This window comes from Lolium rigidum, chromosome 2 (genome assembly GCF_022539505.1).
Source record: "Lolium rigidum isolate FL_2022 chromosome 2, APGP_CSIRO_Lrig_0.1, whole genome shotgun sequence".
Taxonomy (NCBI): Eukaryota; Viridiplantae; Streptophyta; class Magnoliopsida; order Poales; family Poaceae; genus Lolium; species Lolium rigidum.
The window spans coordinates 245,776,077-245,848,165 of NC_061509.1; the positions used below are offsets into that span (position 1 = coordinate 245,776,077).

The 72,089-nt window shown below is 45.7% G+C and overlaps 3 protein-coding genes across 3 annotated transcripts; 1 reads left to right on the forward strand and 2 right to left on the reverse strand.

Annotated features, from left to right (window-relative positions):
* Nucleotides 1-34,860: 34,860 nt before the first annotated feature.
* LOC124688461 (mitogen-activated protein kinase kinase kinase 1-like) lies at nt 34,861-39,423 on the forward strand. The gene is made up of 9 exons (XM_047222140.1): nt 34,861-35,618; nt 36,059-36,143; nt 36,303-36,365; nt 37,172-37,329; nt 37,429-37,504; nt 37,576-37,635; nt 38,197-38,301; nt 38,684-38,898; nt 39,019-39,423. Exons 1-8 carry the CDS (start codon nt 35,020-35,022, stop codon nt 38,852-38,854), a joined length of 1,317 nt encoding a protein of 438 aa, XP_047078096.1. The 5' UTR covers nt 34,861-35,019; the 3' UTR covers nt 38,855-38,898; nt 39,019-39,423.
* A 577-nt stretch (nt 39,424-40,000) lies between these two features.
* Nucleotides 40,001-41,536, reverse strand: LOC124688462 (pentatricopeptide repeat-containing protein At1g05750, chloroplastic-like). Its single transcript, XM_047222141.1, has one exon. The coding sequence runs from the start codon at nt 41,534-41,536 to the stop codon at nt 40,073-40,075; it is 1,464 nt and encodes a 487-aa protein (XP_047078097.1). The 3' UTR covers nt 40,001-40,072.
* Nucleotides 41,537-47,618: 6,082 nt separating this feature from the next.
* Nucleotides 47,619-51,457, reverse strand: LOC124693218 (protein CPR-5-like). Its single transcript, XM_047226683.1, has 5 exons — nt 51,206-51,457; nt 49,443-49,499; nt 49,308-49,343; nt 48,568-49,236; nt 47,619-48,473 (listed from the first exon to the last, which is right to left on the reverse strand). The coding sequence occupies exons 1-5, from the start codon at nt 51,440-51,442 to the stop codon at nt 47,937-47,939; spliced, it is 1,536 nt and encodes a 511-aa protein (XP_047082639.1). The 5' UTR covers nt 51,443-51,457; the 3' UTR covers nt 47,619-47,936.
* Nucleotides 51,458-72,089: the final 20,632 nt, after the last annotated feature.

Genomic DNA, 72,089 nt, shown 5'->3' on the forward strand with positions numbered 1-72,089 from the left:
GCAAAACGGCTCTACCCGAGGCCACAAAGTGGGCCCACAACCCTTGGGTGACCCCATGTGGTGGGCACTGGTGCACCATGTCACCCCACCCACTCCTAGCCATGGGTTTAGGGTTGTGCATGTGTGAATGCCCATGTTCATGTGGTGTAGACCCCTGAAATATAGGGTTCTCGTCAGAACGAGGTGTCAAAACAATGGATCGTCCGACGGCGCGTGTGCATGGTGGTCCCATCTTTTGGGATCTGCTTCACCATGGCATCCAAACACCACTTACATCACCATCCATGGAAGAAATCATGTGCTCCTTGCCTAGCTACCTCACGGGAGCCCGCACACATGGTTTACGTGCAAAACGGCTCTACCCGGGCCACAAAGTGGGCCCACAACCCTTGGGTGACCCCATGTGGTGGGCACTGGTGCACCATGTCACCCCACCCACTCCTAGCCATGGGTTTAGGGTTGTGCATGTGTGAATGCCCATGTTCATGTGGTGTAGACCCCCGAAATATAGGGTTCTCGTCGGAACGAGGTGTCAAAACAGTGGATCGTCCGACGGCGCGTGTGCATGGTGGTCCCATCTTTTGGGATCTGCTTCACCATGGCATCCAAACACCACTTACATCACCATCCATGGAAGAAATCATGTGCTCCTTGCCTAGCTACCTCACGGGAGCCCGCACACATGGTTTACGTGCAAAACGGCTCTACCCAGGCCACAAAGTGGGCCCACAACCCTTGGGTGACCCCATGTGGTGGGCACTGGTGCACCATGTCACCCCACCCACTCCTAGCCATGGGTTTAGGGTTGTGCATGTGTGAATGCCCATGTTCATGTGGTGTAGACCCCTGAAATATAGGGTTCTCGTCAGAACGAGGTGTCAAAACAGTGGATCGTCTGACGGCGCGTGTGCATGGTGGTCCCATCTTTTGGGATCTGCTTCACCATGGCATCCAAACACCACTTACATCACCATCCATGGAAGAAATCATGTGCTCCTTGCCTAGCTACCTCACGGGAGCCCGCACACATGGTTTACGTGCAAAACGGCTCTACCCGAGGCCACAAAGTGGGCCCACAACCCTTGGGTGACCCCATGTGGTGGGCACTGGTGCACCATGTCACCCCACCCACTCCTAGCCATGGGTTTAGGGTTGTGCATGTGTGAATGCCCATGTTCATGTGGTGTAGACCCCTGAAATATAGGGTTCTCGTCAGAACGAGGTGTCAAAACAGTGGATCGTCTGACGGCGCGTGTGCATGGTGGTCCCATCTTTTGGGATCTGCTTCACCATGGCATCCAAACACCACTTACATCACCATCCATGGAAGAAATCATGTGCTCCTTGCCTAGCTACCTCACGGGAGCCCGCACACATGGTTTACGTGCAAAACGGCTCTACCCGAGGCCACAAAGTGGGCCCACAACCCTTGGGTGACCCCATGTGGTGGGCACTGGTGCACCATGTCACCCCACCCACTCCTAGCCATGGGTTTAGGGTTGTGCATGTGTGAATGCCCATGTTCATGTGGTGTAGACCCCCGAAATATAGGGTTCTCGTCGAACGAGGTGTCAAAACAGTGGATCGTCCGACGGCGCGTGTGCATGGTGGTCCCATCTTTTGGGATCTGCTTCACCATGGCATCCAAACACCACTTACATCACCATCCATGGAAGAAATCATGTGCTCCTTGCCTAGCTACCTCACGGGAGCCCGCACACATGGTTTACGTGCAAAACGGCTCTACCCAGGCCACAAAGTGGGCCCACAACCCTTGGGTGACCCCATGTGGTGGGCACTGGTGCACCATGTCACCCCACCCACTCCTAGCCATGGGTTTAGGGTTGTGCATGTGTGAATGCCCATGTTCATGTGGTGTAGACCCCCGAAATATAGGGTTCTCGTCGGAACGAGGTGTCAAAACAAGTGGATCGTCCGACGGCGCGTGTGCATGGTGGTCCCATCTTTTGGGATCTGCTTCACCATGGCATCCAAACACCACTTACATCACCATCCATGGAAGAAATCATGTGCTCCTTGCCTAGCTACCTCACGGGAGCCCGCACACATGGTTTACGTGCAAAACGGCTCTACCCAGGCCACAAAGTGGGCCCACAACCCTTGGGTGACCCCATGTGGTGGGCACTGGTGCACCATGTCACCCCACCCACTCCTAGCCATGGGTTTAGGGTTGTGCATGTGTGAATGCCCATGTTCATGTGGTGTAGACCCCTGAAATATAGGGTTCTCGTCAGAACGAGGTGTCAAAACAAGTGGATCGTCCGACGGCGCGTGTGCATGGTGGTCCCATCTTTTGGGATCTGCTTCACCATGGCATCCAAACACCACTTACATCACCATCCATGGAAGAAATCATGTGCTCCTTGCCTAGCTACCTCACGGGAGCCCGCACACATGGTTTACGTGCAAAACGGCTCTACCCGGGCCACAAAGTGGGCCCACAACCCTTGGGTGACCCCATGTGGTGGGCACTGGTGCACCATGTCACCCCACCCACTCCTAGCCATGGGTTTAGGGTTGTGCATGTGTGAATGCCCATGTTCATGTGGTGTAGACCCCTGAAATATAGGGTTCTCGTCAGAACGAGGTGTCAAAACAGTGGATCGTCTGACGGCGCGTGTGCATGGTGGTCCCATCTTTTGGGATCTGCTTCACCATGGCATCCAAACACCACTTACATCACCATCCATGGAAGAAATCATGTGCTCCTTGCCTAGCTACCTCACGGGAGCCCGCACACATGGTTTACGTGCAAAACGGCTCTACCCGGGCCACAAAGTGGGCCCACAACCCTTGGGTGACCCCATGTGGTGGGCACTGGTGCACCATGTCACCCCACCCACTCCTAGCCATGGGTTTAGGGTTGTGCATGTGTGAATGCCCATGTTCATGTGGTGTAGACCCCCGAAATATAGGGTTCTCGTCAGAACGAGGTGTCAAAACAGTGGATCGTCTGACGGCGCGTGTGCATGGTGGTCCCATCTTTTGGGATCTGCTTCACCATGGCATCCAAACACCACTTACATCACCATCCATGGAAGAAATCATGTGCTCCTTGCCTAGCTACCTCACGGGAGCCCGCACACATGGTTTACGTGCAAAACGGCTCTACCCGAGGCCACAAAGTGGGCCCACAACCCTTGGGTGACCCCATGTGGTGGGCACTGGTGCACCATGTCACCCCACCCACTCCTAGCCATGGGTTTAGGGTTGTGCATGTGTGAATGCCCATGTTCATGTGGTGTAGACCCCCGAAATATAGGGTTCTCGTCGAACGAGGTGTCAAAACAGTGGATCGTCCGACGGCGCGTGTGCATGGTGGTCCCATCTTTTGGGATCTGCTTCACCATGGCATCCAAACACCACTTACATCACCATCCATGGAAGAAATCATGTGCTCCTTGCCTAGCTACCTCACGGGAGCCCGCACACATGGTTTACGTGCAAAACGGCTCTACCCGGGCCACAAAGTGGGCCCACAACCCTTGGGTGACCCCATGTGGTGGGCACTGGTGCACCATGTCACCCCACCCACTCCTAGCCATGGGTTTAGGGTTGTGCATGTGTGAATGCCCATGTTCATGTGGTGTAGACCCCCGAAATATAGGGTTCTCGTCGGAACGAGGTGTCAAAACAAGTGGATCGTCCGACGGCGCGTGTGCATGGTGGTCCCATCTTTTGGGATCTGCTTCACCATGGCATCCAAACACCACTTACATCACCATCCATGGAAGAAATCATGTGCTCCTTGCCTAGCTACCTCACGGGAGCCCGCACACATGGTTTACGTGCAAAACGGCTCTACCCGAGGCCACAAAGTGGGCCCACAACCCTTGGGTGACCCCATGTGGTGGGCACTGGTGCACCATGTCACCCCACCCACTCCTAGCCATGGGTTTAGGGTTGTGCATGTGTGAATGCCCATGTTCATGTGGTGTAGACCCCCGAAATATAGGGTTCTCGTCGGAACGAGGTGTCAAAACAAGTGGATCGTCCGACGGCGCGTGTGCATGGTGGTCCCATCTTTTGGGATCTGCTTCACCATGGCATCCAAACACCACTTACATCACCATCCATGGAAGAAATCATGTGCTCCTTGCCTAGCTACCTCACGGGAGCCCGCACACATGGTTTACGTGCAAAACGGCTCTACCCAGGCCACAAAGTGGGCCCACAACCCTTGGGTGACCCCATGTGGTGGGCACTGGTGCACCATGTCACCCCACCCACTCCTAGCCATGGGTTTAGGGTTGTGCATGTGTGAATGCCCATGTTCATGTGGTGTAGACCCCTGAAATATAGGGTTCTCGTCAGAACGAGGTGTCAAAACAGTGGATCGTCTGACGGCGCGTGTGCATGGTGGTCCCATCTTTTGGGATCTGCTTCACCATGGCATCCAAACACCACTTACATCACCATCCATGGAAGAAATCATGTGCTCCTTGCCTAGCTACCTCACGGGAGCCCGCACACATGGTTTACGTGCAAAACGGCTCTACCCGAGGCCACAAAGTGGGCCCACAACCCTTGGGTGACCCCATGTGGTGGGCACTGGTGCACCATGTCACCCCACCCACTCCTAGCCATGGGTTTAGGGTTGTGCATGTGTGAATGCCCATGTTCATGTGGTGTAGACCCCCGAAATATAGGGTTCTCGTCGGAACGAGGTGTCAAAACAGTGGATCGTCCGACGGCGCGTGTGCATGGTGGTCCCATCTTTTGGGATCTGCTTCACCATGGCATCCAAACACCACTTACATCACCATCCATGGAAGAAATCATGTGCTCCTTGCCTAGCTACCTCACGGGAGCCCGCACACATGGTTTACGTGCAAAACGGCTCTACCCGGGCCACAAAGTGGGCCCACAACCCTTGGGTGACCCCATGTGGTGGGCACTGGTGCACCATGTCACCCCACCCACTCCTAGCCATGGGTTTAGGGTTGTGCATGTGTGAATGCCCATGTTCATGTGGTGTAGACCCACGAAATATAGGGTTCTCGTCGGAACGAGGTGTCAAAACAGTGGATCGTCCGACGGCGCGTGTGCATGGTGGTCCCATCTTTTGGGATCTGCTTCACCATGGCATCCAAACACCACTTACATCACCATCCATGGAAGAAATCATGTGCTCCTTGCCTAGCTACCTCACGGGAGCCCGCACACATGGTTTACGTGCAAAACGGCTCTACCCGGGCCACAAAGTGGGCCCACAACCCTTGGGTGACCCCATGTGGTGGGCACTGGTGCACCATGTCACCCCACCCACTCCTAGCCATGGGTTTAGGGTTGTGCATGTGTGAATGCCCATGTTCATGTGGTGTAGACCCCTGAAATATAGGGTTCTCGTCAGAACGAGGTGTCAAAACAATGGATCGTCCGACGGCGCGTGTGCATGGTGGTCCCATCTTTTGGGATCTGCTTCACCATGGCATCCAAACACCACTTACATCACCATCCATGGAAGAAATCATGTGCTCCTTGCCTAGCTACCTCACGGGAGCCCGCACACATGGTTTACGTGCAAAACGGCTCTACCCCGGCCACAAAGTGGGCCCACAACCCTTGGGTGACCCCATGTGGTGGGCACTGGTGCACCATGTCACCCCACCCACTCCTAGCCATGGGTTTAGGGTTGTGCATGTGTGAATGCCCATGTTCATGTGGTGTAGACCCCCGAAATATAGGGTTCTCGTCGAACGAGGTGTCAAAACAAGTGGATCGTCCGACGGCGCGTGTGCATGGTGGTCCCATCTTTTGGGATCTGCTTCACCATGGCATCCAAACACCACTTACATCACCATCCATGGAAGAAATCATGTGCTCCTTGCCTAGCTACCTCACGGGAGCCCGCACACATGGTTTACGTGCAAAACGGCTCTACCCAGGCCACAAAGTGGGCCCACAACCCTTGGGTGACCCCATGTGGTGGGCACTGGTGCACCATGTCACCCCACCCACTCCTAGCCATGGGTTTAGGGTTGTGCATGTGTGAATGCCCATGTTCATGTGGTGTAGACCCCTGAAATATAGGGTTCTCGTCGGAACGAGGTGTCAAAACAGTGGATCGTCCGACGGCGCGTGTGCATGGTGGTCCCATCTTTTGGGATCTGCTTCACCATGGCATCCAAACACCACTTACATCACCATCCATGGAAGAAATCATGTGCTCCTTGCCTAGCTACCTCACGGGAGCCCGCACACATGGTTTACGTGCAAAACGGCTCTACCCGAGGCCACAAAGTGGGCCCACAACCCTTGGGTGACCCCATGTGGTGGGCACTGGTGCACCATGTCACCCCACCCACTCCTAGCCATGGGTTTAGGGTTGTGCATGTGTGAATGCCCATGTTCATGTGGTGTAGACCCCTGAAATATAGGGTTCTCGTCAGAACGAGGTGTCAAAACAGTGGATCGTCTGACGGCGCGTGTGCATGGTGGTCCCATCTTTTGGGATCTGCTTCACCATGGCATCCAAACACCACTTACATCACCATCCATGGAAGAAATCATGTGCTCCTTGCCTAGCTACCTCACGGGAGCCCGCACACATGGTTTACGTGCAAAACGGCTCTACCCAGGCCACAAAGTGGGCCCACAACCCTTGGGTGACCCCATGTGGTGGGCACTGGTGCACCATGTCACCCCACCCACTCCTAGCCATGGGTTTAGGGTTGTGCATGTGTGAATGCCCATGTTCATGTGGTGTAGACCCCTGAAATATAGGGTTCTCGTCAGAACGAGGTGTCAAAACAGTGGATCGTCTGACGGCGCGTGTGCATGGTGGTCCCATCTTTTGGGATCTGCTTCACCATGGCATCCAAACACCACTTACATCACCATCCATGGAAGAAATCATGTGCTCCTTGCCTAGCTACCTCACGGGAGCCCGCACACATGGTTTACGTGCAAAACGGCTCTACCCGGGCCACAAAGTGGGCCCACAACCCTTGGGTGACCCCATGTGGTGGGCACCTGGTGCACCATGTCACCCCACCCACTCCTAGCCATGGGTTTAGGGTTGTGCATGTGTGAATGCCCATGTTCATGTGGTGTAGACCCCTGAAATATAGGGTTCTCGTCAGAACGAGGTGTCAAAACAGTGGATCGTCTGACGGCGCGTGTGCATGGTGGTCCCATCTTTTGGGATCTGCTTCACCATGGCATCCAAACACCACTTACATCACCATCCATGGAAGAAATCATGTGCTCCTTGCCTAGCTACCTCACGGGAGCCCGCACACATGGTTTACGTGCAAAACGGCTCTACCCAGGCCACAAAGTGGGCCCACAACCCTTGGGTGACCCCATGTGGTGGGCACTGGTGCACCATGTCACCCCACCCACTCCTAGCCATGGGTTTAGGGTTGTGCATGTGTGAATGCCCATGTTCATGTGGTGTAGACCCCCGAAATATAGGGTTCTCGTCAGAACGAGGTGTCAAAACAGTGGATCGTCTGACGGCGCGTGTGCATGGTGGTCCCATCTTTTGGGATCTGCTTCACCATGGCATCCAAACACCACTTACATCACCATCCATGGAAGAAATCATGTGCTCCTTGCCTAGCTACCTCACGGGAGCCCGCACACATGGTTTACGTGCAAAACGGCTCTACCCGAGGCCACAAAGTGGGCCCACAACCCTTGGGTGACCCCATGTGGTGGGCACTGGTGCACCATGTCACCCCACCCACTCCTAGCCATGGGTTTAGGGTTGTGCATGTGTGAATGCCCATGTTCATGTGGTGTAGACCCCCGAAATATAGGGTTCTCGTCGGAACGAGGTGTCAAAACAAGTGGATCGTCCGACGGCGCGTGTGCATGGTGGTCCCATCTTTTGGGATCTGCTTCACCATGGCATCCAAACACCACTTACATCACCATCCATGGAAGAAATCATGTGCTCCTTGCCTAGCTACCTCACGGGAGCCCGCACACATGGTTTACGTGCAAAACGGCTCTACCCGGGCCACAAAGTGGGCCCACAACCCTTGGGTGACCCCATGTGGTGGGCACTGGTGCACCATGTCACCCCACCCACTCCTAGCCATGGGTTTAGGGTTGTGCATGTGTGAATGCCCATGTTCATGTGGTGTAGACCCCCGAAATATAGGGTTCTCGTCAGAACGAGGTGTCAAAACAGTGGATCGTCCGACGGCGCGTGTGCATGGTGGTCCCATCTTTTGGGATCTGCTTCACCATGGCATCCAAACACCACTTACATCACCATCCATGGAAGAAATCATGTGCTCCTTGCCTAGCTACCTCACGGGAGCCCGCACACATGGTTTACGTGCAAAACGGCTCTACCCAGGCCACAAAGTGGGCCCACAACCCTTGGGTGACCCCATGTGGTGGGCACTGGTGCACCATGTCACCCCACCCACTCCTAGCCATGGGTTTAGGGTTGTGCATGTGTGAATGCCCATGTTCATGTGGTGTAGACCCCCGAAATATAGGGTTCTCGTCGGAACGAGGTGTCAAAACAAGTGGATCGTCCGACGGCGCGTGTGCATGGTGGTCCCATCTTTTGGGATCTGCTTCACCATGGCATCCAAACACCACTTACATCACCATCCATGGAAGAAATCATGTGCTCCTTGCCTAGCTACCTCACGGGAGCCCGCACACATGGTTTACGTGCAAAACGGCTCTACCCAGGCCACAAAGTGGGCCCACAACCCTTGGGTGACCCCATGTGGTGGGCACTGGTGCACCATGTCACCCCACCCACTCCTAGCCATGGGTTTAGGGTTGTGCATGTGTGAATGCCCATGTTCATGTGGTGTAGACCCCCGAAATATAGGGTTCTCGTCGAACGAGGTGTCAAAACAAGTGGATCGTCCGACGGCGCGTGTGCATGGTGGTCCCATCTTTTGGGATCTGCTTCACCATGGCATCCAAACACCACTTACATCACCATCCATGGAAGAAATCATGTGCTCCTTGCCTAGCTACCTCACGGGAGCCCGCACACATGGTTTACGTGCAAAACGGCTCTACCCGAGGCCACAAAGTGGGCCCACAACCCTTGGGTGACCCCATGTGGTGGGCACTGGTGCACCATGTCACCCCACCCACTCCTAGCCATGGGTTTAGGGTTGTGCATGTGTGAATGCCCATGTTCATGTGGTGTAGACCCCTGAAATATAGGGTTCTCGTCAGAACGAGGTGTCAAAACAGTGGATCGTCCGACGGCGCGTGTGCATGGTGGTCCCATCTTTTGGGATCTGCTTCACCATGGCATCCAAACACCACTTACATCACCATCCATGGAAGAAATCATGTGCTCCTTGCCTAGCTACCTCACGGGAGCCCGCACACATGGTTTACGTGCAAAACGGCTCTACCCGGGCCACAAAGTGGGCCCACAACCCTTGGGTGACCCCATGTGGTGGGCACTGGTGCACCATGTCACCCCACCCACTCCTAGCCATGGGTTTAGGGTTGTGCATGTGTGAATGCCCATGTTCATGTGGTGTAGACCCCTGAAATATAGGGTTCTCGTCAGAACGAGGTGTCAAAACAAGTGGATCGTCCGACGGCGCGTGTGCATGGTGGTCCCATCTTTTGGGATCTGCTTCACCATGGCATCCAAACACCACTTACATCACCATCCATGGAAGAAATCATGTGCTCCTTGCCTAGCTACCTCACGGGAGCCCGCACACATGGTTTACGTGCAAAACGGCTCTACCCAGGCCACAAAGTGGGCCCACAACCCTTGGGTGACCCCATGTGGTGGGCACTGGTGCACCATGTCACCCCACCCACTCCTAGCCATGGGTTTAGGGTTGTGCATGTGTGAATGCCCATGTTCATGTGGTGTAGACCCCTGAAATATAGGGTTCTCGTCAGAACGAGGTGTCAAAACAAGTGGATCGTCCGACGGCGCGTGTGCATGGTGGTCCCATCTTTTGGGATCTGCTTCACCATGGCATCCAAACACCACTTACATCACCATCCATGGAAGAAATCATGTGCTCCTTGCCTAGCTACCTCACGGGAGCCCGCACACATGGTTTACGTGCAAAACGGCTCTACCCGAGGCCACAAAGTGGGCCCACAACCCTTGGGTGACCCCATGTGGTGGGCACTGGTGCACCATGTCACCCCACCCACTCCTAGCCATGGGTTTAGGGTTGTGCATGTGTGAATGCCCATGTTCATGTGGTGTAGACCCCTGAAATATAGGGTTCTCGTCAGAACGAGGTGTCAAAACAGTGGATCGTCTGACGGCGCGTGTGCATGGTGGTCCCATCTTTTGGGATCTGCTTCACCATGGCATCCAAACACCACTTACATCACCATCCATGGAAGAAATCATGTGCTCCTTGCCTAGCTACCTCACGGGAGCCCGCACACATGGTTTACGTGCAAAACGGCTCTACCCGAGGCCACAAAGTGGGCCCACAACCCTTGGGTGACCCCATGTGGTGGGCACTGGTGCACCATGTCACCCCACCCACTCCTAGCCATGGGTTTAGGGTTGTGCATGTGTGAATGCCCATGTTCATGTGGTGTAGACCCCCGAAATATAGGGTTCTCGTCGGAACGAGGTGTCAAAACAAGTGGATCGTCCGACGGCGCGTGTGCATGGTGGTCCCATCTTTTGGGATCTGCTTCACCATGGCATCCAAACACCACTTACATCACCATCCATGGAAGAAATCATGTGCTCCTTGCCTAGCTACCTCACGGGAGCCCGCACACATGGTTTACGTGCAAAACGGCTCTACCCGAGGCCACAAAGTGGGCCCACAACCCTTGGGTGACCCCATGTGGTGGGCACTGGTGCACCATGTCACCCCACCCACTCCTAGCCATGGGTTTAGGGTTGTGCATGTGTGAATGCCCATGTTCATGTGGTGTAGACCCCCGAAATATAGGGTTCTCGTCGAACGAGGTGTCAAAACGATGGATCGTCCGACGGCGCGTGTGCATGGTGGTCCCATCTTTTGGGATCTGCTTCACCATGGCATCCAAACACCACTTACATCACCATCCATGGAAGAAATCATGTGCTCCTTGCCTAGCTACCTCACGGGAGCCCGCACACATGGTTTACGTGCAAAACGGCTCTACCCGGGCCACAAAGTGGGCCCACAACCCTTGGGTGACCCCATGTGGTGGGCACTGGTGCACCATGTCACCCCACCCACTCCTAGCCATGGGTTTAGGGTTGTGCATGTGTGAATGCCCATGTTCATGTGGTGTAGACCCCTGAAATATAGGGTTCTCGTCGAACGAGGTGTCAAAACAAGTGGATCGTCCGACGGCGCGTGTGCATGGTGGTCCCATCTTTTGGGATCTGCTTCACCATGGCATCCAAACACCACTTACATCACCATCCATGGAAGAAATCATGTGCTCCTTGCCTAGCTACCTCACGGGAGCCCGCACACATGGTTTACGTGCAAAACGGCTCTACCCAGGCCACAAAGTGGGCCCACAACCCTTGGGTGACCCCATGTGGTGGGCACTGGTGCACCATGTCACCCCACCCACTCCTAGCCATGGGTTTAGGGTTGTGCATGTGTGAATGCCCATGTTCATGTGGTGTAGACCCCCGAAATATAGGGTTCTCGTCGGAACGAGGTGTCAAAACAATGGATCGTCCGACGGCGCGTGTGCATGGTGGTCCCATCTTTTGGGATCTGCTTCACCATGGCATCCAAACACCACTTACATCACCATCCATGGAAGAAATCATGTGCTCCTTGCCTAGCTACCTCACGGGAGCCCGCACACATGGTTTACGTGCAAAACGGCTCTACCCGGGCCACAAAGTGGGCCCACAACCCTTGGGTGACCCCATGTGGTGGGCACTGGTGCACCATGTCACCCCACCCACTCCTAGCCATGGGTTTAGGGTTGTGCATGTGTGAATGCCCATGTTCATGTGGTGTAGACCCTTGAAATATAGGGTTCTCGTCAGAACGAGGTGTCAAAACAGTGGATCGTCTGACGGCGCGTGTGCATGGTGGTCCCATCTTTTGGGATCTGCTTCACCATGGCATCCAAACACCACTTACATCACCATCCATGGAAGAAATCATGTGCTCCTTGCCTAGCTACCTCACGGGAGCCCGCACACATGGTTTACGTGCAAAACGGCTCTACCCGGGCCACAAAGTGGGCCCACAACCCTTGGGTGACCCCATGTGGTGGGCACTGGTGCACCATGTCACCCCACCCACTCCTAGCCATGGGTTTAGGGTTGTGCATGTGTGAATGCCCATGTTCATGTGGTGTAGACCCCCGAAATATAGGGTTCTCGTCGGAACGAGGTGTCAAAACAGTGGATCGTCCGACGGCGCGTGTGCATGGTGGTCCCATCTTTTGGGATCTGCTTCACCATGGCATCCAAACACCACTTACATCACCATCCATGGAAGAAATCATGTGCTCCTTGCCTAGCTACCTCACGGGAGCCCGCACACATGGTTTACGTGCAAAACGGCTCTACCCGGGCCACAAAGTGGGCCCACAACCCTTGGGTGACCCCATGTGGTGGGCACTGGTGCACCATGTCACCCCACCCACTCCTAGCCATGGGTTTAGGGTTGTGCATGTGTGAATGCCCATGTTCATGTGGTGTAGACCCCCGAAATATAGGGTTCTCGTCAGAACGAGGTGTCAAAACAGTGGATCGTCGGACGGCGCGTGTGCATGGTGGTCCCATCTTTTGGGATCTGCTTCACCATGGCATCCAAACACCACTTACATCACCATCCATGGAAGAAATCATGTGCTCCTTGCCTAGCTACCTCACGGGAGCCCGCACACATGGTTTACGTGCAAAACGGCTCTACCCAGGCCACAAAGTGGGCCCACAACCCTTGGGTGACCCCATGTGGTGGGCACTGGTGCACCATGTCACCCCACCCACTCCTAGCCATGGGTTTAGGGTTGTGCATGTGTGAATGCCCATGTTCATGTGGTGTAGACCCCTGAAATATAGGGTTCTCGTCAAACGAGGTGTCAAAACAGTGGATCGTCCGACGGCGCGTGTGCATGGTGGTCCCATCTTTTGGGATCTGCTTCACCATGGCATCCAAACACCACTTACATCACCATCCATGGAAGAAATCATGTGCTCCTTGCCTAGCTACCTCACGGGAGCCCGCACACATGGTTTACGTGCAAAACGGCTCTACCCGGGCCACAAAGTGGGCCCACAACCCTTGGGTGACCCCATGTGGTGGGCACTGGTGCACCATGTCACCCCACCCACTCCTAGCCATGGGTTTAGGGTTGTGCATGTGTGAATGCCCATGTTCATGTGGTGTAGACCCCTGAAATATAGGGTTCTCGTCAGAACGAGGTGTCAAAACAGTGGATCGTCTGACGGCGCGTGTGCATGGTGGTCCCATCTTTTGGGATCTGCTTCACCATGGCATCCAAACACCACTTACATCACCATCCATGGAAGAAATCATGTGCTCCTTGCCTAGCTACCTCACGGGAGCCCGCACACATGGTTTACGTGCAAAACGGCTCTACCCGGGCCACAAAGTGGGCCCACAACCCTTGGGTGACCCCATGTGGTGGGCACTGGTGCACCATGTCACCCCACCCACTCCTAGCCATGGGTTTAGGGTTGTGCATGTGTGAATGCCCATGTTCATGTGGTGTAGACCCCTGAAATACAGGGTTCTCGTCAGAACGAGGTGTCAAAACAGTGGATCGTCTGACGGCGCGTGTGCATGGTGGTCCCATCTTTTGGGATCTGCTTCACCATGGCATCCAAACACCACTTACATCACCATCCATGGAAGAAATCATGTGCTCCTTGCCTAGCTACCTCACGGGAGCCCGCACACATGGTTTACGTGCAAAACGGCTCTACCCGGGCCACAAAGTGGGCCCACAACCCTTGGGTGACCCCATGTGGTGGGCACTGGTGCACCATGTCACCCCACCCACTCCTAGCCATGGGTTTAGGGTTGTGCATGTGTGAATGCCCATGTTCATGTGGTGTAGACCCCGAAATATAGGGTTCTCGTCGGAACGAGGTGTCAAAACAAGTGGATCGTCCGACGGCGCGTGTGCATGGTGGTCCCATCTTTTGGGATCTGCTTCACCATGGCATCCAAACACCACTTACATCACCATCCATGGAAGAAATCATGTGCTCCTTGCCTAGCTACCTCACGGGAGCCCGCACACATGGTTTACGTGCAAAACGGCTCTACCCGAGGCCACAAAGTGGGCCCACAACCCTTGGGTGACCCCATGTGGTGGGCACTGGTGCACCATGTCACCCCACCCACTCCTAGCCATGGGTTTAGGGTTGTGCATGTGTGAATGCCCATGTTCATGTGGTGTAGACCCCTGAAATATAGGGTTCTCGTCAGAACGAGGTGTCAAAACAGTGGATCGTCTGACGGCGCGTGTGCATGGTGGTCCCATCTTTTGGGATCTGCTTCACCATGGCATCCAAACACCACTTACATCACCATCCATGGAAGAAATCATGTGCTCCTTGCCTAGCTACCTCACGGGAGCCCGCACACATGGTTTACGTGCAAAACGGCTCTACCCGAGGCCACAAAGTGGGCCCACAACCCTTGGGTGACCCCATGTGGTGGGCACTGGTGCACCATGTCACCCCACCCACTCCTAGCCATGGGTTTAGGGTTGTGCATGTGTGAATGCCCATGTTCATGTGGTGTAGACCCCCGAAATATAGGGTTCTCGTCGTAACGAGGTGTCAAAACAGTGGATCGTCCGACGGCGCGTGTGCATGGTGGTCCCATCTTTTGGGATCTGCTTCACCATGGCATCCAAACACCACTTACATCACCATCCATGGAAGAAATCATGTGCTCCTTGCCTAGCTACCTCACGGGAGCCCGCACACATGGTTTACGTGCAAAACGGCTCTACCCGAGGCCACAAAGTGGGCCCACAACCCTTGGGTGACCCCATGTGGTGGGCACTGGTGCACCATGTCACCCCACCCACTCCTAGCCATGGGTTTAGGGTTGTGCATGTGTGAATGCCCATGTTCATGTGGTGTAGACCCCCGAAATATAGGGTTCTCGTCGAACGAGGTGTCAAAACAGTGGATCGTCCGACGGCGCGTGTGCATGGTGGTCCCATCTTTTGGGATCTGCTTCACCATGGCATCCAAACACCACTTACATCACCATCCATGGAAGAAATCATGTGCTCCTTGCCTAGCTACCTCACGGGAGCCCGCACACATGGTTTACGTGCAAAACGGCTCTACCCGGGCCACAAAGTGGGCCCACAACCCTTGGGTGACCCCATGTGGTGGGCACTGGTGCACCATGTCACCCCACCCACTCCTAGCCATGGGTTTAGGGTTGTGCATGTGTGAATGCCCATGTTCATGTGGTGTAGACCCCCGAAATATAGGGTTCTCGTCGGAACGAGGTGTCAAAACAAGTGGATCGTCCGACGGCGCGTGTGCATGGTGGTCCCATCTTTTGGGATCTGCTTCACCATGGCATCCAAACACCACTTACATCACCATCCATGGAAGAAATCATGTGCTCCTTGCCTAGCTACCTCACGGGAGCCCGCACACATGGTTTACGTGCAAAACGGCTCTACCCGGGCCACAAAGTGGGCCCACAACCCTTGGGTGACCCCATGTGGTGGGCACTGGTGCACCATGTCACCCCACCCACTCCTAGCCATGGGTTTAGGGTTGTGCATGTGTGAATGCCCATGTTCATGTGGTGTAGACCCCTGAAATATAGGGTTCTCGTCAGAACGAGGTGTCAAAACAGATGGATCGTCCGACGGCGCGTGTGCATGGTGGTCCCATCTTTTGGGATCTGCTTCACCATGGCATCCAAACACCACTTACATCACCATCCATGGAAGAAATCATGTGCTCCTTGCCTAGCTACCTCACGGGAGCCCGCACACATGGTTTACGTGCAAAACGGCTCTACCCGGGCCACAAAGTGGGCCCACAACCCTTGGGTGACCCCATGTGGTGGGCACTGGTGCACCATGTCACCCCACCCACTCCTAGCCATGGGTTTAGGGTTGTGCATGTGTGAATGCCCATGTTCATGTGGTGTAGACCCCCGAAATATAGGGTTCTCGTCAGAACGAGGTGTCAAAACAGTGGATCGTCTGACGGCGTGTGTGCATGGTGGTCCCATCTTTTGGGATCTGCTTCACCATGGCATCCAAACACCACTTACATCACCATCCATGGAAGAAATCATGTGCTCCTTGCCTAGCTACCTCACGGGAGCCCGCACACATGGTTTACGTGCAAAACGGCTCTACCCGGGCCACAAAGTGGGCCCACAACCCTTGGGTGACCCCATGTGGTGGGCACTGGTGCACCATGTCACCCCACCCACTCCTAGCCATGGGTTTAGGGTTGTGCATGTGTGAATGCCCATGTTCATGTGGTGTAGACCCCCGAAATATAGGGTTCTCGTCGGAACGAGGTGTCAAAACAGTGGATCGTCCGACGGCGCGTGTGCATGGTGGTCCCATCTTTTGGGATCTGCTTCACCATGGCATCCAAACACCACTTACATCACCATCCATGGAAGAAATCATGTGCTCCTTGCCTAGCTACCTCACGGGAGCCCGCACACATGGTTTACGTGCAAAACGGCTCTACCCGAGGCCACAAAGTGGGCCCACAACCCTTGGGTGACCCCATGTGGTGGGCACTGGTGCACCATGTCACCCCACCCACTCCTAGCCATGGGTTTAGGGTTGTGCATGTGTGAATGCCCATGTTCATGTGGTGTAGACCCCTGAAATATGGGGTTCTCGTCAGAACGAGGTGTCAAAACAGTGGATCGTCTGACGGCGCGTGTGCATGGTGGTCCCATCTTTTGGGATCTGCTTCACCATGGCATCCAAACACCACTTACATCACCATCCATGGAAGAAATCATGTGCTCCTTGCCTAGCTACCTCACGGGAGCCCGCACACATGGTTTACGTGCAAAACGGCTCTACCCAGGCCACAAAGTGGGCCCACAACCCTTGGGTGACCCCATGTGGTGTGCACTGGTGCACCATGTCACCCCACCCACTCCTAGCCATGGGTTTAGGGTTGTGCATGTGTGAATGCCCATGTTCATGTGGTGTAGACCCCTGAAATATAGGGTTCTCGTCAGAACGAGGTGTCAAAACAGTGGATCGTCTGACGGCGCGTGTGCATGGTGGTCCCATCTTTTGGGATCTGCTTCACCATGGCATCCAAACACCACTTACATCACCATCCATGGAAGAAATCATGTGCTCCACTACTTTTTAAAAAAACTCCACGCATAGATCGGGTTCCCCACTCCTCCCGACACCGACGAAGCCGGCCGGAAGAGGGGGAACCCAATCTATGGAGGAGACTGAGGTGGAGGCGGCGGCTGTACCTAGGAAAAAGTTTATGTTCTTCTTACTTTCTGACTATTTTTAATTCAGACAATTGTTTGTAATTCAGACTATTTCTAATGTCACACGGTTTTTAGGGCGTAATAGGTTGTTTAATTTGAGAAAGGCAGAGACGAGAGATAGAACCGCTGGGCCGCTCGCGCGTCAAAGCTTTGCCAACCGGCCCGTCTAGGCCTCGCCTCCCGCCTGCTGCAGCCCTCGATCAGGTCACCACCTTTACATGCATGCGCCATGCAGCACGCTATTAAATTACCCGCGCCACGCTCTCATGCATGCCAACCACCGTTTCAGCACCGTGACATCGTCTCAGAGGTTGCCCTCGTCTCAGCGTGCCATCGAGTTGGCTGGCATCAGTATTAAAGTGAAATTTGTGTGCATTATTTAAGTGAATTTTACAAACTCCCCCGTCTATATATAAGGGCACCTCTTCTTCCTCTTCTCTCACACATCTCACGCACTCTTCTGCTTCATCCATCTACCACCGCATCCGTGGACTAGCCACGAAACACCAAACCCTAGCCGCCACCATGGAGTTCTTTGGCCCAACTTACCGTCGCCCGGCCACCGTGCGCGAGAGGGAGTGGCCGGAGGGTGTCATCGTGGAGAACGAGCTGCGCATCCGGGCGATATCGAGGTGGAGGAGCGACGGGCGCTAGCCGAGATCTTTCTCTCGCAGGGGCTACCGCCACCTCAACCTCCCTCTAGGCTCGCCGCCCATGTACACGATCGAGTCCCACTTCGACGGCAACAAGCAACCATGAGATAGGCCTCTTCGTCCACTTCAGGAACCCTTCGACGCGCACCACCTCCTCGGGCAGGTGTTCGGTGTGGTTGTGAGTTTATCGCTTTCACTACCTACAATATCTTCACCAACTTCCACGTCATCTTTCCCGACCGTTTCAACATGCACCGCCTCCCATACCGCTACCACGTTGACGGCCCCGTCGGTGATGAGGAGGACTAAAACAGCGAAGGAGGAGCAAGGGGAATGAACATCCTAGGAGGGACGACGGCGTTGCCTCATCTTTATCAGTGTTTTTAGAGCTGTTTTATTATCTATGTCTTGTTGTCGTGTCCGTGGGCCCGGGATTTGTTGTGTGCTTCGGTATCGTACGTGTGATGGAATTCCTATGTAAGGTTTGTACTATCTAGCTCTATATATCAATGTTTTTACAGTCCGTGCTACAACAACACACCATAAAAATTCAAAAGCTTAGAAATGAGGCCGTTTACCCTACCTTTAGAGCCTGTTTAAACCATAGTGAGAAGAAAGTGCCACGGTGTGCGCCGCGCGGGCGGAAATTACCACGCGCCTCGTTACTAGAAACCGCGCGCGCACGACCTGAGGCGTCGCGGCTCTTTAAACACCGGAATGGCAACGGCCGCCCTCTACCATTACCGCGTTGCCTTGCATACAAGTACGGTGCCAACGCTAGCGGTTCGCATATCTTCCAGACCCGCTCCCCACCGTCGTCAACCACCCGCGGCGCGACCATGAGTGACGTTTCCTGGCCGTCCGACTCCGACGAGCGACGGAAAGCCGCCTGGGTGGCGCCACTGGTGGGAAAGGGAACCACCGCGGAGCGCCGATCAGTCGGACGGTGCTGACGAGGAGGAGGACGCCGCGGACGGCTCGGAGCCCGACGGCTCGGAGCCCGACGACTCGGAGCCCGACGACGCCGACGAAGCGGACGAGGAGGAGGGCGCCGCCGACGACGCGGACGAGGAGGAGGGCGCCGCCGACGACGCGGACGCGGAGGAACATGCCGTGGACGACGCGGAAGAGGACGAGGACTCCGACGCGAAGTGGGCGCGGCTGGAGGAGGCCTTGGCCGCCGATGAGAAGGCGGCCGCGAAAAAGAAGGCTCGCGCGAAGAAGGCAGCCGTGGCGCGGGCGCGGGCGCGGGCGCGGGCCGAGGTGACGGACGAGGAGGAGGAGTACAACGGCTCTTCGGAGTACTCCTCGTCAGAAGATGACTCGTCGGAGTCCACCTCGTCGGACGACAGCTCCTCATCGGAGAAGGCTTCTCGCAAACGGGGGCGCCCGGACGACGACGAGGCAGAGTCGTCGTACAAACGTTCCAAGTAGACGACGAGGCATGTCCTCTATATTTTTATCTGCATTTTTATCTGCATTTGTAGTATTGTGTGCGGACCATATATTTTCTCGCATTTTAATTATTGTAAGAGGTAATTATGCTATGTACTTCTCCTCATCAGCTTTTCACCGTCGAAAAAGAAATTTTTATTTCTGGACATGATCACATTACGGAATTCACTCGTTGCCCAACCATAACATCTAGGCCGAGCATTTTAAAAGCCCCGACATCGCGATTATAACAGCTACTAGAATAATTATAGCACACAAGGCGTATCGAAGAAACAATTCCCGTTGGAGAGCATATTTTTTGACCTTATTTATCTTCAACCTTGTTGTCGCCTTTGTTTCGTTTTTACTAATGTTGTGTTCATCGATGATATCAGCCATCATCAACTCGATTCGGCCTTTCTCTTCCGAAGTGTTTCTATTTTTTTGTTGGTAGTCATCAATGCTTGTTCCATCTTCCGAATTGTCTCATGAGCCACCCCGAGCTTCTCTTTGACAATCCTCAATTCTTCATCAATCTTCATTTTCTCCTCTCTTTTAAAATTTAGTTCTTCTAGGAGAACAATTTTTGCTTGTAGACAATGTTGAAACTGGGCACAGCCATCCCGAATACCACACTCACATATTGATTCCTACAATAAAACGTGAAAACATATTAAATTCGACATAACTTATGAACTGCACATACCGATGACTCTTCAAGATATTTAGAATCCCATGAGATGAAGACGTTAACTTAGAATCATACCTCATCCGATGAGTTGTGCATGGGTTCGACGCGGTCGATGTCGTCCATAGCCGAAATCACCATGGCGGCGGCGACCTGTAGGTGGAGGCGGGATGGAGATGCGGATGAGATAACGGGCCGAGGGATCCATCTTTTCGTTTGTGGTATGCTTCTTTATGCTCCTCGTGGGCCGCAATTGAGGCCCATCCTGGCCCAGCCTTTTATTTAGGTATTTAACTGCCGTACTAATCCTCAAATCTAATTCCCAAACGATCTATCTCCTCAACGCCTCCTCTGATCTACGACTGGACGCCGACTGCGTCCTCGAAGACGTTGGTTACGAGCTGACTCGGATCTCATCGCCATGGATGTAAGTATAGTTCGCTCACCTCGTGCCATGCACCTAATTTTTTTTATGAACTCTTGCCTGACAACATATGTAGACGCGGTAGATCGTCTTTACTTTGATCTGCCCAAGTTAGATCTGGTCGTCTAATCTTACTTCCCTTGGTTGGGTCGCTTGGGAAAAAAATATCGGCCGACTTAATTAGATCTAGTGGTTAATTTGATCGTACGTATATGACATATGAGAACATTGACATTGATCAGCCATTCCTTGCTACGCCTGCCCAGCTTCGTGCTTTACCGAATTGGAGGAAAAGGCCTATTATAAGGGGTAAGTCTGTTTATGGCACTCAATGAGAACACAGTGTTATGAACAACTTAATTTAGAATTAATTGATGTCCCTTATGTTTTTTAATATTACATGTAGGTCCTGGAGAAGAGGAAGAGTATGATTTTGAAGCTTTCATAGAGTATGCAAATCGAGTTAAGATGAATTATGACGATTTTGATGCACTCGAACGACTAGTTGCGAAAACCCTACCAAGTAATTCCATTGTACGTGTGCACCATCAAGAAATCACACATCGTGAAGAATAAAGCAAAGATGGTAATTAATTTTGATTTCCATCATTTCTTACTACTAACCAAGATATGCCGATAATTGACTCGTCAAATTTATGTGTAGTACTTCTCAAGGAGGTTCACCCTCAAGCACATTCTGCCCAATATTCAGCTACCAACAACAATAAAGCTCTACTCTCCAGGTGCCAATGTTACGAAGTTACGATGGTGATGAACATGTCAACGGTGAAAGGAGTACCAAAAGGAGGTGCCATGATAACATCACACTCGGATGGATGTGGTGAGGCAGAATGGCATGAAGAAAAATCAGAAATACGTGTTCTGGTTCCGTAAGCAAGGAGAAGGTGGTCTCGAAGATTATGCTTGATCGTGTGTGAGAGCAGCCCGGTTCGGACTTCGCTCGTGAAGACTACTATAGCTATCTAATTTTTTTGTTTATGTCATGTCCGTTGGTACACTTTTAGTATGGTGCAAATTTATGTCATTTTTAATGGTTTCTCACTTTTATGACAATGTGTGAAGAGTTCGATCGTGAATGCTTATTAATTATATCCAGCTTATTTCTCTACAAGTGTTGTATGAGGGTTGTAGCATTGTGAAATTTGTTGATGCCCCACTCGACAGGTGGCACTATAGATATGTCAATTATGTGCATTGCGGATCTAGTAATGTGCAAAAAGACCATATTTTTTAAAAATTCTTCGTTACAAACAATTGAAATCGTAATTAAAAAATATTTTGCACCGTCGTACTAGCTACAAGCCATTGTTGTGTGGTGCCATGCGGAACCATGGTATGCTTGTAGGTGATCAGCACCTTTGAACATGTATATATTGTTGCTCCAAAAGAGAGAGGGAGAAGTAAGTTATCGATGCGTCCGCTCGAATGCAAAGCAGTGTCTTATCACATGCATAGAGTGGCCTCCGTGTATGGGCTGGGTACTAACGGGCTGGCCCAGATATCCATCGAGAGCTTGCCTAATTATAGTATTAACAGCAGATGCCCTAGTTAGCGGCACGTCCGACGCACAACGTGTAACTACCCACGATTTCTTCTTCAAGTCAACGTCGCCTTCCATCGCCGTCTGGAGAAGATAGGAGTCCTTTCGTCGGCGGAGCCTACAGCTCAATCTAACGACGGCAACATCCGTGTTCCAGCCTTCCAGTGCGCGCGTTTGCAATCTCGTTTATCATCGATCCTTTCGCCCACTTGATCTAGAGTGCGCTTGATCTAAACCTTCATTCTTTGCCGGACGTGTAAGTTTTAGGTTGACATTTACGCTGTAGATGGTTAGGAGATTTTCTATGTCGGCAATAATTGTTGTTTGTATATGTTATTTGCAGAATGGATGAATTAGATGGCCCGGTCTATTGTGACCACACATTGTGGACGGATCTCGTAGCCACTTTCTCAGGACCTCAACGTGCGAGGTTTAGCTCTACTAGTTTGCGGACGATGTTGCAATCGCCAGCCTTCGCCACGCGCACAAATATGATTAGATTTATGATAGAGCTATATGATACTAAAACTGAGACATTCGTCGTACAAGACAAGGCAGGAGCGATAATCGCAACCTCCGTAGACATAGAATGCATTTATGGTCTACGTAATGAGGGTTTTTCCGCTTTTGATATAATTGATCAAGAATGTCTAACAAGTAGAAGGAAAATACCGCCTAGTTATCTCAGCAAGTCTAGTGGAAATCTAGTTATTTCCGACTTGATTGCTGACATACAGAGAGAGAAAGCTTCCGATGATGACTTTGTGCGGAAAGCAGTGCTTGTGCTAATTGGCACGGTTCTGGCGCCATCTGGCCCAAAAACAGTCGATAGAGATCACTATTGTTTAGTGGAGGATGTTCCTAGAATATTTCAAATTAACTCGGAATCACTTCACATTGCGCTACCTCCTCGATAATTTGTCTCGCTTACACAAGATCAGCAGCAAAAGGTAGGGGATGGCCGGTTGGAAATCTTTGTCTCACTCGGTATGCAAACATGATTAGCACTATATTTGATGTATGTGACAATTTGAAACTTATTTCATTTAAAATGTGTTGTTTGTAGCTACTATACTGGGAAAAGGTGGTAGTCGTGGATGATCCTACGTATATTCCACACAAGTCTATTAGGCCACTAATGAAAAACTCGGACTGAAGCGGAAGCGTAAAGGAGGTCGCAGTACGACTATGCAAATGGTCGTGGGAGAGGCAAAGTGAAGGTTTTGTTTTTTTATCACTACTTCTAGCTACATTATATCATAGTCGATGTTGTGTTGTTATATTAATTTATGCCATTTGTTTTCTAATTTGACATGCAGATTATTAATGATCTTACACCTCAAGCCAATGCCAGTGCGCAAACAAAGCAGAACACATCGCAGAATGGTGAACAGTCACGTTCGACACGTTCGAGACAGAGGCGTAGTAACAAGGACATACTATTGGAAAGTTTGAAGAAGGAACTGACGGATCACATTGACACACAATTAGCACTTGTACCAAAGAGATGTGCAAGGTGAGGAGCCATACATTTTACGAACACGAAAGTATTACATTATCAAGTAATGAATAATTATGGTACTACTTGTTTTGCAGTGAAGTTCTAAAAATGCTAAATAAGAATGGTGTCATGTACAAACCGGTTGAAGGATCAGAGTCGGATAAAGGAGGAGATGAGGAAGAAGACACTTCTATTCACATCGATGATTCATCTAAGAAAGAATTCATGTACAAGAACAGCTTCGACGAGTTAGATGCTTTAATTAGCAATGTAACAAAGACTTCGGTAAGTTTGTCACACCTCCTAAGCATAATGGGGTGCCGGAGGCAGGAGATAATGTGTACGTCACACCAGGAAACCTCGGTAACACGGAGGGTACACAAGATAATCCTTTTATCTTAAATGATACCACAAAACCGGCATCATCCTCGGATATACGTATACCGGATGACATTTTCGCAAGATCTACCACCAAGGTGAATGTCTGGATGTAAGGATGACCTACATGACGGTGAAGATGAAGTTATGAGTACTCATAGTGTGGAAACAATGGGACGAGCGGCTAGTAGGAAGAAGGGCAATACAAGCAAAGTGTGCAAATAGTAATGGTAGAAGGAGAAACGCAGCAGCGGTACAAGTTGGAGGGAAAAGGAAACGGACGACGAATCAAAAATATGGATCACCATATGTGGTCGCGAAACCTAGAGCAAAACGTCAAAGCCGTGTAAAGAAAGGTAACACCATTTATTCGTTATTTCTTTGTTGGCAAATAAATGATGCTGCAACCTGTAACACATATGTTATTACTATTATGTGCATCAGGGTTGTTTGCAGAACATGAAGTTGGGGTATCTTCGGCAGTACCAACACAGCAGGAAATAGAAGCTGCCACTTTATATGTTAAAACAATATCCAAGCTACCAAAAGAAGCATCTAAAGGAGTGTACAAGAATGAATATGGCGCCAGCTTGTCTTCAGAAAAGCTTAACGTCGTTCTTGCGCACGAATGGCTATCTGATGATGTAAGTCTTCAAAACCAAAAGTTTGCGTTATACTCGTAATTAAACTATTTGAATTTGAAAATATTGTTGTTGCTATCAGATTATTGATGCTGCTATTGGGTATTTGTCTCTCCGTGTTGGGTCTGATCGAATGTTATGTCCTGCGTGGAGGACAAAATATCTCCTTGAACAAGCAGAAAAACAATACAGAAAAAATACACTATTAGAAATATAGATGAGGTAGTTACAAGACCAGGAGCCTTAGGTAGGGTTATGGATGAATATTTCAAGCGTGAGAAGGTAACAACACTTTCTTTCAATGTTTCATGCGAAATTAGAATAAAATAATGTGATAATTGACAAAGTTTTTTCCTTCTCTTGTAGACATTTTTCGCACTGAACGTACGGAAAACTCATTACGTAACTGTTGTCATGCATACAAAGAAGAAGGAATTCCAGGTCCTTGATCCTCTGTTTGGTTTAGGGGTGTCAAAATCAGTTGTGGAAGACTTGGTATTACACTCTCTACATACATGTCTTTGTGTACTTTCTCATGTCTGTGCAGTAATATATTTGTTGTTTCGTAGATTGGGCAAATTTCACAGGACATACAAGAAGCAAACAATACTTGTGACACAGAATATCCTGATGTTGAAGAATGGCCTATTAAGAGATATGACATCCCTAAGAAAACCGATACGTAAGTACCTATATTGCATTACACATAAAGAAAGTCGGTTTTGTATATGCGGACACTTTTAAATTTTGTCACATTATATACCAGCAATTTATGCGGATTATGGGTATTGCAATGTATGGAGCACTAGGACGGAGATCAGATGACTTGCCGGTTTCTCAGGTTGGCTATACTATGTTCCATGCACTCGGTTAATTTTAACAATGTTAACAACCCATGTGTATAACACCTTATAATGTTTTGGCAGGCCACAGTCGATGAATCGAGAGAAAGTACAGCTAGTAAACATTGTTTTATCACCACACAACATTCTTGACAGGGTGAAAAACAAAGTGAGATTGCTAGCAAAGACCAGGAAAATATAAATTTGATAGTGTGACTGTTCGGTTTGCTCCCGCGAAGGTTTCCGGACACATGTAATATTGAATTTTTAATTGTCTTCGGTTGTAAACAATATTTATTCGGTTAAGATTATCTACAAAATTTTGTAACATTGATTTTATTTCCCATTATCGAAAGTATGCAATTATTTTTATCTTTGTACATGCATGCTATGATGATTATAAGGAAATGCCTACTTCACAATATATAATGTCTTTTGCCATTTTTACAAAAGAACACCAGAGAATTAAGAACATCAGTACAAAATAAAAACATCAGTACGTTGCAAACATTAACAACTCCATCAAATACAAAGCTATAGTCGTCACATTCATAATTAAGGAAATTTACTGCCCTTTAGAGAACACGAAAGAACTACCCTTCCTGTCATGCAGACATTCCCGCACATGTTCACGGACATAAAATTACACAACAACTCATATGAATCTTTTAAAGTATATGAAACAAAATGGCAGAAAAACTTACTTCGGATGAAATATGCATATTGGGTTTCTTCATTATGCCCTTCTCCTTGGCATGCCCCGCACACCTGCACCCTGCGTTCCTTGTGTCCTAGTGGTCTTCCATTTTTAGTCATTGGAGATTTCTGCGCTTCTTGCCTAGGTGCACCCTTAGTGGACACTTTCAAAGGATCACCAACAACAATATCGCATGGTCCACTAGCATCTTCATTTTCATGCACCGACCTGAGGGGACCATATGCTTTACCTTTAGCATACCCCTCTCTTCTAGAAATTATGCCATCAATGGTACTGTTCAACAGATCATATTCCTCTGAATTGTTTAATGCAATATGCATAGCCTCGTGATACCTTAATATTCATCCTCGCCGTATTTCATCCGCTCCTCTGCCCTGCGACCAACCCCACCCAAACATGTCGCTGGTACGTTTAGCCGGCAACCCTAACTCGGCATTTTTTGTGAATCGTCGTAGAGCACAACATTGTGGAATTTCAGTAAATTTCAAGAAATGCAGCACATGCAGTATGTGCTTGCAAGGGATCCCCTTTCTAATCATCCTTTGACAAACTGCACCTTATAATTTCTGCCTCCTTGGGTCTATATTCCACGTAGAACCTGGTCCTTACATGATTCCTCCATGCCACAATGAAGATGTTTGAGTCTCCTGCCTGCATTTTTTCTAAGATCTCTATGCCGCCAATCTTTGAAAGCTCACCTTGAATAATATAAAACACAGCAGGAGTGAAGATTTTTGCAGCAGCAACCACTAGTTCTCTGAAATTAGTAATTGCCACTGGTGTAGTCTGTGAAGCCGTGCAGTCGTCGTGGGCTTCGTTCTCACGGAGACGGACAATTACGTTGTCGTAGTGCATAATCATATCAACAATTGTCATTTCCCCATCTAGGTGCAGAAGTGACAAGAGTTTAAACTTTCACTCCGCTGGTTACTTTTCATACCCAGCCGTAATCCTTGAGAGAGATACGCTGCAGCCCAAAGTTTCCTCTTGGTGTACATCCTCTTCATCCATGTTCGGTTTTTGGGGATTGCCATTTTCTCGTAAAATGCATGCCATCGCTCCTCAAATACTTGCTCTGAGGTGGTGTAATACAAAAGAGTCCTGAACTCGTTCGTTGACTTGTTAGGTAGATGCATCTCCATATTTTTTTCAATGTGGAAGCTGCAGATGCGATGCGGCACACCGTAAAATACTTCGCCGATTGCGGCGATCATCGCGGCATCTCGCATCCGTGATTATCGCCTTTGGCTTCGTTGACACATCGCTTTGAGGAAAGTCTTTAGAAGCCAAACATATGTTTGTTCATTCTCACTTGAAAGGATGGCACACCCAAAAACCGTTGTCCTACGGTGGTTGTTCAAGCCCACAAAAGGAACAAATGGCATCTTATATTTATTCATCTTGTATGTGCTATCAAACACCAAGCACATCTCCGTAGTCCCGGTAATCCCTACGTGATCTGGGAATCACACCGAACATGTGCTTCGGACGGCCTTTTTCATCAACGTCATATTCAAAGAAAAATTCAGGGTCCCTCTTTTTCCTCTTTGACATAATGCGGATGGCTGTGGTAGCGTCACCGTCGAAAAGCAGCCTCCTCCTCTCCCTAGAGCACATGTTGTACAAATCCTTTCTTGTGAATCCAACACCAGCAAATGAACCGGAGCCTGCAATGAATTTTCTCATAATGAGGTGCTTCCCGATTCCCATGGATCCCATTGATAATATCTCGGATCTCTCGCGTCGTTGATCGTCCTATGGGACCGAAGAAACGGAGTCCGACATGGTTCAGCTGGGTCATGGTTATGTTTGTCACGAAAATCTTCAACAACCCGTAAACCAGTTCTTCCATCAAACTTGACCACCAAACGTGCCTTGCAGCCGCAGCGAGACTCAGTGTCCGTGCCTATATACACGGCCTTCCGTGGTCGGTTGGTTTTTGGGACGTCCGCCCTGTCCGGAACACACAAAACGCCTTAACCGAATTACTCCATCATCAAACCGCTTAACCTGGTCAAGCCGGACGCTGAACCCATAATCTTTAGCATATCTGTTGTAGAAAGAATATGTCTGCTGCTTCAGAAATAAAAGTCATCTCTTTTATCATCCAAGATAAATCCCGATCACTATCAGGATATTCATTGCCATTGCTACCTTTGTGTGGTTTCTCGAGTCGACTAGCGCTCGAGCGTCGCTCGCAAGTAGAAAACGTAGGCATTAATTAAAACTATAAATTTATGTGTTCCAGCTATATAAGACCGATAAAAAAGAGATAACAACCTGGCTCATGTCAACAGAATCCTCGAGAACCGATGCACCTTCCACATCATCAGTGTGGCCCGTGTCCAAGTCAGATTCACCGTAATAGTCGTACTCAAGCTGCGTGTCAAATTGTGCCTGAAATTTATTAATGCATTTCGAAATTTAGTAACCGTAAATTTTACAGTTGCCATCATTTCATGCATCATTTTATGTCATCCGTATGAGTCACTACACATACCTCACTAGTATTTAGACTGTCCGTGTGTTCACCATGGTTCTCATCATTTTGATCGTCCGTGTGTTCGCCATGGTTGTCAACATTATCAAATTCATCGTACGCAATCTGCATAAATTATGACATGAGGAACCATATATAATTTGATGATGCTGGACTGCTGGTAATCGAAATGAAAAATAGTGGCTCACATCAAACTCGTCTTCGCTCCAGTCGGCTTCGTGCTGCAAATTTTCCTCCATTTCAGCAGTCATCCGAATTATAGCCGACGTACTCGTTTTGTTCCTCAATCATACCAGATATAGAGTTCTCCATATTCTATAGTATTGGACCATAATTAGAATTGAAAAACCGGCAGAATTGCGTCCTCTTACTATGCTACAAGATGAAGTCATGGTACCTGTAATTTTAAACCCTAGCAGGGAAGATGCCGAGCCGGTGGCGCGCCTTTCCAAGGTCGTCGATCTGCGGGGGGGCTTCGCGCGCGGTCGGCGGCGTCGACATGCGAAACAACCACCGGCGGCGACGGACGTGCCGGCAACAACCGCCGACGGCCGGGCCGACAACAACCGCTTGCGTTCAACCTAGCGACGGCGTGGAACAGCTCGATCAGATCTCCGAGTGCCGATGAAAACGATGCATGCAATGGGAGCTAATCACGGTGATTAGCTTAGCACGTGGGACCCACCCACGTGGGGTCGTCCGTATAGATACGCCCAGGCCCTGTATACCCATACGAGTCTTGCACTGGGCTTGGATATGGGTTTCGGCGGGCAGCACAAAAAAAACAAAATCGGGACCACCGTACCCCTTCGGCGATAAGTCGCGAGTTTGGAGAGGGTGCGCACCGAAGCACACCTCGTGGGTTCATTATCCATTTTGTATCTGGATGGATACTAAATATACAATGATACGTATTGAAATACAATTAAGATACGGTACTTCCAGATTAAAATACCATCGTGTCACATATCGATTGGCTGCAGTAATATCGTAAAATTGTAAGATACTACGATACTTATTAGGATAGTGACAACCACGTGGTAAATCTTCAGTAGAGCTAAAGGTTGAGCCCCACTAGAAGTTTTTCCAGTAGATCATCCTCATAAGTAAAACGCGTGTGTGGTCTTTGTCTAAGAGTGACAAGTGTCTACGCAGAAGAATTTCCAGTGAATCATCTTCATAAGTAACGCGCGCGTGTGGTCGTCATATGAATTTAAATTTTGTTGCAACTTCTTCCTTTTGGTTTCTAGTCCGTCTGCATCTAGGATTTATGGATACAAATTGTAATTCTAAGCCTGTAATTGGCATGAATTGTGCATGCTTTGTAAATGAAGCAAGGAAAAGCCAGTTTGATAAAAGAAAATCCGTGATCCAAAACTCAATCCCAGAATCAAATGTCATGTTGGCAAATTGAAGGATATTTTCATCATGGCAGTTATTATCAGCGTACCCATTAAAGACATTGAGCATCTAGTGCCCCCATTATTAAACACATAGTATAAGAGTATCCACATTGCCTATGCGCTTAAGTAGACACTTCGATGATAGTGAAAAAATGCAACATCATGAAATGTCTAATAAGAGTCTCCACCTTCGATTCAAAGAGTAACCACGAAAAATAGAAACCGAGAGAAAATACAGAAATGGGAACGGAAAAAAAGGAACTCTTAAGCGGAATGATGGAACCACATTTTTCGATGGAACAACCGCAGAGGTTGTCACTTCACCTCATACCAAACCTAAGCCTGGTATGATCCAAAATCTAACTCAGAACACATGTCTTGTCTAGATCCCACAATTTCGCTATGACTCAGAAGTCGGAACAAAAAAGAAGACTAATCAAAAAAAAAAGTGGCATTGAAAGACATGGTTTCAATGTTTTTGAATTTATTTTAAACAAAGAGTTAGCCTAAGCTTGATAATCAAAGCTTTGTAGCTGAGGATGAATCGAGCCAAACTTTTTAAATGGGCTGGCTTGTCACATGGCACCATGGCAACCATCACATGCTTTCCCATTCTATGTTGCATGGAGATTGGCGTTTGGCTCTCTACAACCTCACCAAGAATGCACCTAACCACTTTGACAATGCCTTGCCGTAGAGTTTAATCGCATTCTAGTAGGTTTTGCCGAAAAAGACATCGAACCTGCATAATCTGTTTTCGTTGTAATCCTGAGACCTAAAAATCCTAAAATGTGCTCTAGCAATAGCATGTCCTAATGGCATGCCCTTGCATGCGATTAATTCCTTTCCTCTCACTATATGTACTCTCTGTAGAACAAAAGTGCGCTATATTTACTTACTTTTTATAGGCTGAGTAGTGTGAATTGTGGAGGGAGGCCACCCGACCAACATATATAGGCAGGCATATAGCGTGTCAATCGGTCTGATTTTAACAAGCCTCTGCTGGATATATAAATAGGCGCAGTGAGTGAGGAAACCAAGCCGCTACTAGTTGTCTACATTAAGGACATGTTTGATTCTTAGGATAATAAGGACTATGAAAAATGTAGGGTTGCAATGTCAGGCCTACCCAAATCCTACATGATTATAGGAAGCAAGAATTATTTAATTCCACCACATGAAAATTAAAGGATTCTAAAAAAAGGTGTGAATAAATGTTCAATTTCCCATGAAGTATAGTGCAAAGAACTCCTTAGAAAAAAATTCCTATAGAAGTCAATCCGACAAAATCAAACAACTACCATATATAGAAAAAATCCTATAGAATTTAGTTCTACAAATTTTCTATGCAAATTCTTTAAATCATACAAACCCTAGCCCTTGTTGTATGCAAAGCAAATATCTTCACGCATGACAACCTCTCTCTTCCCTCTAATTGTTCGATCAAACATGACAGATGTAAGTTTATTGTTTCTCCCACCGTCGTGTCGACGTGCATCTGCCCGGCATCACCAATCTGCAGGGATGGAGCCAGCTAAACTTGATGAGGGGGGAAATTTTAGCTAAATCAGCAAGAAATTAGACTTCCAGTGATACTATTCTTCATAAAATACAAACCATGGGGGTGGCTAAGCCCCCCTCTCTTCGTCCCTGCCAATCCGGTCGCCGCGCTATGTTCATCCTCTACGTGCAGGATTTACGGCATACTTCCAAAATTTTATTTAGTGTGTTTTTTCGATTTTACTTATCAACCGAGATGTCGGGAGGCGACCAACCCTAAGCCGCCAGAGCGTCACTCACTCCTCCCTCCCCTTGCTGCCGCCTGAGTTGGCCAGCGGGAAAGCCCGCGTACTCTTCGAGGATGGCGGCGGCGAGGCGTCTCCGAGTGCTGCACGCGGTTTCCGTTGGGGGCGCGCCCAACTCAACCCCGAACATCCGCAGAAGTAGTGCTCGGCCTTGGTGCTAGTTGGCGCAGCTCCGGCGTTCTCCGACGTCCTCCGACTCCCTCCAGCTAGTAGAGGGGGCACCAGGTCCCTCAAGCAACAGATCGAGCCAAGATCTTCACCTAGGCACGGTGGATCTGGTCAGGGTGACCATGGTCACACCAAGGCCGGGGCTGAGGGAGGCGGCCACCCGCCATCGACACTGGGCTGCTCCATGGGGGTGCAGGCCTCCGCCCCTCTTTCTCCCTTTCGTTCACCTCCATGTGAAGTTTTCCTCTGGTTCCAGATCTTCAACGCACAGGCCTTTATCGGGCAGATTAGGGGATCTTGCCGGCAAAAACGTGCATTTTTTGTGGTGATGTGGGCTGTTCGTTGGCTGCTCTTTGGCCGGCGTGCTTTTCCGGCTCTGTTTTTCGGTTGGGTTGAGGGAGTTCTGGTTGTCGGGGCGGCGGCCCCGGGTCTGGTGGGCGGTGCCTGCAGAGTGGCGTCCGCGGTTGCTGGCTGCCCTCCTTGGTCGTGTGGGCGGCAAGGAGGTGGCAGTTGCGGTTCGGCGGCTGTGCTTCATTAGGCTGGTGGATTGGAAGCGAGTTGCAGGTTTGTATCTTAGTGCCGGAGTGGTGCAGCGATGTGTGAAGTGGTTTGTTGGGGATTTGTGCAGCGTGGTCAGGGGACCTGCATTGCCATTGGGGCCGGAGAAGAGGTCTCGCGGTTCCCCCCTAGCCAGCCACGAGTCCTCGGTGTTCGCCTCGGCGGCTTGGATCAATCCCTCCTTCGTCCTTCCGGTTTCCGTCGGATCCCGAGAGAAGTTGTTCCCTTGATGTGCTCTGTCTCTCTTGGCCTTGGCCACGGTGCTGACTTCCACTCCGGAGTTTCTTATGTTTGTCGTGCATCTCCGGCCTGTTCATGCTTCGTCTTCTGCTCCTCCAAATCCTCTCCGGCCGCCAGGGGGCTTGCCATTGGAGGGATGGTTGAGGACTGGTTCAAAGCATTGTTTTGGCAAGGTGTGAGATGGGAAAGACGGTTGGCCCGGGCGAAAGCCTCGCCCAGCTGGTCTGGTGCCAGCGACGATGACACCCATGGGTGCCATTCCCCTTCTTTGAGGCGTCGTTGAGGTGCCTCCGCTTAGCTCCCATTCTTGGTCTTGCGTTTCCCGGTGAAAACCTAGCCCCTCCCGGGGCGGGCGACGGTGGCATTCCAATGCCTGAGAGGCGTCGCCTTGGAACCTAGACCCTCGATATTTTGATCTTCACTTCTGGTGGTTTTTCGTGCGCTGCTGGTAATGCCCGTGGAGACGACGTCATGGTGATCCCGGTGAAGGTGGGCTGGATCCGGCAACGACCTCGGTGCTTAAGCTGTTAGAGGATGAAGACTTCAACCCTAGGACATCTTAATTTCGTTTTTTGGCATTGTTGTTGTAGTCTTTCTCCTCGTAGTTAGTCGTTGTTCTTTTCTCACTTCAATTGTAGGCTGGTATTCCCATCAAGTTTCGCTATCTGTACTTTGGTCGGTTGAGGACTTTGTTAATTCAAAGTCGGGCTCTTGGAGCCTTTTATCTATAAAAAAAAACTTATCAACCGAGATCTACCCATGTTCTAAAAATGAGTTTACCTCAGTCTCACTATGCTCAGGGCTCACCATTGCTGATGCATGCTCTGTTTCTCGATGAATCGTCGAACCAACCGAGAAGGTGTCCATGAAGACAAAACATGCCCTGGGCTTTGGCGCTGGATGCATCACCAGGAAGACAGACATGCAGATCATAGATCACCGTTTGCAGGCGGCGGCGCGCGCGTAGGCCAAGGAAGGAAGGAAGGAAGGCCGTCGTCGTCGGCGGCGAACGTGCGAGGGAGACGTGGTCGCGCAGCGAGTATTCAGGATTGTGTGCCACCGGAGTTTCCATACGTCGGCGACTGAATTTTGTCTCGGGCGAAACATCCATCCTTGACCACTGCACGCTACTGGTTTTGTATATTGCGCGCCACCTGCTTTCGCTGACCGACTAGCCCTGGTCAGCTCAGCTGTGTTCGTCACTTGGTACGCCGGAGCTCTGTTGTAGGACCTGCTCTCCACCCACCGCCGCGTCGACGCGCCTCTGCCCGGCGTCACCAATCCGATCGCCGCGCCGGCACCGCGCTGCCAAGTCCAACCTTCTCCCGGCGAGCTCGCCGTTATAATTTCCCACGAGCGCAGCCGCACAGCGACCTCCACCCTCCCCGACAAAACCGCGCCAGGTCAGAGGCGCACTGCCGCCTGCCTCCGGTCGCCGTCGGAGACCCCCTCCCATATCCAAGGTCAAACCCCACTCGCGCGCGGACGCGTCTCGCTCGCTCGCTTCCTCCCCTCCCCTTCCCACCCTCCGCTCCGTCGCTCGGCTCCGCGCCGCTCGCTTCCTCCACGCCACCGCCGGCCGGAGCACGTCGCCCGCCGCCGATGGGCACGCCGCGGCGGCCGCGCCCGCGGCAGCTGGCGCGCACCAACGCCATGCGGAACTCCTCCTACTCCGCGGACGCCCCCGCCGACGCCGACGGCGAAGACGACTTCTTGGCCTACGCCGCCGCCGGGGCCGGGGCCGGGGGCGGGTACGCGTCGCAGACCAGCTTCCGCATCAGCGGCGGCAGCGGCGGCGCCGAGGAGGTCGCCGAGCTCTTCCGCATGCTCGGCCTCTCCGGGCCCGAGGACTTCGCCATCCCGCCCGCCGTCTACGCCGCCGCCATGTCCCACCTCCCCAACGCCGCCCGCCGCCGCGCCTCCCTCGACGAGTCGGGACCCGAGGCTTCCTCCTCCTCCTCCTCATCACCATCCGACACCCCAGAAACTTGTAGCCACGCTGTTGTGCTGGCCATCGAATCGGCCCAATCGGAAATCACACAGGTCTCCGCACGGACGCCCGCCGTCTACGCCGCCGCCATGCCCCACCTCCCCAACGCCACCCACCGCCGCGCCTCCCTGGACGAGTCCCCTAGAGCGGGACCCGAGGCTTCCTCCTCCTCCTCCTCATCACCATCCGACACCCCAGAAACTTCTGCCCGCGACGTTGCCGTGCCGGCTAGGCTACAGACATCCGGAGAAGGGGAGGACGAAGCTCTGCTGGCCACCAAATCGGTCCAATCGGAAATCACACAGGTCACCGCACAAACGTATCAAGAACCCGGAGCCGAATCGCAAACCAGATTGGTCCAGCAGGAGGTAGTGGAAACCTCCACATCAAAGGTCACCGCTGCGTCCAAGCCGGGGAATGCAGCCGAAGAGAAGGGGAACGACAAGCCGCCCAAAGCACCAACATTGAGAAAAGAGAGGAGAAGGGAGCTGGCGTCTGTGGAGACGACAAGGGAGGCCACTGGTGGCACCGCCCTGGCTGTCGTCGTTGCAGAGTCAACTTCAGCTGATGTTGAGCATTGGGTCTCGCCGTCGCCGCACAGGCGGTTCAGGAGGACCATCACGTCCTGGATCAAGGGAGAGCACATCGGGAGCGGATCCTTCGGGTCCGTCTACGAGGCCATCAGCGAGTAAGTTCTCATCCTGTGACTGCTTTGTGAAGATTATGCATTTTTCCATTTTGTCATGCTGGTGTTTATGTATTTGCAGCTGCTGATTTTTGTCAAATTTGATAGTATTACCTAGCTAGGCTTTACCCAATATCAAATTTGGTTTCACTTTACATAGCAGAGTGAGAGCAGTGCTAGTTCGGGTTCTAGTGGAGATAATTCAGTAATTGGTTGTACTATGTGCTAGACTTGTCTTGATGTTTGGTAGGCCGTTACAACTTTGCGAATTGGTTTGATACATTACAACTGGTTAGTTAGATTATTTAGTTCCAGTTGAGGTTGAGTGAACCAAATGATATTTGTTGGCAACCATGATGAGCATTTGGCGTACAACTAGAAAACATGCCCTCGTGCTCAGCAACTAAATGCTTTACTGACTGGTTTTAACATTGCTTTCACAGTGACGGGTTTTTCTTTGCTGTCAAGGAAGTGTCATTAATTGACCAAGGAATCAATGCAAAACAGCGCATTGTCCAGCTTGAGCATGTAAGATGTGGATTATGGCATGCATGTGCAATTTATGTCGGTTACGCTGGTCCGAACATTATATTTCTGATTACTCTACCATGGTCATATTTAACACTCAACCAAATATTTAGTTTTGTCAAGGTCCACTGAGACTAGCTGTGAATCATTTGTTTGCAGGAAGTATCTCTCTTGAGTCGTCTGGAACATGACAATATAGTTCAGTATTATGGAACATACAAGGTAGTTCTCTAAACACTTGTGTCTTGCAAATTCATTACAGAGTAATGCTCCCTCAATTCCTAAATGGATTCTGTCCCTCCGAAATTCAAGCTTTGAACAAGACATAATCTGATATTATGTGCATCATGTACTTATGCTACACAAAATCGGTATTGTTGGATTCGTCTTGAAAAACACTTTCTTATGACTGTGGTTTTGTAAGAACTAACATAATGATGTACAAAAAGTTTAAGGTCAATTGTGTTGTCTTTCTGGGAATTGCATAATTTGAGATTTGTCCAAGGTAGAGATTTCTTGGCAGGATTTTATGCTGCTTTTACAGTGCATGATTTCTCTGAGTAAACCATACTTGTTTGACATGAAGTGCTCATTCTACATGTTTACATTAAATCTGATGCTGCTTCCAAAATTCAAACTTTCACCAGAACATAATCCAATAGTAGGTGTGGCATGTATTTATTTTAGGAAAAATCGATATTGTTGGATTCATCTTGAATAGACTTTCTTATGGATGTGGTTTTGTAAGATCTAACATAATGTTGTACAAAAAGTTTGAAGCCAATGCTTGTACTTTAACAGTCAAAATACGCCCTGCATTTAGGAATTGGGGATTAATTTGTACCAGTGCAGTTTTAATTAATTATTGTTGTTGTCTTTATGGGATTGCATAATTTGAGATTTGGCCAAGAGATTTCTTGGCTGGATCCTATGCTGCTTTTAGAGTGCATGATTTCTCTGAACAAACCATACTTGTTTGACATGAAGTGCTGATTCTACATGTTTACGTTAAATGTGATGGCTCGCAGGAGGATGGGAAATTCTATATTTTTCTTGAACTTGTGACTCAAGGCTCTTTGGCAGCTTTATATCAAAAATATTGTTTACAAGATTCACAAGTCTCAGCATACACAAGGCAGATTTTGAATGGTTTGAACTATTTACATCAGCGAAATGTGCTGCACAGGTGAGTTTCTAGAACTCTACATTAGCCATCTTTGTTGGGTATTTTACTTATGTTTATAATGTTTTGCTGGCTATTGATTTTCATTCCCTACATTAACAGAGACATCAAATGTGCAAATCTCCTAGTTGACGCAAATGGATTGGTTAAATTGGCAGATTTTGGGCTTGCAAAGGAGGTACTTTCTCTACCAAACATCTTCTCTGTTATCATTTTACTCCATGTTGTGCTGACTCTGCTATGTCGCAGATGTCAATTCTGAGCCAGGCAAGATCTAGCAAGGGAACTGTTTACTGGATGGCCCCTGAGGTTAGTTTATGCAATTGTGTTATGCTGCCTTTCCTACAACATGTTGGTCTTACTTTGTTTCGGAAACATAGGCATCTTGTCGATATGTGTATCCAGAGTATGGGTACAATTTCACATGTTGTTTCTGAAACATGTTTGTGTGTTTAAGCTATCGTATTCATCTACTGAATTTTTATTCTTATGTTAGATATGTATATCTTTATGACCTAAATGATCCAGAATATATGTCTATGGTCCACGTAGTGAACCGGTTACAAATATATTAGGTGTACAACCTTAACTAATTTCTTTGTATGTAGCTTGGCAACTTGAAATTTGCTTGAACCATAAGAATCCCAACAGTGAGTTGCAACTGACAAAGATTAAGCACTGTAAGATTAAGTATGGCAAGACTTTGTACTGTTACATTTGGAACATCAATAACAAAACTGCTACTTCTTCTTTTGTCAGAAAATATTATGCGATTAAGTTCGTATGCAAATTGCAGCAATACTTTGCATTTGATACAAGTATTTTTCTGTACCAAATTTGTACGCGTTCTGATGGTATGCTCTCATTCAGGTTGCTAAGGCTAAGCCACATGGGCCTCCAGCAGATATATGGAGTCTTGGCTGCACAGTTCTGGAGATGCTGACCGGCAAAGTTCCGTACCCGGATATGGAATGGGTGTGTGCCTCTGTAAACTTGCTTTTCGGAAACAATATCTTAATTTTAAATAATAAACGATACAAGGAATATAATTTAAATGAGCTGATGTACTGGAGTTGCATACTAGATGAAACTAAAAAAACGAAAGTGATAGCTATCTTCCCAGGGTGATGACTTCAGGAACTCCATGACATTTTTATCTGCATGTATCATAAAGCATAGTGCATGGGATGCACCCAAAAAATATGGGTAATATTGTTCATGTATATTTTCATGATTTAATTAGGAAACCAATAATGCATACATACAACAGATCCGTTCCCTGTATTTGCATGTTGTTATTTTATGAAGCTACGGGTGTGTATTGTTACTGTCTGTGATACAGTCTTCTACTGTGTAGACACATGCTTTGCTCAAAATTGGTAGGGGAATACCACCAAAAATTCCTAATACCTTATCAGAAGATGCACGAGATTTCATAGTGAGATGTGTCCAATCAAATCCGAAGGACCGGCCGTCTGCTGCTGAGCTGTTAGACCACCCTTTTGTAAAGAGACCATTGCAACATTAAGGCATCTGACTGTGTTGCTAACAGATTTGCATGTACATAAGCTGGTAAGTCTTCCACTGTTTTCTCGTCAAGTGTGGCGGTTCTATCTCCTCTGACTCATTATTAAAGGATTGAGTTGGTTGCATCTGCAAACATAATAAATTGTTATTTGTTGCATGTTGCAGATTCTAATGTTACATGTGGAAAGCTGTGGGTGATGCTGAGGAATGAGGATGATCCCGCAGCCCAGAAGTGTTCCTTGTTCACACTCGCATGTTCAATGTTGGTGGGAGGTCCGAACACTGAAATTTCTTCCAATCTGGTGAACTTTTAGTGACTCTCAGTTAAAAGGTAACTCTGCGGTACGGATAAGATATTTCCACTCAGAGATACCTTACCAGACAAAAAAAGAGTTACCTTGTTGGTTGATAGGATTTGATTGTTTTGAGCTCTTTGGTGTGTTGTCTCCAGCGTGTGGGTCAAAATCTATGTGACCATGTACATACCATGAATTGACACATTAAGAATGCTATTTGGGCAAAATACGAGCTACAGTGTGATCCATCAACAAGGGAAATCGTTTTAAAAGATTTAAGCAGCATTTCGCCAGCATTTAGTACTTCACTTGCCCCTTTTTTTTATGATCCCGTCTATAGGTATAACTGTCTGACGCAATTGTTTGTGTTCGTTGTTTGACATGGTGGCCAACTGAATTACTAGCAGTCTCCTATGAAATTGGGGATTCAAAAAAGGATTTCTGGAGGTATTTAATGTGTGTACGGTGGAGTGCTAAGTGCTCGCAGTCATACTTTTCTGACCGTGTCTCAAATCTCAATACCAATGCCTGTGCAGTTCACTTTCTGTTGCCGATGCAACTTGATGTATTGCCCATGTTGTCAGCTGTTTGACGTACGTGGAAACTAAATGTCTAAATATGTTCCTATAGGTGATGGACCATAATTTCAGTGTCTATGTTTGGTCTAGATCAGAGGTTCATACAAAATAATGTGGATTTTCTTCTAAGAAAAATCTGTAATGACATCAGATTCATCTCATCATCTGTATTGTATCACTATTGGTGTACATGTTGGATGCATTTTCTACAGGTTGTACAGGCAATGAGATTCACCAGCCAAGCACAACAATTTGCTAACCTAAAGTTGGCTCTTTTCATCTAATGGACAGTAGCCTTTACAAATGCTGGAAGTCTCCAGTCTAGTGCACTCCTGCAGCCCTGAGTCATTCAAAGCTCTCGCACCCTGCCATCTCATATCTGAGCAGACCAAGCATGTCGAACAACTCTCCAGCCTGAGGATGCGACCGATCACCGCAGACAAACTCATGCACATCGCCGGCGATCTCCACCATGCTGTGCCCTGGCGTCTTCTTCACTCTCCGGGCTTTCATCAAGCTCCGGACCTTGCCCACGCCATCCCATTTCCCGTCAGCAGCATAGATGTTCGACAGCAGCACGTAGTTCGAGTCGCCACCGGGGTCCTGCTCGAGCAGGTCCTGCATCAGCTGCTCGGCCATGTCAACGTCTCCGTGCATCCGACACCCTGCCAGCAGCGCTCCGAGCACCACCTCGTTTGGCCGCATCGGCATGGTCGTCACCACCTGCATCGCCTCATCCAGGCGCCCAGCCCGGCCGAGCAAGTCCACCACGCACCCGTAGTGCTCCATCCTCGCAGCAATGCCATGCTCCGACCTCATGGCGTCGTAGTACCTCAGCCCCTCATCGGTGAGCCCGGCATGGCTGCAGGCCGTGAGCACGCCGGTGAACGTCACCGCGTCCGGCCTGAACCCCGCCTCTCGCATCGCCTCAAAATGCTCGATCGCGTCAGCGCACCGTCCATTGGCAGCGAAACCAATGATCATCGAGTTCCAGGAGACCACGGTCCGTTTCCTCATCTTCCCAAACACCTGCCGCGCGAGCTCCACCTGCCCGCACCGCGCGTACATGTCGACCAGCGAGTTGGCAACGCGGACATTGTGCTCCAGGCCCTGCTTGGCCACGAACCGATGCACCCACATCCCGAGCCCGAGCGCGCCAACCTCGGCGCAGGCAGAGATGACTGCTACCAACGTCACGTAGTCGGGCTCCACGCCGTTCAGCAGCATGGCGTGGAAGCCGTCGATCGCCTCCTCGTGGTGCCCGTTCTTGGCACACCCGTCGATGAGCGCCGTCCAGGAGACCTTGTCAGGTGCCGGCATTCCGTCGAACACCTCGCGCGCGGCGGCGACGAGGCCGTTGCGCATGAGGCCGGTGATCATGGTGTTGTAGGTGATGACGGACCTTTCGGGCATGGAGCCGAACAGCTGGAGGGCGAGGTGGGGGAGGCGGGACGCGAGGTAGAACCGCGCCAGGCAGGTGCAGAGGAGGAGGTGGCTGGGGAAGAGCTTGATGGCGAGGGCGTGGAGCGAGAGCGCCAGGGGCCTAGCGAGCGGGGAGGAGGGGGCGGCGGCGGCGCAGGCGGAGAGGACGGTGAGGAGGGTGACGTCGTTGGGTGCAGGCGCGGCGGGGGACGAGAGCATGGCGGAGAGCGCGGCGGCCGTCGCCGGCAGGTCGCCCTCTCGCGCCGGGCGCGCGATGGCGGAGGTCCACGAGACCACGTCTCGCGGCGGCGTGCGGCTGCTCGGCTTCTGGGTGGCGCGCCGCGCGGGCGGGGGAAGGGTGAGCGATGGTGAGGCGGCCACTGCCATGGCCTAGAAGCTCTGCAGCGATGTTGAGGTACCGCTGAACTGAAGAATGCTTTGGCTCCTTGTCTTCTCAGGCTCTCGGCGCTCCCGTAGACGGCTACTACAGAAATGAAGGCTAGGATAGAAACATCAAACGGTAGTGTTGTTTTGGCTCATGGGAATCTCTTTATTTTTCAAATGTATCTTAGAAACATTTTGAAAAGTAAAAAAAAAATATCGAAACAAAAATTCGCACGTGCTACGCATCCACAAAGTTGTTTCATGAAAAATCGACCTGTTGTATACCGTGTGAAAAAAAAGAGAAAATTTGGTGCTAAAAATAAGACTTTTTACGAGATAATTTTTCTCCTTTTTACATAGATCACCAAACATATCGGTTTGTTGCAAAACTTGACGAACGTGCATATATTATGGAGATGTATATGTAGAGTTTTTTTTCTACAAATATGTTTTTTTAGTAGAGGAAACACATGAAGCTGGGAGCCAAATTAAATTTCCGACATTAAAACCCAAATTTGAATCAGTGCAAACATATATGTGGAAGTGTTTTGTCTTGTTATCATTTCGACTCAATAAATCCATGTTACTAAATGGGTGAAGTGGTCTCTGATTTAAGCACTGGATTTAAGTAACAACAAAACCGAAAACTTCAAATGGATCACCAGCTCCATGTAGCCTGTCTTTAGAAGAAAAAAAATCCAACTTTTTCACTTCAAAAAATTCTGAAAAAAGAACATGCATGTCCATATGGATGTCTACTATGTAGTATTAATTTTTATCGGGTTATGTTTTCATTTTTAATGCCTACTTAGAGTCAATTGTCTTTATTTTTGAAACTTCATTTATGATTTTCAATTTTAAAAAATAAAGTACAACCTCGGGAGACATATCTATGTCCACACTCCACTAAGCTTCCTATCTCTGGAAAATATTTTGAGCTACATATAATAATTCAAAGCATGCATTTTTTAATGAAAACCATCTGAATCAAGAGGCCCTATGTTTGTAGTACCGTTGGTTTGCCTTTCCTCTTTCAGTAATCTAATCTTGCTGAGCTTTGCTCAAAACCTGTCAGACTTTGTAGTTGCATTTTAATGGAACCAGGGGAGTGTGACCCCTCATTTTCTTATAAAAGAAAAATGGTTCTACTCCCCTGCAGATGGATGTTAGATGATCACCACATGCTATCTCTCTCAATTCTCAACGCCACTTCCGGTGAACTCGCCACAAAACACACACGCACCCCCACTCTCCCCACGTACGCGCGCGTACGCACGCACGCTCTCCCACTCACGCACGCACTCTGCGCGGATTACCCCAGTCATCAATCGGAAAGAATCAGCCAAGAATGCAAACAATCCACTGATTTAAGACCAAGAATCCTTCTGACTGTCAGCTCTTTTTGGGAAAGTGTTAACCAACTTTTAACGCTTTCCATTCTGTAGTTCGCATTTTGTAGCCGCAAATCGCTCTGCTAATCAAACGGCCGTCTAAGCTCTTTCCATTATTTCCTCTGTGTTATAGTTATATACCATACCCCTCTTTCTCTTCCTCCTCCTCCCGTTTTCAAACACATAGATCGGAGCTAGCCCCAGCCCCAGGCAGTCAGGCAGATGCAGGGTTCCTCCTTCTACCAGAGTCCAGTCATGGTGATCGATGCAAGTTCCTCTGTCCTAACTCCCATGCATGCATGTGTATCTATCATCCGCATCTTCGTTTCCTCCCATTATTTATTGTTATCATGTTATGCACCCGGTTCTCCTCTCGATCCTTAGGTTAACGGAACCTTGCATGTTTTTTTTAGTACTTTCGTTCCCCTGTTTCGTTTAACAGATTTTGGTATGCTAGTTTCAGTTTAGGGTTTTATCGGAAAAAAAGTTTCAGTTTAGGGGATTCTTGCACAACAAGAGAGGGATTTCTTGTGAAACGGAATAAACGTTCTCAGAGTGTTTTTCCCCCGCTGATGTTTATCCAGTGTTGTGTTGAGCTGTTGGTTCTTGAACCATTTGATCTCACATTGTTGAATTTAAGGCATTTCTGTTCTTCCGATCTCCAGAGTAGCAACTGCAAGTTATTACTCAAATACAATAGGACACGGCTTTTATCATATAATAATAAGATAAGATGTCGGTTGGTCCATCAATTGAACACCTGAATCCATCACTTCTTATGTATAGATTATTGGCATGTGCTGTAGAAACCCATAAGGCAGAAACAATAACCTAAATGTGTGTCCTGGAGGACTCCTGAACCCATGTGATGGGATTGTACCTCCATTCCCCAACCAAGAAGCAAGACTTGCTTCCTGTGATGTCGCCTTACTGAAAGTTTTGACTGAAATTTTTTGTTCTGATGCCACTTCAGTAATGTTTTATGTCAGCAATCTCATTATCTATTTCCCTTATTTCTCCTCCGGTTCTTCAGTCATGCCTACCGTAAAACTTACATGCTCGTGTTGTTTCTTCAACTGCTTGTCACCACTGTAGCGACTAGTTACAAATACATAACTTTGTTTTTCTTCTTATTCTAAATTTAAGAATTCATCTGACACAATTATAAGAAAATGGTGATCACAGGATGAGGGGGTCGCTACTGTTGTCGGTGAACAGTCTGTGGGAATTGATGACTGCGATGAACCAGCTGTCGAGGTCGATTATCCTCCTGTGAATGTAAGCATCCAATTGCTTAAGTTTATATATGCCCTAAAATAGAGCAGAGATGGCTCCATTCAGAACATCACTACCTACCGATGGAAGAAATGATATCTTCACATTGCTACAATATTTATTCCTTTCCATCTCCGTCATAATTTTATAAAGCATGCAGCTTGTTGATCTCGTCTCATTATGGCAGGTTGTGAAGCCAGAGAGCATGGAGAGTGGGCCAATAAAGTGTCCTGGCGGTCGTTTTAAAAAGAAAGCACAGAGAACTACTGCTTACAAAGTAAGATCTTACACCCTCTTAATAATGCTTCAGAGATCTTGGCTCATCCACAGCTCAGATTATTTGCTGTCTTCAGCCACATATATAATTAAATTTGTTGCTCTGCTTTCATCGGTTGTGTTACAGAGGAAGAAAATGTGGCCAGAAGCTTCAAAATCTGCCAAGAGCGACAAGGATGATCTTGTTCCGATGGTAAGGCCTTAGACGAAATTTATCGAACTTGAATGAATTGCATATCCATATATCATGCCCGTCCTTTTTTTGGACAATGGGAAATATGCTACCATAATCGAGTGTAAGCAGAACAATATGTATGTGACACTTAGCATTGGAACAGACTAACTATGAACAATTTTCTCTGATTTGATTGCCTGCATTACAGAGAAAGAGAGGGAGGCCAGCCGTTTCTAAGTCTGCTAAGAGCAATATGGGGCGGAAACCTACATTGGCTTATATCAATAGTACTGATAGTGAGGGCGAGAGGGACAAAGATGATGATTTCGACCTGATGGTAAGGGCCCTACATGGAATATTCTCAAGTTATTTGCTATTTTCAACCACATATTGACATATGTAAAAGTATTAAGTTCTTTGCCCTGCTATAATTGCTTTTGTTACAGAGTAAGAGAAGGTGTCCAGCAGTCTCCAAGTTTGCAAAGAATAGCAAGGATGATAATTTTGTACCGATGGTAAGGTCCTACAGGAAATAACCAAACTTGCAAGAATAGCATGTCCATATCGTGCTCAATAATATTTTTATGGAAAGATGGAAAATTTCATAGCATAAATGAGTGTAAGCAGATCAGTATGTATGCCACACTTGGCACTGACATAGACTGTTGCTCTGATTTGATTGCCTGCATTACAGAAGAAGAAACGGAGGCCAGCAGGTTCAAAATCTGCTAAGAGAAAGATGGGGCTAAAACCGGCATTCACTAACACATGCAGTAGTAATAGTGAAGGAGAGAGGGACAAAGGCAATGATTTTGACCCGACGGTAAGGGTCCTACACGGAATCTTTTCAAAGCTTGAAAGAGTCACATGTTCATATATCACATTCATTTGTTCGTTAATTTTTCTTATTGGAGCAGTAGACTAACTAAGGATATGTTGTGACTCAACAGGTACCCCATGCTGACGGCCGAAAGAAACATGCAAGGTACCTACTCTTGGTTTTCTCGTGAGTAGAGTATGATGTTAAAATCTCTCAAGGATGTCTAACTTATGCACCTGAATATTCACAAAAACTATAGGGTTCAGGGCAGATGTGGCTCTGCTTTCAAAAGAGCTTTGGAGGCACACGCACAGGAGAAATTTCCAGGAGAATATCCAAGGTTCACCAAATGTATGGTGCCATCTAATGTTCTTAAGGTTTTTTGGCTGGTAAGTCTATGTTTACTAAATGTTTGTATGTTCAAGTATGACCAGTTAATTTAGCTTCTTTTTTCGGTTCTTCTGCATTTGACTTTGAGATCTCCTTGACTCATGTACGTGTTTTCTCCCAGCATCTCTCGAGTGACTTCTGCAGAAGTTATCTTCCACAGTGTAACACTAAAATGATACTAGAAGATGAGGATGGGAAGACGGATTATGTAAACTACTTAAGTGCCAGGGACGGTCTCAGTGGTGGGTGGAGAGGATTTGCGATAGATCATAGTCTTAAGGTCGGCGACACCGTGGTCTTTGAGCTTGTAGAACCAACAAAATTTCGGGTGAGTTTTTCATAGCTGTTTTTCAAATGCATGGAACGAGCACTACCATGAATTTATCAATGCTATGATTAACATTTGACAATTTTTTTCAGGTGTATATAAGGAGAGAGGGTAAGTTCACAACAGCTGATGATGATGCCAGGTCCAAGGAGGATCCAGCAGTTGCCACCAGAGACAGCAGCTTAGCACCTAGCGATGATGCCAACAACCTAGCCAGTGAACAAGCAGTAGGAGATGTCGATGATGGCATAGGATCTCCAGATTCAGGCATCAAAGATCCTGATGGCATCACTGCTCATTCATCGACATATCAACTGCCGGTGGAGCATGAGGGGTACGTGGAGGTCAAGCTCGAGAAGGACGATGTGGCAGAGAAGGTGAAAGCCCTCAAAGATTCAGGCATCAAAGATCCTGATGGCATCACTGCTCAGTCATCGACAGATCAACTGCCGGTGGAGCGTGAGGGGTACGTGGAGGTCAAGCTCGAGAAGGACGATGTGGCAGAGAAGATGAAAGCCCTCAAGTCGATGATGGCGGCTCTGAAGGAGGGTCTGAAGGCAGTGGACATTGAGGTAGAAGAGTTGGAGTCGAGTGTGGAGAAGAATGCGCAAGCTATGCAGCAGATGTTAAATGCACAATGATGACTGTCAACAATCCGTGGATGTCTTAATTAACACTTTCTGTTTTTGTTTTGAGAATCTTCAGGAACATTTTTGGTTTTGTTTTGAGACCATTTTCGTAAGTAGGTGTACTGTTTTTTCTGCACAGCAATGCTGCAAAATTAAAGTAAGATCTTGTGGTATTTTTGTTTTGAGAACATCTTCAGTACCTATCGTGGTTACAGGTTTGATACTATCTTCAACCTGTGAACGTTTTTGTTTGTTTTGAAAACATCTGGAGTAGCTAGGCGTAGTTACAGGTTTTTCTTAAGCTGATATTTTGTTGCATTTTGTTCAAGACTGCTATAAAAGCTGTCCAGATTTATGAACGGAGACCAGATGGAAATTAACACAAATATTTACAAAAGAGATCGCCAACTGGAATGGAATCGATGCATTAAGCTTGTTAACATTACGATTTACTACTGATTTACAAAATCAACTACTCTCTTCGTCCCAAAAAAAATATCATAGATTAGTCTAAATTCGGATGTATGTTCATCTGGATTTAGACAGATCTGTGACATCCTTTTCGGGGCAAAGGAAGTATTATAGTTTACAACTGATCAGCTATAAATTATTGCACTACGTCTCTTGATATTACAATTTACAACCTATCCATTTTAACCCTGCTAAGAACTATGACTAACCACACAGCCAACCATCTGGCAGCAGCTGACCAACCAAATAAAAAATACATCAAACATCACAGGATGGCTAAGACCTAAGACAAATAAAGGAACCAACAGATGCACTTCTGACAAAAGAACAACTATCAAAACTTTATATTGAACACATCCGAGCCACAAAAAGTAGGCAACTATAGTTTACATGATATATTGACCATTCCTGAGAGAACTTGGTTCTTCAGATATTTCAAGCTTCAATACAAAGTAATAACTTAGGCTGGGTGAGGCCTGAGGTGACACCAAGCCAGGCAAACATAGCTGACATTCTTTCTATACTGACTCCTATCCCAATGACATGCTTCATCTTGGACAACAGTGGGACAAACTTCATCTTCAGAAAACAGGTGCCTTATTGTTGTTCACCTGACAGAACTCCAGGGAGTGACCACATCCAATCTCTTCAAGTCTCAATGTCGCTTCCAGTAAATCTGGACTTTATAGATTCAACTGCATGTTCCGTCCAGTCTGATAGGGACGCAAACGGCAACAAACCAGCCAGGCATGGAAGGATCAAGGCCACTGCAGCGTAAAATATGTACCGGCGAACCCAATACGGCAAACCGACAGCCTTGGATCTGTGTGTCACAGAAATAGGACCGTGAAGACCACGATGCAGAAGAGATGGGTAACTGTTTCCAAGTAAATGGATGGCACAAAGGATCTCCCAGAAGATGAGCCAAATATTTCCATCCCCACCCAGTGTGTCCACGCAGAACCTTCCAGCAAAACCACAAACACCTCCCAATAACACAAGATTGAATGTTATTGGCATGTTGGATCCAGTCATTGCAGAACGCTGGAATATCAACCAAGCAATCAATAGAACCATCAAGATGCCAAAAAATATCCTTGTTGATGCAATCAAATGACATCTGAAAAATAGCAATCCTGAGTTGAAAGTTGATACAGAATTTGGCATCCACCAGGATTTGGACTCCTGCAGAACAAGTCAAAACAAAAGGAGATGAGCTTATTTTTACTCAAATAATTCCTAGTAATTAAATATATTAATCAAAGACAATAAAATATACCCTTGAAGCAGCTGCACAAGCTGCAGTAACAGCGGTTATCCGCTGATACGAATAAATATATGTTCCATATCCGAAACAGGCAGACATAAAAACCACTGCTGTAAGAAGCATATCTATAAGCCTCTTGAGAAATTCTGCATGTCTTGTGTCTTCCATTTGAGTCTTTAATTTCTCCTCTCTGAAAGCAGCTTTCTGAAATCCCATCGAGATTTTGATCTTCTCTAACATGTGTGAGTAGGAGCTGAGAGCCAAATGAGATTGCTTTAGCTGTAACCTTCTCATATTAAGTCCTATTTCAAGTTCTTTGAGCTCATTTGAACGAACTTGCTCATTCAGAGATCTCTCAAATACATTAAGAATGTCCTGATCACACTCTGGGCTAGATCTGCTACGAGGTAGCTGAACCAGTTGTTGATTGACACCAGCATGAAGAATAATCTGCTTATTCATGGAATTCACGAGTGGGCTCTGCTGGACACCAGATATCGGGCCTTGTGATTCAGCGCCACTCAATTTGGTCTCAGTCACAGGACTACCATCACCGTGAGAACATTGAGGGATATCTTGCTCATAGACAGGTGCCTCATTGAGTAGATGAAGCGTCCTCAGTGTACTGCCAAATGATTTCTCGAAGTTTCCCATGAAACTGTCAAATCTGTCGCCATATATCTACAGAAAATTTATGTCAGCTATACCAAACCATTCGAAGCAGATCTGGGAACAAGTTGAGCCAGTCATACATTTGTTAAAGACTCCTTCACCGCGGAGGTACACATCTGCATCAAGATTCAGTTTTCAAGAATCCGTGGTTAATTTCTAATCTGAAGCAATCGCTTGGGGGAAGAGTAGAAATACTAGAGACATGGAGTACACACCTTTGAAAGGTAATCAGGTTGTAATCCGTTTCCAGAACCACTGCTTTTATTCAAAACCTACAGCAGGGAAAGATGTAACATTGTTATTCAGTAGCCAGGACTGAGTATTGTAACTAGTAATTTTTTCCCCAATAAGGGTTAATTACTGAATAAGAAGATTAGAAACGACAAGCCAACTTCATGTTTCTGAGAGCACACACGAGCATCAGCAGCTGATTCCTGGCACTCCAACTCTCACGAAATTTTACTTAACTCATTTTGGTAACTAATTAACTTTGGTTGAATAGTTGTGTAGTGCATTTCCTCCTAATAGACCATGATAAATAGCAAATATGTAATCAAACTCTATGAATTAGGAAATATTGAGATGTTCATATCTATACATATCATAACAAATATGTGAGCGAACTCTATCAACCAAGAAGTACTGAGATGTTCAAATCTATACATATCAGCACACCAACTAAGATGCTATTGCTCCAATTTTCCCCCCAAAAAAATCAAAATTATGAAGATAAAAAATCAATCTTAGGCTGCGTTTGGCATTGCGCTACAACTTCTGCCACCTGTTTGGCTAACCAAAAGTTATGCTTTTGTGGCTATTCTGTCACAGCAGGTTATAAATAAGTACGGTGTAGAGGTTCAGCAACCGCTAACTAAGCCTTAACCACTGAATGTGAAATAGCATTATTCTGAAGGATAAACATTCAAAACCAGCCAGTCTCTAGGTGGTTAATTTGACATTTCAGAAGGTACACTGAAATGTCAAATTATTTAGCCAGCTGAGAAAGAGCAATATCAAAAGTGGGTATTTGTTATCAAACCATGGAAGTTAAAATGTTAAATGCTATTTCTATTTTCTAGTCTTAAAATGGAACTATTACTTCTGCATTGTTGATGCCCTGAACGACACCCAAACAGATTATGTGCTTCCTTCCTTAAGCTAGACATGAATATCAATAGCGGGATAAATAAATAAATAGCTTTGCACTGGACCACATTATTAATAATCAATGCACTGAGAAATTTTTCGTGTTTAGTAGGAGCAGCAGCATCTGGGTAGCTTCCTAGCTTAGGGATTTTGTTGTTTCTTTGGTATGTTTTAGCTTCTTTGCAGCTTGACTTGGGATTTTCTGCTCTGTTTTTTTTTGGCTCTGTTTTGCGGCCTTGCGATATACAATGACACATATTAAAATGTGTGGTCAAGAAGAACAAATTGTACACTTGCAAGAATGGAAAAATATAATTAGGATCTGGAAAAAAAACACATTAAAAACAGAATATTGTGCTGTGGTGGGATAGACTCACAACAACAATACTATCCATTTCTTATCCTTCTGGTGATCCATTCTACCGCAACAGTTGTGATTGGTGATCCAAATTGGGCATGTTATTCTAGATTCCATGAACTACACAAGTGCACAACACAACAATCATTCGAATAATTTGGAATGGAAACAGAGTATCAAACGTTTCTGCACGTCTTCTGCCGAAAGAAGTACTGTAGTTCTAGCACATCTCACACGAAAGATTGAACAGTCCGCAATTTGGTAGTTGGCATCCAATTGATCACAAGAGCGTTCAGAGAACAAAATTAACTCCGATACAAGAGCAATTCCGTAGCCCAGCGAACATCTAAGCAAGGCAATTATCGGGAGAACCGCGCGAGGGGGCGGCGTAAAGATCGAATCTTTGGGCCGCCGCGCCCGCGCCGACCAATCAAGACAGAACAGCACAATCCAGGAAGCAGAGGAAACGCTGACCTGGGCAAGAACCGCCGCGAAGGACATCCCCAGAGGCAGGGCGAGGTCCTGCACGCCGTCGCCGGTTGCTCCCTTGCTTCCGCTGCCACCGCCGCCGCCCCCTCCTGCCCGGACGGACAGCGGCCGCCGCCGCAGGTGAAACGCCCTGTGCTTCCGCGAGCGCCGGGAGGCCGAGCCGGTGGAAGACGCCGAGGAGGACGCCTCAGGCGAGTCGCCGGCGGCGTGGGCCCCGTCCATCGGAAAGGGGGCCCTGCGGCGCAGGGGATGAGTAGTAGTAGGGTTATGTTTTTGGCTCCCCTGTTTATTTGTTTGCGCCGCGCGTTCGATTTCTGTTGGGCGCGTGACGATGATGACTTAACAGGGCAGAGAGATCTACGAAAGAGGCAAGTCGAAGTAGGAACGCGAGGCGAAACAGCGTGGTGATGAGGCAAAGTTAGCCGTTGGAGCGATCGCGGAAACTCCGATGAACCCTGATGCTTCTTCTCTGCTGTTTCTTTCCTGTTTCTGCTGCTTCTTCTTTCCTTGCCATATAGTAGTACTTCGAATTTTGAAGTTGGGACGTGTTTACGCAAGACGTGTGCATGCGTACTACTTACCGTGTTGCTTCCCTCTCTGATCATACATGGATGTACTATGTATACGAAATTTACCGAATGGATGGCGATTTAGAAGCAATCAACCGTAAGGTGGCTTATACCTTTCAGCCTGTGAGGGGTTAAATCTCGGATCGACGTCTCGTATGCAGAAGGATGGAAAAAATTTGAGGTAGGGCAAACTAAAAAAATGATGCAAATACCAGAATAGTCGTAAGACATGGACATCATATATGATTCTAACGAAATAACTTAGTACGATAAAAACAAATACATATTTGATATATGTAGAACCCTAAAAACATAATAATAATGCCACCTCAATGCCAAAGCTTTACTTTTTTGTAAAAAGAATAATTTTATCGATTGAGACTTTTAAATATCCATAGTGAGCAACTTGGTCTTAATGATCTTTGTCGCCAAGGGACCCTTCCGATTCATCATCTCAATGAGGTGATAATATCTTTGATAAAATCATGATGTGTCTTTTAAATATCAAGAAATCTCTAAATTTTCAATTCTACACGTTTGAATAGTGAATATCACAAAGTTATCCTACATATACTAAGATTCATAATAAATCTCTATAACAGAAATATAGAATCATTGTTATTTACATTGAATCTAGAATATAAGTCTATGTTTCCAGACTAAAACAAGCATAACTTTCTCATACGGAATCTATTTTCGATGCACGAACACTTAAAATATTCAGAAAAAACATGTGCATTTAAATGTATTCACCAAAAATCAAGGTAGGGCGGTTTCCCTGCCTTGCCCTAAGGGGAGCTTCGCCCCTGCTCGTATGTGTCATTAATCGAAACGTTCTTCTAGTGAAAGCCCGAACTTCTATGGATGGCGAGATGTACATGATGATGGATAGATAATATCCTACCCGATAATCGAACATTTTACCCCTCACGTTGTCTCGCAATGTGGGCGACGTGACTCGGTGGCGTGGCGTGTGCCAGTGCCAAGCGCATAGTACATCTAAAGATTGGGTAACGAGAAAAGTGGGTGAGAAAATTGGCTTTAGCGTGAATTCAATGCCATAGTTGTTCATCTAAAAGGAATGCCATAGTTGTTCCATAGCAAATCTTGTAACGATTTGCAAGGAATTTCCTCTAGCCTGGCGAAGCACTAAATAAAAGAAGATCGGGCTCACTAGGATATATTTGAGCTTTGTTCACAATTTTTTGTGAGATTTGGTTGATGTTTGGTTTAAATGCAATTCAAATATTAATAATTAAACTTACCAAAGAGGGTATTTTTAGAAAACTAGGTTCTAAATAGGATAGGATAGCATGTATAAATATAATTTTTGAAACATGGTTTTCCTTTTTGAAATAAATAAAATAGAGAAAACTTGTTGTGCAAACAATTTTTTAAAATATTTTATAGTGGGAAAAGGGACAATACATGATATAGGTGTAATATAATTTTTTTATTATTTTATACTTTGGTAGAATTTTCACTTGCCAACAATGCCAAGTGTTTCTAGGGTATTGAAAATATATCTTTGGCAAAAATACTTTTATAGTTTTAGATATAATTTGATAAATATCGTTTTTATTCCTCTTGTATGGCAGGGTTAACATACTCGAATTTAATGTCAAGTTTTCTGAAGGGTGAAGAGTTTGGAAGGTCCCTCAAATCAACATGGTAGAAGATTCACATTATCCAAATTTTAAACACCGGTACCAATCAAGATCCAAAACACATAATTTTAATTCTTTCTTTCTTCATCTCTCGGAAACATGATTTTTTGCATAGATCCCAAAAATATTGGACGTGACACTACATAATTAAGTTGCACACTGCATGCATGCGTTCATGGTGTGTACAACGAAAAAAGTATGTTCCATGCTAGCATGTGTGCTGATGAACGGTATTGGTGTTTGGTTGCACAAATAAAATTGTCATACTATTATCATGGTTTAAATAAGGTTATCTTACCATGCCATTGCATGTTACATCCAATCACAGAGGAATCAAAAGAACAAGAACTTGATGATCACCAAGATCAAGATGACAATGATGAAATCTTTCAACCTACTCTCTCATACCTGAGGTGCTCCTTCTCCTGACGGTATTGCTAGAAGATGCATTAGCATATGAGGTATTGGCTGATCAGACACAGCCTGAATCTCCATAGCTAGATCCATCAAGAAGCTCTGGTACTCCTCTTGTGCCTCCTCGAAATTATTGTACTCTCTATAGTTGTTGTTGGAGAAATCATTGACTTGCTATTGGTAGATCCTCCATGAACTATAGATTCCTGGATGCCTCTCTTTGAACACCGCATACCACTAACATGCCACAAGAAGAATACGTAAGAAAAATTATCAAGCATCAATGAAGTCACAAGAAAGCATCACAAGTTCACACCATATCAGTTACTAAGAGGAGCATGCATGATCTTTACCAAAAGTGAACCAAAAATTCATCCTATTACTACAACTATGGTGTCAACCTACCACCACAATAAAAGTGGGTGCCATCCAAACACTCAAAATGTACATCATTATCATCACCATCGCCATTACCTCCATGCATGCACCCCCACTCTCATGGCACCAAGGCCACCACTACATATTGAGCTACACGACCATGTGTGGAGGTACCATGGCCACAAAGATGGTATCATGGACCTTCTAGTCGATGAGGTGACTGAGCACCGCCACGAGAGATTTATAAATATTGTTTGATCCAATATATAGTGTATACTCCATCAAATCCTAAATGGCTAAGATGTGCATGAAATTCCAATATCATCTATAAATATGCACATATTTATGTGGAGTTTGTCCTATGTATTTTGGTTAGTATAACCACTTTGGAACCAATAAGTTTGGGGACCAAAATGTACTTTATTGTGTTTTAGGTACATTAGAGATGCAATGGATGTTTGTCTCATGTTTAAAGAAGGTGATTTCACTAGATGATGATTGGATCCAAGCTGGGATGATCGAAAAACTCATATCCACTACATCATCGATCCCATTGATATCTCGGTAACAAGTATCTACTCATGCATACTCGTTTTTGCTTCCAACCTCTTGTAGGTTGCATCTTGGCATGACATTATTTATTTGCAAATATTGTGGTTCTTGCAAAGATCTTTTAAAATAAAAATATTTATTTATTATGTGAGTAAGTTGAGATGATGCACATAAAGGGGAATATATAAAAATCATGTTAATGATTCACCTATCCCAAATGTGCCCTTTAGCGGTTTATCAATTCCTCAAGGTGCTCTCATGTGCAATATTGTTGAAATTGCAATTTGAATGTTTCGTATGATACTTGTTGCCTTTCTCAAAATATCCCAACTAGATTTAGTTCCCTTATTGTTAGTTGTGATGATTTTGAGATTTTGTTGGTTGATGTTCATTAATATGACTTAAGAGAAAAAGGAGCAATTGGCTATATATGTTTTTTAGCAAGAATCCTTTCGGTATATCTTTTGACTTCCTCTTTTTATTTCATCTAACCTTTTGTGTGTGCTTCTTTGTGGATTTTTCCATCTTGAGTTTTTGTCCACTTAGCAACTTATATACATAAAAGTGTTAATCTCTAGCCTTGATATCCTCGTTCTTTGGCGACCATCTTTCTTATCCTTTTTGTTTTTGGTGGTGGGTAATAATTTGATTTATGAGTGCTTGGTCTACCTTGATTGCATCTTCATGCACTCATATCTCATGAATGTTTTTTGGGCTCAAGTTTGTCTTGATAAGCATATTGATTATTATGAATACTCTACTTCTTGTTTGTGTTCTAAATTTTTTGCTGAGGGAGTTAGGATTCCATGTTTGTGCATATTGTATTCAAGTGCAATAATTATAATTTATGCGCGAACCTTGGGGAGCTTCCTTATTTCATTTAGAGCACTATCTCTTTCTATCATGACATCTTGTTTTGTTCAATTGGTTCTTCGGTTCTTTTGATTGCTTGCTTCATTCATTGAAGTTTCCTCACCTTGTTACCTTTTGAAATCTTTGATCCTCAATATATTATGTTTTCCTCCATTTATTCGTCATTGGATACGTGCATTTGATTCCACTCATATTATGAGAAATACACACCTTGGGGAGGAACTCATTACTATATTGGCCTTCTAAATTTGGCACCCATTTGTCACTTGTTCACAATGGGGGAGAAGTTTAGAGGGTTAAGAGAAATGGTTTTATACTTAAGTTTGGTTTGTTCTTAAGTGTTTTGCCTCTCATGCATTTCATATTTATTATGCTTTGCATGGTTGAATATATAGTGGAAACTCTCCTGAAGGTAAAACTTGACAATGTATGCAATGAAACTCAAGTTCATCATACGTGCATATATTGTGGGGGAGTTTGCTCTATATATGTTGGTTATACTCACATATCTTGCATGTGTTGTAGTTTGTGTGAGTAGAATCGGTTTTAATATGGGCTAGTAGCTTTGTGTTACTTGACCATATCAAATACAACTTCTTGTATATAACTTATTCTCGGATAAGTTGCATACTTGTTTCTAATATTCTTAATATAAACCCTCTTGTTGAGATTGTCATCAATTACCAAAATGGGGTAGATTGTAAGGGTACATTGCCCCTAAGTGTGTTTTTGGTAATTAATAACAATCCTCTATGGAATAATGTTTTCATTGGGTTTATATGAATGAATGTTCCATAGGTATTGCTTGTAGTCCTTGTATTGGATTCAAGTGTGGATGCCATGAAGATTGATATATATATATATATAGAGCCCAACTATTCTCGAACCCCCCTTAAGAGTGGTTCTAGAATAGCTATTCTAGAACCCCCCCCCTAATCCAACTCGGTTTCTTCCCCCGTCCTAACCGAACTCCCCACCTCCCGCCGACCGATACCGGTTCGTTTAGGAAGTGAACTCCCTCGTCCCCTCGTAAAAACACTCGCGCCCCGCCTCGAGCGGAGATCAACCAGCTCCACGAGCGAAACCTCCTACCCGGTCGGCGCGGGCGAGCGAGCGGCGGCGGTAGCCGACGCGAGGGAGCTCGCGACGGACACGAAGACGATCAAAGCCTGCTACCCGGTCGGCGCGGGCGAGCGAGCGGCGGCGGTAGCCGACGCGAGGGAGCCCGCGACGGACACGAAGACGATCGAAGCCTCGCTACCTGGTCGGCGAGATCGAGCGAGCGGCCGCGGGAGCCGACACGAGGGAGCCCGCGACGGACGCGAACGGCGGCGGTAGGCGACGCGAAGGACCCAGCGGCGGAGAACGGCGAGATCCAGCCTCCTTACAAGCGATAATGGCTCCAATTCGACGAAGATCGGCAGAGCACCCTCCAAATTCAAACCAGCCAAGCTCCAAAAAGAGGCCAGCAGAGCATGAGGTAACAATAAAAACCGGGAAGTTCACATAATTCACTTACTCGCTTTTTGCGTCCATCACTCGCACAAAAAAGGAACACTTCAGATCATCGTGAAAAAAAGTTCATATGAATTTAGTGTTGGAAGTTCACATGACTATTTTAATGCTTTTCCGTCCAACAATGTAAAACAAAAAAGAGAAACTAGTAGGTTCTATATGAAAAAAATATTGGAAGTTCACCTCCACTGGATTTTGTTTAGAGTAGAACATAAGAGCGAGGCTCGTGTGAATTGAGACTGGAAGTTCGCATGCAGAGTCTATTGTAGGAAAGAAGAAAACTTATGTATTTTCTCGGGAAGTTCTTAAAAACAGTTTCATGGAGTTCACTTCGGTTATAAATAAATTAAAACAGCAAAACGAAAAATAAGTATGCAGGTTAGCATGTATGCAGGAAGTTCATATTACATTGTTTGGCGGTTAACTCTACTTGTTTTAGTTTTTTGAAGACATCAGACAAAGTTTTATGTATAAAAGTTCTAGTCCCAATGTTCAAGAAGTTCACATGTTAAAAAACTTACCGAGTTCACTCTACTGCACGGCAAAGAATCGAGAACGAGCGGTGACGACGAGATAATCAGCTGGTCGAGGCCCTAAAAAGCCTCCAATGACTCCCATATGCTTGTGATGAGCCAGTTTCATTTATCCAGCCGGTGTTCCGCAATCCCAAGAGAAAGACAAATGCTGCTGCCGTTGAAAGGAATTTCAATCGGAAAATCCAAGAACAAGATGACATGGATAACGACAAAAGGAAGCGGGATACCACAACATCAACGGATGATGATGAGGATATTATGTGTTGGTCGAGTCCACCAAAAAAACCCCGTTCTCCAATAAAGTGCACCGAGGAGATATTTGCTAGTAATGCAACGTTCAGTCGGCCACGAAAACGGCAATCTACAAGTACATCTACAACAACCACAGCTGGAAGCAACGATGTGAACGAGGACGGTGGGCAAAAGTCGTCTTCTAGCAATGATGCTTCGAACAGACAACGCGAGTTATGGGGATGGTCAAAGTGACAACATACACCAAGATCGTCGAGGCACTCAATCAAGTCATATGCCGCCTCGAGATCCACTCGCCATGTACCAAAAGTCACACCGCCATGCCCCATATTACCGGATGATAGAGCCACCCTACGAGAGCCGCGAACATACACACACGTAAGTTCAATTTATATATTGCTCGATAAAAGTTCACATGCTATATCTTTAGAAAAAACAGTTGATATGATTTGGAAAGTTCGTGAACACTATATCCATGATAAAAGTTCAGCTGATTTTTAGGAAGTTCACATGCTCGGTTTGTTATATGAAATGTATAGTTGATATGTTCTCGATATTCATGTGCAACGAGTTTTTACGTGAAAAAAGTTCGGATGACTTTAAGAAGTCCATGTTCTTATTTTTTATTAAATTTTAGGAAGTTCACTTGACCTATTTCCTGAAGTTAACATACAAATAACATATGTATTATAAAAACAAAAAAAATGCGATAACAAAACCGTGGCAATTTGCGAGTCCGCAGATCTTGATCCGGACCTGATACCATCCATTGGTCAAGAATTTAGCACATTCAAAGACGCATATGTATTTTACAATACATATGCAAAGCACACGAGGTTTGGGATAAGGAAAGGACAGCACAACAAGAGCAGAGCGTTACTTGAGATGTGTACGAGAAGGTGCACACCGCCAAAGTGTCAACGAGGAAGACCGACGACGTGACAAGATGACCAAAAGAAGCTGGGTGCAAGGCCTTTATGAGATTGAAAGAGAGGAGTGATGGTACATGCATTGTCAAGGACATTACACTTCAAGCACAACCATACCACTGCTGTTAAGCCCATCAATGCTAGTTTTCATGCGTTCTCACAAAAAGGTGGATCCAACATTGAAGGGGTTGGTAAAAGACCTTCGATTCGACAATATAAAACATGTAAACATAATGGGCACGCTTACAAGGCTGCATGGGGGCCGTGATAAGATTGGCTGCCACAACAGAGACATACCGAACATGTAAGTACTCCCCCTCCTTTATATATAAAATGAAAACTTACATTAAAAACAGGGAAAAGAAAAAAGCAAAACCAAAAAAAATAAAAATAACAAACAAATTTATTTTTGCGAGGAAAGCGAGAAAACACGAGGAAGGAGTCCATGAATGAGGTGCGAGAATATGTTCAAATTCTTTGAAGACATGAAGAAGGAGAATGAAAATTTCTTCTATGACTACAAGGTTGATGACGAAAACAGACTGGAAAATGTTTTACGGTCTAATGCTAGCTCAAGGGCAGCATATGCAGATTTTGGAGATTGCATAACTTTCGATACTACTTACAAGTCGAACAAGCACCACTTGCCCCTTGCGGTATTTGTCGGCGTAAACAACCACTTGCGATCAACAATCTTTGGTGTTGCGTTGATGGGAAACGAGTCGAGAGAGTCCTTCAAATGGGTATTCAGCAGATTCCTTGAATGCATGGGCGGTAAACAACCAATCTGCATACTTACGAGGTTTGGAGAAAATCAGAATCTATCCTCCTGTTTGTACCTTCGAGTTGTAGTTCATAACAAAAAACACACGAAGTTCGAGATGTTTACACCCTCGCAACCCGAAAAAATAAAAGATATTTAATTTGTTGAAGTTCACCTTTGTTTTGTTTTTGTGAAGTTTGCTTGCATTATACACGATGTGTTTTTTCCTAATAATTGTTCGGATCAATGCCCGGCAATGGCAAAAGCAATACCTAAAATTTTCAAACGGACTCTACATAAGTTACGTAGATGGCACATAATGAACAAGCATAAGGACCCGTTGAAGAAGCTTTATAAACTATTCCACGATTTGAAGGATAAGGCTGATTGCAATTTTGAACCATCCCCTAATGCCATCCGAGTTTGAAGATGCGTGGAAGGCTTTGATTGAAGAGTACAATCTGCATGATATAAATGTCATGATTAACTTATGGGCTGAAAGGAAATTGTGGATATCGAGCTTACTTGGAAGGAAGTTTTACGTGCACGCATGACTTCAACACGGAGAAGCGAGAGCATGAACTTTGTCTTTGAAAAGGGGTTTTGTCAACTGAACGAGACAACCTCCACATTTTTGCTAAGCAAGTTAACAAGCTGCATACGGGCAAGGCATGAAGCGAGAGAATGCGAGAGGCAAATGCATCAACGGTGAGTGATCGATTTCCTTTTTTATGTTAATGTAAAAAAATATGCTTCAATAATTTGGAAACACATAGGATGAGAACATAAAAAAAAGGAAAAAAGACTATGCGAGATGTTATGGAAGTTCACAACTTGTTTGGTCGGTGGTTCTTACGTACACAAAAAGTGTCATCTGTTTTCGATATAAAAAAGTATGCACATGTTATGGAAGTTCACATCTGATTAGTTCTGGGGTTCATATATCTATATAAAAGTTATCTTATGTTTCATGTTCAAAAGCAAATGACTTTTCCACCGACAAAAAATCAAAATTGCGGGGCACAAGGAAAACAGTCACCGGGTATGGCTTCGAGGCACGAGGTGATGGATAAGTACACACGGGCGGTGTACTCGGTTTTCGGGAGCGGCAATATCACGGCACAGACTTTCCGCATTAAGACTTCCCGGGATAATCCCAACATTTACCTTGTGCATCACTACAATCGAAGTAAAGAATTCGCTTGGTCAAGACATGAGTTCGAGTGCTAGCGAGATGAAGTTGAAGGCCGCTATGAATGCGAATGTAAAGCGTAGGAACATACGAGGTAAAAAAAAAGCCTCTTTCAGCAATTGCTTTTGGTTGTATTACACTACGGATGCGTGTAAAAAAAGTAATTGTTGACACGAAAGAATAAAAAAATTAACCGAGCTAATGTTAACTTTATGCACACACGGGGTTGTTACGCCACCATGTCATAGGCTGTCTTTGAGCACCTACGCACTGGATGAGATACCAAGCAAGTATATACTCCGAGAGATACACCAAAGATGCGGTGACAAACCACGATTACAACCGCGAGAGACTACGGGACAACAACGAGATGATGGGACTTCAATTGAATACGGACGAACAATCCTTTACGGTGAAGCAGATTAAAATTATAAACAAAGGATGCACTTCGGAAGCAAAATTCCAAATAGCATTATACGCCTTCGGAGATGCCAATACAAACCTGGACAATGAGGATGCGAGCCGGAGAATAATGAGGATGCGAGAGATGGAGAATAATGAGGATGCGAGAGATGGAGAACAATGAGCGATCATCGAACCAAGAAAACACAACACGAGAAGCTGGCGAGCACAACGACATTCCTCGGAATGAGGACAATGATCCATATGCGGATATACGGCCTCCACTACTTGCAATAACAAAAGGAAGCAAGACTACGAGATGCTTGCAAGGAGGAATGGAAAATGCAAACCCCACTACTGCCCGTCCGGAACCGAGCTAGATGAATACGGGAGACCGAAAGGTACAAGAATATGCGGAACATGCAATAAAATCGATGGCCACAATTCAAGAACACTGCAAGGCAAGGCAGCTGGCTAAAAAACTCTTGGAAACACATAAGAAGGTGTATGGGCCTACGGCATCTTCGAGCAAATATCAAGGTGCGCATAAGAAACTTGCTTGCTCGCCGAGCACATTCCGAGAGAATGATGAAGAGGAAAAGCTGGACACGAGATGAGGGTGAATGCTTCGAAGATGAGACGGATGATGAAGAATATGAGCAAGAAGATGAGGATGAAGATATCGGCTGAGCAAGAAGATACACAAGAAACACCAGATGTGGATGACAAACTGGAAAAGTTAAATAAAAAGGGAGGATGAAGGAAATGCAGCGTGTGCAACCTGAGGCTAGGACACTACGCATCAACATGCCCCAACAGGGAAAAGATACTACAACAACAGATTGTTGAACGACAAAAAAGTGATAGTGCGATAGTGAAACCACAAGGGGTGAAAGTTTGCAGTTCATGCAATAAGATAAGGGGACACAACTCCAGAACTTGCGCAAGAAGGCAGCTTGAGGAACGGCTATTACACTGCGGTCAACGAGAAAATGATAGCAACACAATGGAAGATAGAAGCAAGGAGAAGAACAAGAAGAAAACACAAACTACACCGGCAGCTATAAGAAGGAGTACCGGGAAGAGGTAGACATAAAAAAGGAAAAAATAGAATAGGAATTGCTCAAAAAACTATGGAGACGTCACTTGTTTATTGAAAAAGAGATATGTAGTTAGTTCTTGACGAAAAATTACATTAATATCTTGCTGAAGTTCACTATTTGTTCGTGCTACTTCCAGCGATACAAATTTGAAACAAAAGGAAATGTCGTAAAAAATATCATTTATTTTAAACCTCTACACAAGATGTTGTGAGAATAAATATATCATAATTCAAGCTATTGGACGAGTTGACCACGTGCATGTTGATTAAAACATATTTAACGAGTAGGAAGTTCACGACCAATTATCACCGAAGTTCACTATTTATGAAGGGTGAAAAAAAGGTAGTACGAAAATTAAACAAAAACACACATGCAAAAAAAGAAGTTCGAGATATCAAACAGTACTGCGAAGTCCTCACATACTACTTACAAGATGTTGTGAGAATAAATATATCATAATTCAAAGCTGCTTGGACGAGTTGATCACGTGCATGTTGATTAAAAACATATTTAACAGTAGGAAGTTCACAGCCAATTATCAAACGAAGTTCACTATTAATGAAGGGTGAAAAAAAGGTAGTACGAAAATTAAACAAAAACACACATACAAAAAAAAAAGTTCAGATATCAACGAGTGCTGAAGTCCTCACATTCTATTTGCGTTGTAAAATAGATTAAAACAAGGAACTAGTAAAAATTCAGACTCGAATATGAGTGTGAAAGTACTGAATTATTAAAAAAATGAACGGAAACAGATAGGATTGCAAAAACAAGTAAAAAATAGGGACATCTTCATTGTATTATAAAATGAATAAATGTGAATGGAAACATAAAGTAAAAAAAAAATGAGTGCGAAGTTCAGATCTAACCAAACAAGGAGTTCTCTTAAACATAAAACCTAAAAAACAATGTAGGGGAAAATAAACGATTACAATCTGATCATAGGAAAAAAAAAGAAAAATGTCCCTACAAAACTAAATTCTTCACCAATCCACTGCCACGCTTCTTCTCGGGGTGTTTGAATAAGGCGAAGAAGCCCCTCTCAAACACATCGAGCCTTCGAAAAACCTCGTACGTTGCATATGCATCCCGTGCGGCATATTCCAAATGCTTTGGCGGTAGAGGCGGCGGATCAACCCACATCCTGTGCTCTCTCCTTCCAAAACCATCCTTCATCTCAAGATAGATTGGATCTATAATAGCTCCAGCAACATCCTTCGAGGCCTTGAGGTTTCTTCTTGTTGTCCGGATCTCTCCATATTGCACTGGATATCCTTCGATTATGACAATATAACTTTGAACGTGAGAGAACGTTGCGGTCTTACGCGATGCAAAACCCGGCAAAAATGTACCTATAGCCATGAAGAAAGCTGATACAAACTTTCACTCCACTCATCGGCATGGCATATGTGGTACACAAGAACATCGGTGCCAACACATAGCTGGATCACAGCGACTTTCTTCGGATTGAAATAGGTACCCTTTGAGTCTATCATACTCAACATCAAGACCAACGATCTTCCTAGCGAGAATAATCGAGGAAGCTTCGACATTGGCGATCCACTCCTCAACACTAGCTGCTTGCATTCGTGTACAAAACCTTCATAGTGGTTGTGCCATGGCGGGGAGGGTGTACTCGTGGGAAAAAGGAGCTTTTGCCATGCAATCGGTGGACGGAAGAAAAAGAAAAGAAGAAAGGATTGGTGATTCACGTGCACAGAACGAGAAAAGAAAAGACACTGTATTTATAGATTGAGATGTAACAAACACGTCGTGATCCGCGAATTCAGGAAACTAACAATACATATCCAAAACAAAAAACAAAAAAGAAAACAGCGAGAAAAGAAACACGGATAACAAACAATCCTGCGGGATAACAAACAAACGAATCTTATCCGAGTCCGGGGTGAGTTCACATGCAAGACGGACAAAAAAAAGGTTTAAACATAAAAACAAAACGAGAAGTTCACGTGATAACGGTGCGAGACGTTGGCGCATAGAGTAAAAAACCTGAATAAAAACCACGTTCGACACCAACCCACCGCACCCCCACCCACCAAAACCACGCCTCGGCCATACCCAACTCCACCACTCCATCCAACGGAGAAGAAATCGAAGGAAAAGAAAAAGGGGAGGACAAGAACGAGAGAAAGAAAAGAGAAGTCTAGCAAAGATGCGCAAAAGTAATCAAGGGTAAGAGAAGCGAAGGGATTACATACCGAAAAGAAGGTGCGTCTCACACACCCACACCCACACCCATCCCCTTCCATCTACTCATTTATTCGCCTTTGCATTTCCCTCTACTGAAATCATTCATTAAAAGTGGTTTTGACTCTCGGTTATTATAAAAAACAAAGATCTAACAACTTAACAAAATGATAACTTACGAGACTACTTCAAAAAATGCTTTACTTACGATGGATCTATCAAAAAGTATCAAATAAAAGAAATGAGTACGCGGGGGGGAAATACGGACAACGATGAACAAAAAAACGAAGTTCGGATAAGAACTTCCAGAAGCTCACTTGTGAAACAACATGTATAAAAATGTACAACTTTGTATCCGGTCGGCATTAGTAGGCTGTGATGGAAAACTTAAAAATATAGAATAAAAAAGTTGGAGTTTAAAATGTAGACAAAGTATAACAAAAAACATGCGAGACTAAAAAGTGGAAGTTCGGTTTAAATAAGTGCGGCGGTCCGGTTAGTACAATATATGTTTTATGTTGGAATCTTGTGACGAGGAATGGCTGCTTGGTCCATCGTACATCATCCTCGGCGGCAATGAGCGATGAAGAGACCTGGTTAAGAGGTAATAAAAGATAGAATGATTTCAAAAATACTTTATGGAACTTAAAAAATGTGCTTATTTTTGTGAAGGTCCAACAATTTATGGAATGGAATTCTTTGACAAGCAACTGCCACTTCGGAAATGAAGTTGAGCTGACTAAGGCAAATCTGAATCATACGAAAAGGCAAGTAATTGACTACAAGCCACAAATCCCATATTATGTATGCAAGATGGGGAAGACAACGAACAACCTCACGAGGGGCAAAATGGTAATACTAAACCGCCAACTTCCAAAACTTATTTCATACACTACTGTATTACATATGTTGTATTGAGTTGAACAATCATGTATTTACTAACTTTGTAAAGCGCAACGGTACTCCGATATTTACATGCTTCCGGAAGTTCGGATAAAATAAAATGTGAAGTTCACTTACGGAAGAAACACAAAAAATGTTTCATGTTAACTTTCAAACTATTTGCATAGTGAGATCGGTTGTTACATTGCTATGATATTCAATTTCATGTGTTTCATGCGGACTTTCAATAAGGAATACAGCTGAAGAACACCTAAAGAATTATCTCACGGTTCCAACAACAATTCCAATAACCTCCAACACAAATGCATGGGTTGGTACACGAGTGCGGATAAACAAAGTTGCAAGCTTGGACATGCGGTGATAACAACAAATTGGCCGGATGTAGTCATGGGTGCAGAAATAAAAGATGGAGATATCTGCATGTTACTGCTTCTACGACGGAACAAGAGAACTCGGATGCTTCGTGACACGTCTTAGCAAGCTGAGTCTAAAAAATTTGCTATGAAAATAAACTTATGTACCATTTTACTTTATTGAACCTTATGTTTTGTATCGGCACACCGAGAACAATTATGGTTGTTTCGGTATTGATGATGTAATAAAAATGCTTCCTTATGAAGAAGTTCACACGAGTGAGTGTGAAGTTCGCTTATGAATGAAAAAGATTAAGAAGTTTAAGTTCACGAAGTTCCTAAGGGAAAAAACATTTACGTACTGTACGGTAATAATAGTACGGTTTGCATTGAGAAAAAACGAATGAATATGGGAATACTATTACACACATAAGCGGTAAAAAACAAAAGAAGTTCGCCTTGTGATGACGAGAGAAGTTCATTAATGACAAAAACGACAACGATTTGTGTACGGTTCTTTGTTTTGAAAAACGAAAGAAGATATCCTCACTAATTAAATCTGGATCCTGAATTCAATCACATAATGAGAAGTTCAGTTCACTAAAAAAAAATGTTGAATTTCCTATCAACTATTAATTGGGAAAAAACTGAATCATATCATCATCATGCAGATCCCAATGCTTGCTGGGTTGTCTGCGAACCTAGACCAATAAGCATCATGAGATCTTTCAACATACTAGGCCACTCCCCCACCAGAATTTCATTCTTGGGATGAAAAAGGAGCTGATACATGTACTCAGCTTTCCAATCCTCAACACGCCGCTGGTAGACAAATAAGGAATGCAACAAAAAAAGCATAAGAAAAGCTGTAAAAAAGAGACAAAAGAGCCATATAGAGAAAAAAGAGACAGCACTACACTTACATCCTGGTTTTTAATATTATCGGCAATCTTATCACCGCCATATGTAGCGCACATTCTTAAAGCATAGAAGCCACACTCATTAGGGCCTTGTCTTGGAGTCTTTGGATATGAACACATGTCGGCAACAACCTCCCATTTGTATATTACCATTATATTTGTTAAAATCTGCAACACCATACACATGTTTAATCAAGGCCACCATCCTACTAATGCTGCAAAAACAAAAACAAAAAATAGTGAATGGTTTGAGCCAGTTAAAAAAACAAAAAAGAGAAACACAAAAAGCTGGGAAGTTCACATGCTACTGACATATCAGTTGACACAAACTATGGATGGTTTCAGCAGTTTAAGAAATTATATATAAAAAATAGCTAGGAAGTTCATATTGTACTAACAAAATCAGTTCACACACAGTGAAAAATGGTTTCGACGGTTGAATCGCATAAAAAAGCTCGGAAGTTCATATTGTACTAACATATCGGTACACACAAAAAAGTTTGAATGGTTGCGGCGGTTAAAACACATAAAAAAAAGCTAGGGAAGTTCACATTATATTAACGAGATGGGTTCACATAAAAATAGTAAAAATGATTGCGGTGAAAAAGTAAACGAAGAAATGATGAAAAGAAAATAACGTACAATCTCAACACGATCCTCGTGGTGCCGACTCCTTGAAGTATGTGCCGGACCGGTATACCTCCTCTTGTCAAGGATGTCCAACGTACCGAGTGTACTTGTTCATAACATAGACGAGTGATGATCATGCATGAAATGAGGGATGATGATACGTTCGGCAACAACCCAAATTTGTTTAGAAAAAAGCACGCATGTAAGCCCTAAAAAAAGGAAGTTCACTACGGCAAAATGAAGAGGTTCGGATTAAAAAGCATACCAACTTTGCTTTCGGCAAATTTTCATTAGGCCGAACATAATGCTTGAACATGTTAGCGACGAGACTTCACATCAAAAGGTGGTCTCGGTAATGGATTACCATTGCTTGTCCCTTAGCTTGAATGGTGCAAAATCAAGCAAGTCTTGCACAAAAAACAAAGGAAAAAACACAACCCAAAAAAAAGAAAGTATACAAAATAAGTATATGCATAAAAAGGTATATGTGAAAAATAAATTTTTATACTGTTGAAAAAACCTACGAGGGATAGTATGAGGTGACATCAAAACACGGGAACCAGATTCAAAAATATATTTCATCCCTGGATCATCCTTCCGAGTAATTGATGATACGATCCATCATGTCGGATTCCAACATTTCACGGCGGCCAAACGGTTTATACATGTATTTGGCATCAATTAAAACGAGGATCATCAAAAGGATTGCTTGAACTTCACCGGGGGGACACTGCACACACATACAAAAGGCAAAAAAAAAATTTTATATAAAACTAGGGAAGTTCACTTAGCATATATAAAAATATGGAACTCTCATAAACGAAAAGAAACAAATAAAGAACTAGGGAAGTTCACTTAGCACATTGTTTTAAGTTCATATGCCACAAAAAATAAATAAACTAAGTAATAAAATAAGTATGAAAAACATACCTTCCATGCGCTTTGATGTACTCCTTGCTTAGAATTAACTCCATCATGCTGCTTGGCCTTGGATAAATGAGGAAACACATATGGTACAAAGTTTGGGACTTCTTCCCTGAACTTATTGGACAATTTAGTAGGCCTTTTATTCGAAAGAACCAGATTTTTAGCACTAGACTGCACAGGCTTCGAGTTTCAAAATCATCACTTGCTAGTCGGAGAACGGCGCCGAACATCCTTTGTAATGGGCTTCGCGATGAGCTGCTTACCAAGCTGAGTGACAAAGTCATCGGAATCATCATCGTCGTCGAGCAAAACTACATCGGCCTTCCCCTTCTCTGCGGTGTCGGGAACCTTTTTGCTAGAAGATTTTACGGTGTTGGAATGCGGCCTACTGGATAATCTTCTTTGTCTTGCTTACAAGACTATCAAAATTCTCTTCGGGAATAATGCGAACTTACGGTGTGAATAGTGAGTCTCAAAAAGTGAGAAATTGTCTTCCTCGATACCAAGAGATGGACTGCATGAAAAGTATACAAAACCGGGAAGTTCACTTGTGTATCAAAAAACAAAAATTACCAAAACGGTGCGGTCAAAAAAACATGTGTTATAGAGCATAGCCGGCGATATATTTTGCGAAAACATAAAAATCATACCGGGATCAACACCTAACACATCTTTCAAATCGATATTGAAGTCTCCACTGTCGGCCGGCTATATAACATGGTCATCCTGATGTTTAGAATGTCTTTTTGAGTGAACAAGCACATGCTTTCGCCATCGTAAGGCTGGAGGATACGAAACATGAAGAACCCGCAATCATGGCTGCAAAAAACAAAAACAAAAACAAAAATGTATTAGTCAAAAAAAAACTGAAGTCAATGTATACAGAATAAAAAAGGCAAAAACAAAGGAAAAAAGGGGAAAAACGCTTACGCAGTTGCCTGTCTTGGAGAATTAACATAGTGAAGCTTGAAGTGGTCGATGGATTTTGGATGAAAATGATCACCCTTTGAATTCCCTGCTAACATCCATAACTTCTTGATACCGAGATGCCATTGTATGTAACGACTTCTTACCATACTGGATCATTAATATCGCGTAACGAATCAAGCAATTCAAAACGCTCTTTCTCAAGGTTCAAAGCAACAACACAAAAGTGACCGAGGAGCTTGTGGTGCGGATGGATCGGGGAGGATCAAAGGTAGCAAAAAGAATCTGCCATTTAGATGATAAAATAAAAAAGGACATGTTAGAAGTATGAAAAAGTACACTATTTTAGTAACATGTAGAACAGGGGAGAAAAAAGTAGGAAGTCCACATGCCATACATAGTGAAGTTCATATGTATAAGAAGAAGAAAAAAGACAACGGTCATTACCACTTTCTTGTGATCCAAACGTTCCAGGAGCATCAACGGCTGAAAATATTACGAACAAGCCGAGAATCCAGATTTCTTTCAAAAATCTGCCTCTGCAAAAATAACAATGAAAACAAAAGGTAAAAAAAACGAGAAAAGTAGGAGAAAAATAAGCACCTACATTAACAAAAAAAATGATAAAAAAGAATGGAAAAATAACTACAAAAATAACTTACAGAACAATTGTAAGGCACCACCATTTTATCGAAATTCTTGTACTTCGACCAAGCAAGTATGTTCCAACGGATACGGTTAGAGAACAAAGAAAACCGTTGGGTTTAAAAGCTTGACAATTTGTCCAGACCGTGCAATCACAATGATCATTCTGAAAAGGGTCTTCTTCTACTGCAGAAAAAAACACAAAGAAAAGAGGACAAAAAAACAAAAATTAAAAAAAAAGAAAACAAAACAAAAAATAAAAAGCCAAAAACCTAAAAAAAACAGATAGAACCTTCTTATGGGATGTTTCCTCAACTTGCAAACGCTTTCGTATACTTCTTTGATTTTAATCATCATAGGTTGGGCAGACGGTGGAGGCGTCGAACATAAACTAGAGTACGCAAAAAATAAGAGAGGACGAGAGAAAATGTAAGAACAACAAGGAAGTTCATATGATGATATTACAGAAGTTCACATATACAAAAAACGTGGTGCGAGAATCTTGGATGTCCGGAAAACCCGGAGTTGATCGATGAAGGGTACCACCAAAAAATATACACACACAAAGATATCGCACCCCCGGTCGAGTCATATACATGCGAGAAATGAAAGCTACGACATGAACTCATGCCGTATTACATAGCATTAAAAAGTGTCTTACATGGAACATGATGCCAAACCAGCAAAAACAAAATACATATACAGAAAGCACCCCACACCACCCCTCCCCCCATAAAAAGAACCAAAAAAACAAAAAGGAAAAGGTTTTAGATAAGAGATATGGGAGGAGTAAAACATAAAAGAAAATAAAAAAACGGGCTAGCATTAGGGGAGGGTGTGTGTGGGGTAGGAGAGCTGTATGTCCCCATTCGAGATATCCTTGCCTAACTCTTGCGGAGATTCTTCAATAGAAGCGCTCAAGTCATCGGTTGATTCTTCAAAGATTGAGCTCGGCTGCTCGATCGAATCGGAGGCATCGCATCCATAGCTATCTCCGGCCTGAAGCTGATTCTTGTCATCATCATCGGCACCGGTCTTTGCGCTCTATATTGGCTTCGGTATCAAGCGGTTCTACCGTGCGGCGGCAATAACTACTTCCTCACGATCATGCGCAAAATCGGACTTACAAACCGTAGCGGTGGTAATACACCAACATCATCGGCAAACTCAGCACATGTTTCGAAACAAGCTGCACCAACGCCGGGTAGTTGGGCGGCATCCTTCGCATCCTTTCCATCACGACATGTTACAAGATCTTCGGGAATTGCACCTTCTTCGGCATGGTGTTCAGCATCTTTGTCGCCGACGAGAATATACAACTTTCTCGGGAAATAAATTCCCCTTTCCAACAACGTCTTCCTCGAGAATAATGATCAGCAACTTTGTCACGGGAACCACCGGAATTACCATCCTTGTCATCTAAAGGAGGAGTTACGGGGGTTGCCGGTCGTACAAAATTATGCTTGACGTAATAACGATCAACGGATGAATTGTCATCATTGTCATCGAGCGAGACCACCTTTCTCAACACATTTATCATTTACCTGCCAACAAACAACAAAAAAAACAGAAGTTCGGATGTAGAAAATGGAGTAGTTCATATACACAAAACAAAAAAAAGCCCACCTATAAAAGAAATAAAAAAGCAAAAATCCAAAAAAGAAAAAATACCTCGGCTACGGGAGGTGATTTATCAAAAACTACATCTCCAACATGGTCACCGAGAAAAAGCTGGAGGACATTGAGGGGTTGGCGGACGAACAAAATCATCATTCGCACGTGCGTCATCACCATCTCCGAACTACGAGATGCATTTTCCTCGGCAATCCTAGCATCTTCTGTAAAAAAATAAGAGAATAGCAAAAACAAAAAGATAAAGGAAGTTCACATGAAAAAACACGAAGTTAACATATATATATAAGCACAAAAAGAAATAAACAAAGAAAGTTCACATAAAGATGGATGGACATAAGTTCAAGAAGGAAAAAAAAATACCTCGGCTTCGACGGTAGTGACCAAGTCTGCATCAACATCTTCACCGAAGCATAAATATTCTTGGAACATTACTGTCAACATTATTATTGCACGATACATTAACACGGCTCTCATACTTGCTTGCACAAAAAGTCTGATTCATACCAAAATCAAGAAAACACTGTGCGCATTAAAGACAAAGCACCCCTCAAGCTATCAAGGAGCGATGTTTCACGC

Bases quoted from the DNA above. Each gene is read 5' to 3' on its own strand.
- LOC124688462 (XM_047222141.1), bottom strand. From the start codon at position 41,536: ATGGCAGTGGCCGCCTCACCATCGCTCACCCTTCCCCCGCCCGCGCGG.
- LOC124693218 (XM_047226683.1), bottom strand. From the start codon at position 51,442: ATGGACGGGGCCCACGCCGCCGGCGACTCGCCTGAGGCGTCCTCCTCG. The intron at 49,500-51,205 runs GTCAGCGTTTCC...TCCCTGCTGTAG, and splicing joins TCGCGGCGGTTCTTGCCCAG to GTTTTGAATAAAAGCAGTGG. The intron at 48,474-48,567 runs GTATATTTTATT...CTTGTTCTGCAG, and splicing joins CTTGTGCAGCTGCTTCAAGG to GAGTCCAAATCCTGGTGGAT.
- LOC124688461 (XM_047222140.1), top strand. From the start codon at position 35,020: ATGCCCCACCTCCCCAACGCCACCCACCGCCGCGCCTCCCTGGACGAG. The intron at 36,144-36,302 runs GTAAGATGTGGA...ATTTGTTTGCAG, and splicing joins GCATTGTCCAGCTTGAGCAT to GAAGTATCTCTCTTGAGTCG. The intron at 36,366-37,171 runs GTAGTTCTCTAA...GATGGCTCGCAG, and splicing joins AGTATTATGGAACATACAAG to GAGGATGGGAAATTCTATAT.